Source organism: Trematomus bernacchii, unplaced genomic scaffold, assembly GCF_902827165.1.
Source record: "Trematomus bernacchii unplaced genomic scaffold, fTreBer1.1, whole genome shotgun sequence".
In the NCBI taxonomy this organism is placed as follows: Eukaryota; Metazoa; Chordata; class Actinopteri; order Perciformes; family Nototheniidae; genus Trematomus; species Trematomus bernacchii.
Genome location: NW_022987611.1, coordinates 3,324,776 through 3,396,864, shown reverse-complemented (window position 1 = coordinate 3,396,864; position 72,089 = coordinate 3,324,776). Strand labels below are relative to the sequence as shown.

The 72,089-nt window shown below is 41.7% G+C and overlaps 3 protein-coding genes across 4 annotated transcripts; 2 read left to right on the top strand and 1 right to left on the bottom strand.

Moving 5' to 3' along the window:
- The first annotated feature begins 6,810 nt into the window (after positions 1–6,810).
- LOC117483614 (alpha-2-HS-glycoprotein-like) lies at positions 6,811–25,098 on the top strand. 2 transcript variants are annotated; one of them, XM_034131986.1, is made up of 7 exons: positions 6,814–7,045; positions 16,692–16,802; positions 16,911–16,995; positions 18,183–18,352; positions 23,530–23,649; positions 24,320–24,397; positions 24,756–25,098. In XM_034131986.1, exons 1-7 carry the CDS (start codon positions 6,830–6,832, stop codon positions 25,023–25,025), a joined length of 1,050 nt encoding a protein of 349 aa, XP_033987877.1. In that variant the 5' UTR covers positions 6,814–6,829; the 3' UTR covers positions 25,026–25,098. The 2 variants fall into 2 exon arrangements, with proteins under 2 accessions (XP_033987878.1, XP_033987877.1); XM_034131987.1 differs by lacking the exons at positions 23,530–23,649; positions 24,320–24,397; positions 24,756–25,098 and adding an exon at positions 19,834–20,412 and having other exon boundaries at positions 6,811–7,045.
- Positions 25,099–37,205: 12,107 nt separating this feature from the next.
- eme1 (essential meiotic structure-specific endonuclease 1) lies at positions 37,206–65,322 on the bottom strand. The gene is given in 11 exon segments (XM_034132023.1): positions 37,206–38,075; positions 38,488–38,625; positions 38,627–38,678; positions 38,764–38,879; positions 50,276–50,393; positions 50,635–50,753; positions 51,364–51,453; positions 54,856–54,983; positions 61,295–61,965; positions 62,661–62,728; positions 64,967–65,322. Coding segments are annotated over 9 exon segments (1,593 nt in total). The 5' UTR covers positions 61,950–61,965; positions 62,661–62,728; positions 64,967–65,322; the 3' UTR covers positions 37,206–37,898.
- Positions 65,323–65,495: 173 nt separating this feature from the next.
- mrpl27 (mitochondrial ribosomal protein L27) lies at positions 65,496–67,966 on the top strand. Its single transcript, XM_034132024.1, has 4 exons — positions 65,496–65,607; positions 66,468–66,596; positions 67,126–67,193; positions 67,291–67,966. Exons 1-4 carry the CDS (start codon positions 65,568–65,570, stop codon positions 67,495–67,497), a joined length of 444 nt encoding a protein of 147 aa, XP_033987915.1. The 5' UTR covers positions 65,496–65,567; the 3' UTR covers positions 67,498–67,966.
- The last annotated feature ends 4,123 nt before the right edge of the window (positions 67,967–72,089 follow it).

The window sequence follows — 72,089 nt, the reverse complement described above, 5'->3', positions numbered from 1 at the left end:
CTCATTGAATATAGCAGGAAAGAAAATGAAGAGCAGCTGATTGACCGAGTGCAGAATCGCTGTATAGTTTAAATCTCCTTAGTTACAATGTTGTCCATTTTAGACAAAGGCTTATTATATTTACAGCCCTAAGAACATTCATTTTCTGGGCTCAATATGTGTCTTGGCTGTTTTCGTTGTGATCGCTAAATTCAGATCGCTGGATCGCTAGAAACACCTGCCATCAGACTGGCAAGGGCTGTTCCATGCTCTGCTCAACCTCCTGCCTTCCCAATGGACTCAGTAGTGCCCCCTGCTGCCGTGGAGCATGTGTGAGTGAGCATGTGTGACTGTGTATGAGTCAGTCACGGCGGAATATTACTGCCAAAAGTCACGTGAGTGAGTCACGTGACTTTTGGCAGTAATATTCCGCCGTGAGAAGAAAAAGTTTTGTACTTGTAAAAAAAAGTTTTGTAGTTGTAAAACAAAGTGTTGTAGTTGTAAAAATAATGTGTGTACTTGAAAAACCTAAGCTGAATTTGTCTCTGAAACATGATTTATTAGAAAAATGTTATGTGTTTGTTTGATAGATACGTTTTTTCTTTGCAAAACTAAATTCATTAGTTTGTAGATGGTGTTTTGTGTTTGCAAACCACATTGTGTTTGTTAGTGAATCATAAGGCATTTGTAAAACCTGTTTAGTTTGTTTGTGGAGTTATGGCAGGAAATTAGCTCCATATTTAAACAGGGTTTTAAAGTCCTGTGTCACACACACTCCCAGGTAGGTGAAAGAGTCAATGGCCACTTTAAAGGGGAGTTCGCTAAATGAAAGCTTGGCCGCAGTCTCATTGATGGGGAAGAGTACACTCTTGGTCATGTTGACCTTATACCCAGAAGCCTTGCCGAAAGAGGTGATTACATTGAGTGCAGCCGGAATGGACCTAAGCGGGTCGGAGCAGTACAGTAAAACATCGTCCGCATACAAAGACAGCTTATGCGTATAGCCTCCCCGCTCAATGCCTGTAACATTTGACCAATTCCTGAGAGCAGCTGCTAACGGTTCTATGGCTATATCAAACAAGAGGGGGGACAGGGGGCATCCCTGCCTTGTGCCCCGTTGAAGCCAGAAGTATTTTGAAATTATATTATTAGTGCGAACTGCTGCCTGAGGTGCAGAGTAGAGGACCTTTATCCAGGAGATAAAGCATGGGCCGATGCCAAATTTACCAAGAGTTGCAAATAGGTAGTCAAATTCAATGCGATCAAAGGCTTTGTGTGCGTCTAGAGAGATGAGGGCCTCTGGAGAGAGTCCTGGATTTGAGTAAATTATATTATATAGGCGCCGAAGATTCCCAAAAGACTGTCGGCCTTTTACAAACCCTGTTTGGTCCGGGTGGATGATTCTATGCAGAACAGTCTCAAGGCGCAGAGCTAAAGCTTTGGAGAGAATTTTGTTATCACAACAGACTAGACTTACTGGTCTGTAAGAGTCGCATTTTGCTGGATCTTTGCCCTTTTTAAGGATGACTGTTATCACCGCCTGAGCTAATGTGGGGGGCAGTGAACCCTGCTGGAGTGCCTCAGCATATACTTCGCGCAGCACAGGCGTCAGTTTGCCGGTCATTTTTTTATAGAATTCAATAGGGAAGCCGTCCGGTCCCGGGGCTTTACCACTTTTCATACTTTTAATAGCGCGATTTATCTCCTCATTAGAAATGTCCCTCTCTAAAGCCGAGACATCGTCAGGATCTAGTGTTGGAAGCTTAAGGTCCTTTAGAAAGTTAGCTGTCAGAGAGTCATCCGAGACTTCTGATGAATAAAGATCTTCATAGAAACTCTTAAATTGATCATTAATGCCCCTTTGATCTGAAATGGTGTCCCCATTTGCCGTTCCAATTTCCGCAATTAAACTGTCTGCAGCCGACTGCCTTAATTGATGGGAGAGTAATTTACTGGCCCGCTCCCCATGTTCATAATGGGTCTGCCTAGATCTCAGATGAAGGTCCTCTATGTAGGTGGATGCCAGAGAGTCATATTCCACCTGCACTGCAATGCGTTCCTTATACAGTTCAGCAGAGGGCTTTGTTGAGTGTATTCTATCAATGTCCCTGATCCGATTAGCAAGTTCTGTCATTCGCTTTGTCCTTTTTCTGCTAATACTGATTGAATATGATATTATTTGCCCACGAAGATAAGCCTTCATGGCCTCCCATACAATGCCTATACTCATCTCTGGTTGACGGTTTATTTCAAGAAAGGTATCGATGTGCGTGGAAATAATAATAATAAGCGTGGGTTTGGACGCCAGATCCTTTGTGGTGGTACATGGTTTGGAAAACAAAGTGTCATGGTCACTGGGCTGTGGTCAGAAATAACAATGCTCTCATAGTCACTGGACTCAAGCACAGAAAGTAACTTTTTATCTAAAATGAAGTAATCTATTCTGGAGAATGACTGCTGGGCTGCAGAAAAAAATGAAAATTGTTTAGATGTTGGGTTCTTAAATCGCCATGGGTCCACCATCCCGTATTCTTCAACAAAGGAGTTCACCACTCGAGCTGAGTTTGGCAGTAGTCTAGAGGAGACAGTGGAGCGGTCCAGAGTGTGATTGAGGGCGCAGTTAAAGTCTGCCCCCAAAATTAGGTGATGGGAGTTCAAATCAGGGAGCAGAGAGAAGAAATTGCTAAAGAAATCGGCATAATCTGAGTTGGGAGCATAGAGACATGCAAGCACAATAGGTGTGTTGTACAATTGACCATGCACTATGATATAGCGGCCATTTGTATCTGCAATTACTTTAGATTCCACAAACTGCACATGCCTACGTATCAGGATCGCTGCACCCCTATATTTGGCGTTGAATTTGGAGTGGAAAATGTGAGAGAAACCACCCCGCTTGAGTCTAGAGTGATCAGAAGTACGTAAATGAGTTTCCTGGAGATAAACAATGTCTGCCTTTAGCTTCTGGAGGTGGGAAAACACTTTGCTGCGCTTTACTGGATGATTGAGACCTCTAACATTCCAGCTAACAAAAGTAGTTGCCGCCTTAACCACACTCAGTGCCCTGTTTGCCTGGGTCATTGTGGGACCTTAGACAGTAAGCTAGCCCCCTGTCAGAAGGGTGAGGGAGAGGAAGGGAGGGAAAGGGGGGATGGGTCACCTTAAAAAAACTGAAATAAAACACACAGCGATAAGAACATAAACACCATTGAGAACCTAAAATAGAAGGTCCATATGTAATTGAAGTGGTTGAAACAACATTCACAATAAAGAGCTGGTCCCTCCCCAACTGAGGGACTGCTACCCGCCCCCGATAACACTCGCATCTCAACGTGGACAGCTTACCTGGCGAGATCGAGCCCCGCCAGAACCATCGATAGCTTTAGATAAACCTTGTGATAATAGATATAGACAAACCTCCAAGTTGAACATTCATAACATGGTCTCAGTAGAAGTAACAAACTTATTAACCAGTTATGACAACATATGCAAACATCCAGTATTGGTTGTTGAATGAAAAGTAAAGCAAGAAAAACGTGAACCTCCCCAGGAGAATAGGAGAGCAGTTGCTTGAACTAGCGGGCCGTAAGCCTACTGACTGTGTTATAATGTGGGCTAGTGTGAGCAGCGCGAGCTGGCTTAAATTACACAATAATAAGAAAAACCACAAACGTTCATAGCAAGCCCTAGCCCACAGCCCCATATACGTACAAGTGAATAAGTCAACGCCGCTATCCGGCGCCGCCTGTTATAGCTGCATTAGTCAGTCAGTCAGCTTACCTAGCATCTTAGCCGCTCTGTTTAGCCACGTTCCTCAAAACAAAGTCCTTCGCCTCCCCCGGGTCTGTGAAACTGTGTCGCTTTCCATCGGCCGTTGTGATCCGCAAAACTGAGGGATACCACAGTCCGTACTTGACACCATCACAGCCTCTTAGCATGCCTTTCACATCCCTGAAGGCGGCTCTCTGCTTCGCGACTGCTTGGGTGTAGTCGGGGAATACTCTGATCCTGTCTCCGTGTGACATTGTCGGATCTGTGGCCGTGGCTGCCTCGCAGAGGATCGCTTCCTTCTCCCGGTAATAGTGAAATCTCACCACAAATGGTCCTCCTGGGGCTGTTCCCGTAGGGTGCGATGGCATATGCCTAGTAGTGGCTCTTTTTCTAAGCCCAGCGTTTCCTGGAGTAGTTTAGCTACAAAGTCAGTTGGGTTCTTCCCTGCCTCCCGTTTTTCTTGTATCCCGGTGATGCGGAGGTTGCACCTCCTAGATCGCGCCTCCAGGTCCTCACTCCTGTCAGAGAAGATTTTCATGTCCTTTTTTATCTGCTGCACGTCTCGTTCGAGAGTGGTAATGAGGTCCGAGTGATCATTAGCGACCCGGTCCTCCAAAGACTTGGTGCGGCTGCTGACGCGGTCAACGGCGGATCTCAGCTCGTCCCTCAGTTGGCTTATTTCACGTCGTAATTCTTTGGACTGCATCTCGGCGTTGTCATCGATTTTCTTCAGCAGGTCCTCTCTGAGAGATTGAATGGCCTGTAGAATGGCGGTCTCATCGCCTCGTGCTGCGCTAGCGGCTAGGGGCCCTGCCCCAGCACCTTTAGCCGGGCTAGCACTATTAGCTTTCGGACCTGGCACAGCAGACGCCTTTTTGCGAGAGGAAGACGACATATTTCGAATGAAACTGTTGGGCGGAGGCAAGGAAGAACAGTTTAGATGAAAGTTACTTGAATATAATGTAGAGGGTAGTTGTCTAATATAAATATTCTGATTCTGGCGAGGAGCTCGAGAAATGCGACCTCACATGGCTCCGCTCAGACCGGAAGTCCAAAGTACAACATATTTATTATACTTATTGTACCCTGTATAAAGATTGATGCAAAACAAGGGACATTTGACCTTTTTAAGAGAGGTTTAGCAAAACAAACTCCACTTCTGAGGTGATTTGGGTGGAAATGGGCGTTTTTACCGTTTCTCTGGAACCCATTGGTCGATTTTGGTGATTGGCATCTCTTTTTTACCGTTAGAGCCAATAGAATCGAAGGGGGATTTTCACATACACACACAAAAAAAGGTGGGGGCTTTGCGCATGCAGGTTTGCATCAGAGCTCACCTATCTCTCGCTCTGACATCTGGAAACGGAAAAGCAGGTTTATTGCTTATGGATTATCAGAAATCATTTCAAAGGGACACAGACACATTGGATTAACCTATGGATTAACTTCAGCAGCGTTTTTATTGTTTTAATGCCTTGAAGACCACTTTTGACCAGACAACGACACATGTTAGCGTTTTTAGCTACCTAGCGCCACATGTTTTGATGTCTGTTTTTGTTTATAAAGTCGTGAGTTCTTATCATGGAGTGAAGTTGTACCGATCGATTCTGTGTCTTCTCACGATGCCAGTCGATATGTTGGACGTGCAGTAAAGATAAATAATAAGGGTGTTATGAGTGAGTTTCTGTGCAAAACGCTGTTAGCATTTTTTCGCTCGTGGCTAATTCATAGGCCCAGCGCTAGCTTTGTGGGGTTTTTTGAAAGAAAAAAAAAAAAAAGATCAGTTAGCTGAGTTTCTTCCCGTTACATGGATATAAAACATTCATAGTTTATTGAATATTAAGATGCCCTCAGACGCTGTTTCCTGCAGATGACGCATTTCCCCCCCGGTATCGGGGTGCGGTGTAGAAGAGGTTAATTTACTGCAACGACATGTCGGGAAACCCCCTCAAGGCGGCCCCATGCATAGCGCGCTGTAAGAAACTGAAATTTCAGTTTCGTTTCTCCGCTCCGGGGGGGAGGACTTTACTGGCATTGACCAGTGACCTTGTATACAATTCACAAGTGGACCTTTAATAAAAAAGTTTGAGTACCCCTGATCTAGCGTAATATTAGAACTTACATTTCCGGGAGCTGTTGATAACACTATACTGGTCAAAGGCAACATGTGATTAATATTGTTTCTAAGAGTAACAATTATCATTAAAAAAGCACATAAAATCATTACTACTGAGTGCTATGGGAATAGAAGGCTCAATAGAGCTGTGGCTCTCTGTCAGCCTGGCTACAGTGCTGAAAATCTGGGTTAGCGAGTTTGTGTAGCTGTTTCTGTCTTAATTGCATGTACTGTTTTCCTAGCTCTGCTTGTCCAAATATGTTTAGCCTCAAATGGCTCTCTTTTTTGGTATAACAGGTTGTGTAAGGTTAAAGGTTCCTGGGTCAATGATCGGTGAGTTGTACACTGGAAAACTGGTAAAAAAGTTACACAAGATAAATAAGGCACATGCGGCAAGTAAACGTCAATCAAGACAGGGAGGGGTTAAAAAGGGAGGCAGACAAGGAATTAGAGCTTAAGATGCTGGACGTTTATGGTTATTACAGATAACTGAGAATAAGCTTTAGACATGACACAATAGCATTCTATTTGTCTGTGATGGCATAAATACGGTTGATTACTTTTGGTTTGATTGCTGTGATGCAAGAAAAAAGTCAGACTTGATCTGATAATAAAGTATTGTCGTATCGTATCGTAGGTCTGAATGTGGGCCACAATCTCCTTCCAGCATGACAAATTGGCATATATAAGATCTAAGATTTTACAATCTTGTAAAGCTGCGATGCAACTGACAGTTTCTTTATTTGAATTGCTTCAGTAAAAATGTTACAGTGCCAGGAAAAGTTTAGCAGTAAACAAACTGTTTGAGTGAACATGCAGTGCCATGGTTAAAGTCCCTGTTTGTTCACTGACTTTGTGTGACCCTGTCCTCATGCTACCCCTCTTCAGTCTCCCTCACTAACCTCCTTTATCTGTCCCTCCCTCTGAGGTCTATAAAGGGCCCTCGCTGCAGCCATCTGCTACATGTGTCTCAGCATCATGAAGAGATTACCCACCCTGCTGCTGCTGCTGTGCTCGACGGCTCTGCTCTGCAGCGCTGCTCCAGCTGTGGAGCTGGTGACCTGCAGCGAGGATGGAGGTGCTGCGGCGGCACGGATGGCTGCACATCACATCGACGAGAACCACAACCATGGCTACAAGTTCAAGCTGAGTGAGATCAAAGGCAACAAAGTGGAAAAGGTACAAATAATTAGCATTACTCAAAATACCTACTTTCTTTATTGAACTATGGAAGTTTAAGCAGTTATCTTGGTAGCATAAAAGTGCAAATGTTACCACTTTTGTAAAAGAAAGAGTGTAAAATCAGTGTAAAAACATATTTGAAGAACACAAATAACTCAACATTATCATCCTAACCAGTGTGTTTTTTCTGTTTTGAGGGTTAGAGCAGTTTCAAGATGGAGAGCATAGTGACTAAAGTTTGCTTCAGCAAACAGAACTCTGTAAACATGTCTGTGATGTGTTTTGGTCCTGATCCATGTATTGATTCAATTCTGCTGTGACTGAGAGTGTAAGGCAAGGCAAGGCAAGTTTATTTATATAGCACCTTTCAACACAAGGCAATTGCAATAAAAAAGCAAAAAGTGCTTTACAAAAATGAAAGACATTAAGAAAATGGCATTTAAAAGTCATTAAAAAGCAAAGATAATAAAATAAACATTAAAAGAAAAAGAAAAAATACATGGATAAAAGTTACAGTGCCGTTTAATATATGAATAGTTCAATTAAAATCAGCTGCGAAAAGAAAAGTCTTCAGCCTTGATTTAAAAGTAGTCAGAGTTGCAGCGGACCGGCAGGTTTCTGGGAGTTTGTTCCAGATGTTTGGAGCATCATAACTGAACGCTGCTTCACTTTTAGTGTAGTAAATCTAAGCTGACAGAAAATGCTCTGTTTTAGTTTATAACATACAGTTAAGCACACACACACTATTTTATGATCATATAGGTTCACCAAAAACCATAAAGCATATTCAGGCAGTAGGCGTATAGATTCACACTTAAAGTATTAACACTAGAACCGCCAGAGGTTTTTGTATACCCAAAACCGCCACCTGGGTCAAATTGACCCGCTATTAGAATGCATTGATTTTCAAGGTAAAATGTTATTTTATTGAACAGTGAGTTTTGATCGCACAGGGATGAAACGTATACCAATAGAATCTGTGGGCTCTCAGCTTTTTATATGACAGGGCTCGACATTATAAATCAGGGTTGCCAACTTTGGGTACCTGGCTGAAGTGAGATTTTGATATCATGGGTTTAATTCGGTTTAATTACACATATGCGCACGAAATGACTGCTATCGTGTCAGCAGCGGGACCTTACCATACAGATGGAGCATCTTATTTCAGACTCCAGCATACAGCTTCCTGCCTACTACCAGCCAGTTACCTGCCTAAGACCTGCCAAAGACCAGTATCTGGGAATGTTAAGCCCTCCCACTATTTTCCAAGAGGGCGTTGCCAGATTTTCAATTTCAGGATTTAACCAGGAGATGGCGCTATATATTAAATAACTAGGGGCCAAACTAAGACTTAGTTTTTCACAAGAGAAAATGCAGATATTATATAAAAAACTAAAGTTAAAATCTTGTTTTTAATGCCCCAAGAGCAATAAAAATACTTGTTAAAAAAATCCTGAGTGAGGCTTTCATAAATTGCATTTAGCTGACGCTTTTATCCAAAGCGACTTACTATTTAATAAATGATAAATGATTATTCATAACAAATATGAGTGATGTGTGATTATTATTCATGCTATATACTGATATAGGGCTAAGTAAGCAATCAATCCTGCAAATGAACCCTTAGTTGTTCAATATATTTATTCAGACAATGTGAGTAGAAATACAGAAATTCTGCCCCCACCTAAGGCCAACGTTGCAATATTACAACATTTCCCTAAAAACTTACCAAAACGTAAACATTTTTAAAACTCTTTAATTTCTGCTCCAGAGGCCAGGGGTTAAATTGGGATTTTATATGTGGGGGGGCTCTGTTAGAAGGTGCGACGGGGGAGGGGGGAGAGAGTTAGATGCTCGTGAATTGTCAACGGGGGGGGGGGCCTCTCTGCACGGAGGAGCCGCGGAGGAAGAGACACACGTTCACTAAGCCAAATCACAGTGATCTGCTATTTTAAAGTAAATTCAACACATATCGACCCTAAATATAGCATATATTAAGAACGAGAAAGTGTTAACATCGTTTTTTGTAAACATATGACAAATGTGCAAGGGTGATGACATCAGAGCATCGTCCTATGGGCTTAGCCCCGGACAGGTACAACAGGTATTCACTCAGAGGGGGGTAGATACCCATTTACATGTCAAAAATCAACATACAGTAGGGGGCTGGGGGATGGTGAACGGTATGGTCAATGTAATTAATTCATGTAGTAAAAACATCTCAGGTCAGTAACACTGAAAGCTAAATGTGCGTACGTAGCGCTGTAACTTCCTCCACAAAAGCAGCCTTCTGTTTATTCAACGTGGTGGGGGCCGAAGGAACCGGGCAGAGTTTTTCGCCGGTCAACGTGTGTGAAAGTTTAGATCTTCCTTATTGAGCTTTAAAACAAATGAATAACGACTATATATAATAATAAAATAAACACCGGCATTAAATAAAAAGTCATGAAAGAGATAAGGAGGAGAAAAGGTTTAAGGAAGTAAGCAAGGAATACAGAATGTCGAAATCCTCTGTTTCACGCGATGTCGAACATTGAAAAGTCCTTATAAAATGTTAGAATTTAAAAGAGTCTTGAAAAAGCATGGTGATGGCAATAAATGCATTAATGAATCCCCAAAATCTACAGAATACATTTAATTTAAGGGGAGCAATTACTGAGAAGTATATAATGAGAACTGCTACCAATGGTGGCCTATTTAGTTTATTAAGAAATACATATCTTTAGCTATTCATTCGCAGAAATGTAAAGTGATCTATCTAAGTTCTATTCATATTCTTGACGGGAAGAATTAGTATACAATAGGCTTTAAAAGCCTTCTCCAAATCAAACCAAGATATCTTGGGTCAGTCTTTTCTTCCAAAAAGTTTGTGACAAGATGTGAAGTTAACAGGTATTCACTCAGAGGGGGGTAGGTGAACCGGGCAGAGTTTTTCGCCGGTCAACGTGTGTGAAAGTTTAAATCTTCCTTATTGAGCTTTAAAACAAATGAATAACGACTATATATAATAATAAAATAAACACCGGCTGTTGTTATGCCTGCTGTAACGTGAAATTACTCCGTTCTCCGCTTAAGTAATTATGCCGTTACAAGCTTCATAGTTGTATTTATCATCTAAATTTGCCGAAACAAGTTTAATATTCTGAAAGCCAAGACTTTGTTTATTTGAAATCAGATGAAAACAAACTGTAACGGACCCTGCCGTGTTATCTTGATATTTCCGGCACAGAGCCTTTCATACCGGCAATGCGCGATAGAAACAACAGGAACTGCGACAGCATAAATATGCGAACACAAACCTACAGACTGCTGGAGAAGAGATATCCAAGGGGGGGGTTGGGACACACACATTCCGATGGCCAATTAGTTTTAAACAAAGAGTAGGCTATACTCAACATAGGGGGGTGGGGGCTGGTGAACGGTATGGTCAATGTTTGTCACACTGTGACATTTTGACTTTATTTGATCATTTCAGTTAAAAACTAACGTTCATATTTCATATTACTGTTTTGCCTGGCTGGACCTGTCATTTACAGGAAAGGAGTGCACGCTACTAAAGAGACACGCTACCATGGAAACCAAACAATGGTGTTGCTGTATTGAAGTCCGAGTGGAAACAGTCATATTTAAGCTTGTCACTCAGAGTAACCTACAGTTAACTTAACTGTTGGAAAAGAAAGATCAGGGGGGGGAGAGAGCTGTGATGGGCCATTAGGTGTGTAAACACACAGCTGAGAGCTGCCGTTTCATTCTGACTGTTTAAAAAACGGTAACAACGGACTATTTTTCTTAGCGGATAAATGTCAATTTAAATCAATACATACAACTATTTTTTAAATCAATAAAAACATTTTCTAAATCCATAAAAGCATTTCAATTAATATTGGGAGTCATGTCGTTACTTTGTTGAGAATGTGGCCATGTAATAAGCGGGATAATTTGCAGCGACTTGGTCATTATGGGGAAAAATAACACCCAGGGATCAAGATCCCTCCGCTACGCGGATCTTGATCTGCCTGACAAGGCTCCATTAAAATATAAATATTTTTAGTGAATTACTGAGTTTAGGCACGTTAATAACATTTTAATGAAGTTGAATACAGTATATTCATATCTGTCAGTGATTTCATGTCAATTCGGCGAACATAAACATAAATGATCGTGGTGAAGATGATTAAATTAGGATTAAAAATCGAGAGCCGGCTGCATTTCCTCTCGTTCGTTTTTTTCAACTAAACAACATTATTTTGTTAAATAACAACATGGTGATGTTTTGAAAATGATTACATGTATTATTTAGCACAGACTATGATCCTATCCGTGACATATGGATCTTAACAAAGATCCGCTATACATTAGTACCAGACATACTGTACATCCAGCTTACTGTGTCGAAGTTGATTTCACATGACTCCAGTGTGGAACCCCACTGCACCCCCTGGTGGATCAATGATCCATTGCAGCTGGCTTCACAATAATTACATTTATTTATCACGGGGGCGGTATCAAGTCAGACTGGGGGCCGGCTCTTCATCACGGGCCGATCACGGGCCGATCACGGACCAATCAGGGACCAATCACGACCCTCGCGTTTCAAACTGTCCAAAATAAGACGCTCCATCTGTATATATAGGATATATATACAATATATACAAATACACAATAATGGACACAGACTATAAAGGGCACACAGTTTCATTCACTAATGAAAGTCAAACATGTTTGTTTCCACTGTTTTATTGTGTACCTGTCGCGATAAGCAATTAATTGACTTATCGTACGATAAATAAAAATGAACTCGATAACTTTTCTGACCTCGATAAATTGCCATTTACATGAGGATGTGACTAGCAGTTTGAAAGGATGTACTTGAATTATTATTATATATTATCATTATGTCAGTGGTCTAAAATGGTCATACAACGGTGCCGACAATATTATCGTTTATCGCAATAATTTCCGGGAAAATGTATCCAACTAAATTAATTATCGTGAGAGGCCTATACATGAAACACACACACACAAACAAATCTACAGACTTACTCCAAACTGCCAAATATATGAATTAACACACTCTCACTCTCATACTCTTTGACTCTATTTTGGCCTAGTAGAACAATAAGCAGCAGACTTTTACTTTTTTATAATTTCTACTGGATCTTAGATCTGCGCATGCGCAATACGGGTCGGCAGTTGCGGCTCCAGAGTATTTTTGTTGGGTAATCTATGGTAGGGCTAACCCATACAGTGGTGGGGCTCAAGTCAGTATTTGCAATGTAATTACATACACGCTCCCCCCGACAGTGAAACGCCACGCGTGAGGTTTAGATTATTTCCCTGTCTCAATCCAAATTGAACTGTATGAAATAAAAAGGCACATTTGTCTTGTAGTAAATAAAAAGGGCGACCTGGAGCCAATCCTGCAATTTCCCCACAAGTGAAAGAGTTAACATGCTGAAGACCCAACCCCTGCAGGGGGGTCTGGGGGGATTCTCCCCCAGGAGATTTTTTTAAATACTAACATAAAATCCACACATTCTGGTACTCTCTAGAGAAGAAAAATAAATAAATCTATTACTACACGACATATTTAAAAAAATGAATGCCATTTTAGTTTTTTGTGACTTTGTTCTGAAAGCTGAAGCTGCTGCTCATCACAGAGAGAAGAGGGAAGAGGCTGTGTGAATTACTTTACATTGTGGATAAGGGTGGATAGCCCCCATTGTTCTGTGTCAAAATGAAAGACAGCCCACACACCTATCAATCATCAAACCGCGGGGTCTTATTTCATTACGTGTTGATTTCTATCAACACGTAATGTTGTATCGATGTATAGAGATGTACTACAGCAAAAGTATTCTTCGTCGGGACTTCCTGCAACAACACCACGCCGTTATCGTGATTCTGATTGGGCAGAAGACATTATCAAAGATGTTCTATTGAGAAGACGATCACTACGTGACAAAAGTTTTCAAAACCGTTTCTAGTCTTCGGCATTCTTGTTTTTGGCGTGAGAATAGTTTGGGCAGCGTGAGAGCGTGAGATTGAAAGCGTGTGTCACACGCCAGATGCGTGAGAGTTGGCAACCCTGTATAAATGGCCCGCTGGCCCGGAAGCATTATTTAGACACCCCGGCCAGCATAACGTACTTTCAACTCGCCCCACAGCTGTTTGCTGCGGGGCGCAGCGCGAGCAGTCTCCCGGGAGCGGGAGCGCACGTCCGTCCGTCCGTCTGTCTCTCTGTCCGTCTCTCTTGCATGTCCGTCCTTCCTTGTCCTCTCCTTCCCCTCCCTCGAGAAGAGGAGAAGGAATGAGGAGACGAGGAGAAGGGAGAGGAGAGAGACGAGGAGAGTAGAGAGCGAGAGAGAAGAGCCGAGTAGAGAGAGCGAGAATAGAGAGCGAGAGAGAAGAGGAGCGGAGAGAGAGCGACGAAGAGAGAGAAGCGAGAGAGAGAGCAGAGACGAGAGAGAGAGATGAGATACCAGAGAAGAGAGAGAGAGAAGAGAGAGCGGAGCGATGAGAGAGAGATGAGATAGGAGAGAGCAGAGAGAGCAGAGAGAGAGAGAGAGAGAGAGAGAGAGAGCAGAGAGAGGAGAAGATGAGAGAGAGAGAGAGAGAGAGAGAGAAGAGAGTAGATAAAGAGAGCAGAGAGAGAGAGAGTATGAGAGGAGAGATAGAGAGCAGAGAGAGAGAGTGAGAGAGAGATGAGAGAGAGAGAGGAGAGAGAGAGAGAGAGATGATAGCGAGAGGAGAGACGAGAGAGAGACGAAGAGAGAGAGAGAAGGAGAGAGAGAGAGATGAGAGCGAGAGGAAGAAGAGAGCAGAGAGAGCGAGAGAGAGAGAGAGAGATGAGAGAGAGAGAGAGAGAGAGAGAAGAGAGAAGATAGAGAGAGAGATCTCTCTCTCTCCTCTCTCTCTCTCTCTCTCTCTCTCTCTCTCTCTCTCTCTCTCTCTCTCTCTCTCTCTCTCTCTCTCTCTCTCTCTCTATCTATCTATCTATCAATATATCTATCCATCTATCTCTCTCTCTCAATCTATCTCTCAATCTATAAGGAACCGCAGTAGACAAAAGGCGTTGCTATATCAACACGTCATGTTTATATGAAAAGGGGTGGGGTCAATATGACCCGCTGGGCGGAAATAGGTATAAATGGCAATTGGGGCGATTTCTTCAATCTGACTTCATATTGACAATTTGTAACAACATAGGGTGCTACATAACACACTTTCAGGAAAAGTCACGGACTGGGAGACTTTAATATTTTATTGAAAAAAAGTTACATACAATAAAAAACAGCTCTCACACACACACCAGCCCGATTTTGGGAGTCAGAGGCCGTCAGAGGCCGTCAGAGGCAGTCGGGCATTCGCGGCGCCCTACTCATGTTTGTGTGTCCCGCACCGTCGTCTCTTTGCGGCACCTTTTCACACCTCCCGACGCCGATTCAGAGAAAGTCGGCCCAAGCAATCACTCTTATTGGCTGTTCACACTACCGCTGCCTGCTGGTAAGGACAGTTATTGCCACTCGTTGACTGAAGTATTTGCGGTGTGTTCGTAGACGGGCGGCGTAGCGGGCGACGTAGCCGACGCAGCCGATGAAGGCGACGAAGCTGACGAAGCTGACGTAAAAGTCGGGATGCCTTCGGTACGCGTTCTTTGGTCTCAGGTGGGTGTGTAGCGGCCTTTAGCCTACAGCAGTACAGCAGTACAGCAGTACAGTTTACCGAGAACTCATATTTTAATCCGGCTAGTAATCCCTCATTTAAAATGTAATAGTAATCTGTTTAGGTATTTTTTTAGGTAACTGCAAGGGAATACAGTTACCTTTTTCTTTTTATGTATCGTAATTAAGTAATCTTGTTACATGTAATCCGTTAATCCCCAGGCCTGACAACGTTACAGGTTGGATTCCAGCCCCTACATTGCGTGTCGCAACACCTCTTGAATGTCCAGTGTTTGTAGGTGCACTGTTACAAAAAAAACACAGATGAAGACATCCGTTCAGTTATATAATAACTAGGGCTGTCAAGTTAACGCGTTAACGCAAAAATATAAAGCATATTTGTCCACTCATATGTTGATAAGAGTATTAAAAACTTGAAAAATATCCCTCTAAGGTACATTTAGAACAGATAAAAAATGTGCGATTAATTTGCGATTAATCGCGATTAACTATGGACAATCATGCGATTAATCGCGATTAAATATTTTAATCGACTGACTGCCCTAATAATAATGCATGTATCATTACATTTTCATTAAAAAAAGTCTAACCCCTTGCAATATGTAATGACTTACTAAAAAATGTGGCAAAATGAATGAAATGTGTGTGCAAGCTGTTTATCACAAAATGCAGCAGAATATTATAAAATGTAATTTTTATTACAAAATGAAGATATTTTACATATTTATTCGAAAAAAGAAGAAAAAAAAGCTGCTGGTCCAAACTCTGTTATCGTCCCACAGGGGACTTTCTTACTTATAACATAATCAGTGTTACAACCACCAAAGAAACCATTTCTGAAATGTATTTTCAAAGCCGATCGAATTAAATCAGTGAATTAACGGAAGAAAACCTATCAATTTATATTCCATTTTTTCTTTAAAATAATTGTGACAAAGATTAAATTGTGAGATATTAAAGGTCACCTATTATGCAAAATGCACTTTTTGATGTCTTTTATACATAAATATGTGAAAGGAGACTCACAAAGTGTCAGAAAATACTATTTTCTTCCTTATCTCTAAAAACGGCGGTACAACGGAGCTGATCCAGATTTGCTGCAGTCATGACGACATTAGTAAAATGTGGACTGGCTTTACATTGACCTCTGCCGGTAGAGTAGATATTCTTCTCTTCACAGACTCAGAGCTCACTGCTCACTGCATGCGGAAAGGGGCGTGGCTCGGGTTTTATTTGAAGCTACTGACCCAGAATCAGCACTTTTGAAACAGGGTGGAAAAAGAGGGGTATGAGGCCTTTTTGTATAGATATGGCCCTATAATATATTGTTCAAATATAGCATAATAGTTGAGCTTTAAAATAGGGATATTTCATCATGTAATTAAAAATGTATTTAAATGACCTCAACAGTCTCTTTTAGTATGTTCTCACTAAACAATATGTTTATATTGTAGATTTCCAAAAGCTCCATATCATCTCACTAAGTTCTGCCACACTACCCTGCTACTCCGCTTCCTTCATTGGCTACCAGTAGCTGCCTGATTCTGCTTCAAGAAGCTGAGCTGGTCTCCCTTGAAAAAGAGATGAAAGACACTGGTGCTGGCCTAGAGTGCTGTGATTGGATCTGGTCCTTCCTACATGGTTAAACCATACGCTCCCCATTGATATCAGGACAGCAGAAAGTCTACACATCTTGCTTCATAGATTGAAAACACATCTGTTTTACCCGTACTGCTGACAGAAATGAAACAAAATGCAATATTTAAAACATTTGTCATTTGAGAGTATTGCAGTAGAACTCACCATGTATAGTGCACATATGGCTTATTTGAAGCAAATGTACTTGCAGGTTTCTTGGGGTTCTGAGTTTCTATCTTTGCTCTTATTGTAGGTCTCTTTGGATAAAGGTGTCATCTAAATGAAAATGAAATGTGACTTACACTCTCTGGTGTTTGCAGGTCCATGGCGGCTGTGAAATCGAGCTACAGTTGGACCTTATGGAGACAACGTGCCACACCATCAACCCTACGCACTTTGAGGACTGTATGATCCGCAACGATTATGAACGGGTCAGTTACTCTTTAACCAAATTGTGTCACGTTCATGTACAGCCAGATTGACGTATGGTTATTGGTTATGTGAGGTCTCGACAGAACAAGCTCTGTGTTTCTCTGTAGATGGTGATGGCTAACTGCTTCGTTTGGATGAGTGTGAGAAATGGTGACGCCAGAGTCCGAAATTACCATTGTGACACGCGAAAAGGTGGGTCTCTGTCATGCAATACACCTGATACGCAACAGAACATTGATAATGGACAATTTGCCCAAAACTCTCAACTTTGGATAGGGTTTTTACTTTTAGATAATTTTTTTCTTTGGGGGCGGGGGGAGGGGAGCAAGGAATAAGACATGCAGGAATCTAACCCTGTACATTGCAATGCAACCAATCGCTCAGAAGGCCCTATTCATGTCTATAATATCTCGATATGACTACTACTATAGAGTAAAGGCCCTGACACACCAGGCAGTCACCAGAGAACTCGCCGACACCGACATCGACTGTTGCATCGGCGAGTTCTCCTGCGTCTTGGCCATGTGTCGCACTGGAACACACCGCAAAGACTTCAGCCGAGCACGTACGAACTGCGCATGCGTGAGTGGCAATAACTCTCCTTACCAGCAGGCGGCGGTAGTGTGTATTCGTCATTCAAAAGAGGCAACAACCGGAAGACAGAGAAGAAGAACAGACTGATATAAACAAACAACAAATAGCGTGTGCGTTCCATTTTCACTCTCGTCCATCGAAAACATGTTTTAGAATATAAAAATACATGAATGATGAAATGAGCACATAAAGTGCAGACATACTATAAAATCACAGTTAATAGACCTGCATCTGATGATCGCAGTGTGCTGGCGGGTGTGTAGTTTATTGAGTCAGCAATGTAGTAATGTATGTAATGTAATAATGGCCACTTCTTGCTAAATGTACATTTCCATGTGATGCTTTTATCCGAGGCGACTCACAATAGGTAAATGAACAGCAGTAGACACTATCTCATTTACTTAGACTTTAAGTATCACCTGCTGGGGTTTAGCTGCTGTCTTGTGCCTTCTTAAATCGTTTGTTTACGTCCCTCACTTCCGTTTCGCTTCTCATTTGCTAGCTGAACAGCTGATCAGAGTGGTTTCTTGGCCCGATAGCTTGTGTCCGACAAATGGCCGATTCAACATGTTGAATCGGCCATTTGTCGACCGTGAAAGGCCAAATAATGCGTGTCACGGCCGAGGGTTCGGGACACACCAAACTGACTTTGGGCGACAGGGCACGCTTTGTCGCCAGACAACCGAAGACGGCCGATATCGGCCTGGTGTGTCTGGGCCTTTACAGTTGGGAAAACTATTGGTTATGACTGATAAATAATTGTTTGTGTGTGTGCGTGTGTGTAGTGAGAACAGACCGTGAATTTGGGAGCTTCTGCCCTGACTGCCCCACTATAATCTCACTTCATGACACTGAGGGTTTGAAGTTTGTACAAGAAGCTGTGCAGAGAGTCAACAAGAACACCACCAATCAGAACTACTTCATCCTGAAGGACGTGGGACGGATTGATATTGGGGTAAAGCACACACACACACATTCATTTAATTTCAATCTTTATTTCGAACAGATTTTAGAACATGTGAAAAACAGAATAGCGTATTGTTAAAATACAGTATTTATCAATATTCATAATAATATTTATATATTCAACAAAAAATAGTCATATCTAACAAAATATTCAACAAAACATTTTTCATATTAATATGTATATAAATCATGTGTCCGAAAGGGAGCAGGAGGAAGCAAATGCTTATTAATTCCCACCCCTTACTTACTGCTGATCAATGATTATCCTTTAAATCATTTCTGCAAGTTATTCCTACTTACATATTTACATTAATACATACATTTACAATCATTTCTCATTTTCAATCACCTTTCTTCATTCTCATAGTTTTCCAAATAAGTGTTTCTGTACATCCTTTTAAAGTGAATTATATTTATGCTTTGTTTGAACTCCTGCTCCAAACCGTTCCATAAAGTCACCCCACAGATTGTTCTGCTCCTCTCAGAGTTCTTCTGACCTTGATTTGTTTCAAATGTAGATTTCCTCTCAGATGATAAATTGTTGTCTGTTGCTTAAATAATCTCTCAGCCAGTCTAATCCCACCCCTCTGATGACATACCTTTCCAGTGTTGTCAGTAACATGTTGTGATCTATGGTGTCAAATGCTTTTTGTAGGTCTATAAATATTCCCACTGCTAGTTTTTTATTGTCCATGCAGTTTGCTATTTCCTCACTTAATTCCTTTAGTGCCATATATGTTGATCTGTCTTTCCTGAATCCATATTGACTGTCGTCCAAAAGCTGATGTGTTTCCATGAAATTGTCAAGTCTTTTTGTAAAAAGCTTTCCAAGGATCTTGGAAAACTGGGAGAGCAAAGAAACAGGCCTGTAATTTGTGTAATGATGTTTATCCCCAGTTTTATATAATTTTATAACTTTTGCTATTATTTTATTAGGGAATTTACCAGATTAAAAAGACAAGTTACAAAGATGTGTTAATGGTTCTGCAATTTCTTCAATAATGTTTTTGACTATAATCATATAAATATTATTCCAATCGGTCGAGGATTTGCTTTTACATGTCCGTACAGTGTCTATGATTTATTTTCCTCCGACTGCTCTGAGGAAGAAAGAGCTATTGTTTTCATTCCAGAGGTCTGTATCTTCCCCTTTAGTTGTTTCTACGCTTTTCATTCTTTCTGCCAGATCTGCCCCCACATTTAAAAATAATTGGTTAAAACCATTAACCAATTACAATTATTTTTGTCCACAAAAATAACCTGTACTTTTTGCTCCGTTTCTAACGATACTATGTAATACCTTACATAAAACTTTCATATTATTCTTATTTTTCTCTAATAATTGTATTATAGTATTCTTTTTTACATATTCGCATAATATTGGTTAATTTATTCTTATATCTTTTACATTTATTTTCTGCTTCTGAAGTTCTATATATATATATATATAGTGTATTTTTCTTTTTGCAGGCATTGTTTAAGCCATTAGTGATCCATGCACTGTGAGTATGTTTTTGTCTATCCCTGCAGGACAGTTTTTGTCATAAAGTGATTTAAAAATGTTTAGAAATGCATCATATGCCTTGTCAATATCTCTCTCTCAATTCTGATTTAGTAAGTCATTCTTAAATGCATTTATGTTTTCTTCAGTTCTCAATCTTTTGTGCAGGTCTCCCTTGAAAAAGAGATCAATGATCTCAATGGGATTTCACCTGGATAAATAAAGGTTTTGAATTTAATTGAATTGTATTTGAAATGGCTGGCGACTTTAGGTTTCTTAAAACTGCAGTGATAGACAATAAAAAAAAGGTAAATGATCACTAATGTCAGTAGTCCACCTATGTATTGTTTTCCATAATGTTTGTGAATATGTTGTCTATTCATTAATAGAAGCTGAATGAGATATTCAGAATGTGAAGTTATTCTACTAGGTCTGGTGAATTTAGGATACAAACCCATACTGTACAATGTATTGATGAAGTCTTCCGTCATGTTATGCTTTTTTGGATTCAACAGGTCAATATTGTAATCCCCACAGATAAACATCATTTTTGGTGATCATTTAGTAAACATTTTTTCTATCCTATCTGTAAATGTGTCAATATAGGTTCCAGGAGCTCTGTATATACAGCTCACAATAACATTTTTAGACTTTTCCATACACATTTCTACTGTAACACATTCAAACAAATCATCAACAGCTGTTGTCATGCTCTCCACCACCTTATAGTGAATTCCTTTATCCACATAGATTGCCACACCCCCTCCACTCTTATTCCTTCTGTTTGTATAATTCAGTTCATAGCCATCCATCTCAAAGTCCACACCTTTCTCAGCACTGATCCCGGTCTCTGATATTGCTATGATGTTGAATGGGTTCTTAAACTGACTTAGATATTATTTGATGTTGAGGAAGTTGGCTTCTGCTATTGAAGTGGATAATTGATATGTGCTCTTCTGATTGACACGTTACCTTGCATTGCTCTTCTGTGAAATAGTTGCAGGCGTTGTTGATATTGTTAAGTAAGTTGTTTTCCAGATCAATATAATTGTCCATGTCCTGTGTTTTATGCTCTGTATGCAAAAGTTTCTAGTCTTGATAGAGATATGTGTTTAATATCTGGAATTGTCATGGTAGTGTTTTATTTTCGTTACCTTGTCTGGTTTGTTTCATTGATATTTTTCCAGTTCCTCTTGAGGCCTGTACTACGAATCCAGTTCAACATACCCTGGATATGTTTGAGTTACCCGGCTTACCTAACCAAAAACAAACGCGTTCTCGCTAAGTGGTGCTACGACGCTGGTTATCAACTCGGTAACTCAAGCCAGGGTTTCTCTGTCCGGCTGAGTGCGCGTTCACATGAAAGGGCCGGGGTTAGCAACATTTGACTAATCACACACATTGACAAGCGTACTGACAGAGCAGCGTCATACTTCCTGAATGAAAAGTGAACTGTAATATTAGTCAAATATGAAGAAGTTAAACTTTAAACATCCATGATTTAAACACTTTATCCAGGATAAAAGCCACATAGCTGCACCTGCAAGGTGAATACAGCTGGTAAAAGAAAAAGTGTTTGAATGCGAACATTAACAGGTTTATGATATCACTGCCCCGTCCAAGACACGAGTAGATCTGACTTTAATTACATTTGACTCGAGTGTTTCGTCAACTTAATGTGTTGCTTAAAATAATACTTCTGCATACAGTATGTGACACTGTAAGTGTTGCATGGCCAGATACGCCTCAGCTGACTCAGATAAGGAAATATATGATACATTATGATGTGATATGATGTGATATGAATGATAATGGGACACAGTCTGCACTCACAGTGCCGCTGACTGTACGTAATGTTACCTTGATCCGGTTACTTATGTTGTGGCAGATATTTAAGTAAGCTTTCTTAACGCTAATGTTATAATAGTCAGATTGCTCCTCTGAAGATGGGAGGTGATATTCTATTAATTTTCACGGTCACAGTCAGTTGATTTTTGCCGGCCGTCTTTCCTGCAACGGCAGTTTTTCTGTATTTCCTTTATCCTGTAATATGACTTGATCGATTTAAACTCCGCACATGGAGCTCTGATTGATCTGCAGGCGGCGCTTTCACTGAGTTGATCTCGTATCCTGGAACCAAACATGCTCCGGAGCAGGTTTGCCGTTCAGCATAAGTTACCATGGAGATCTAGCCCTGGATGTATAATAAGAACTGGATACAGCGTCGGAGGCGGGGTCTCGTTCTTTCCTATGAGAGCTGCTCATCGGCAAAATGGCCCAACATTTGAGAGAGCGAAACGCCACAGATTACCCGTCATGCCTGGCTAGAGTATGCGCAGTCGCGTTGCCCCTTAAGCCCTGCCCCCCGAGCTCCCACTCTCTGCTCACTAGAATGAGTGGAGAGAGAAAATTACATTACATTTCATTTAGCTGACGCTTTTATCCGAAGCTACTTACATTTACCAATTACAGGGACATTCTCCCTGGAGTAACTAAGGGCTAAGTGCCTTACTCAAGTGGTGGTGTTCCAGGCGGGATTTGAACTCACAACCTTCCGATCTTCAGCCCAGCTCACTATCTATTAGACCACCACTACCCAAATAAATCTAGATTCGGCTAATAAGGGCTATAAAATAGTTTATACTGGGTAGTTTATTTAGTTAAAAAAAAATCCACCGATTTACAAACGTCTCTTTCCCCATGTTAGTCAATGGGAAAAGTTGTTTTGGGCCAGGTGACGTCAAAGACTGATACGGAAGTTGCAGTACCGCCGTTTGGACACAACGAATTTTGGGCACAGAGTCCGGAACACTTCCTGGGGGATTGGATCTAGCCCGGTAAGAAGTGAACCAGTGCCGTAGGACCGGGAACCCAGAGTTTTCCCTGAAGTTAACTCGCTAAGCAAAAATCCGGCTTCGTAGTACAGGCCTCTGGTCCCTGATGATTAACACTTTGGCTTGTTCTGGGGATCCGTTAAGCTTGATGAAGATGTTGCAGTTTGCAGTCCATGTTGATTTTATTTTTCGTTGTTTTCTCAGGAATCTGGCCTTTCTGGCGATCTCAGCATTTCTTTTAATGAGGTTTTCATTCATATATACATCCGAGCCCTTAAGCCGTCTTCCCTGTTTCAAAAGTTCAGTTTTCTGTTGGCAAACCTTATTATTATTGTCGGTTTATCTGTTTTATTTCTCCATGGTCTCGATGTTGTCGCTGTCAATCTCTATTCCCTTGGAGTTGAGGAAGGCCGTCACCTGTAGCTCCACAGATGTAGCATCCTCCTCGCTTGTGTCTCCTCCGGTCATCCTCGTCGCCGCCCGGGCGTATGAGCGGGGTTTCATCTTCAGTCCAGTGATTATGATGTTGTTAATTCAGGTGTATTGCTCCAGCTCATCCACCCGATTTTCCAGCAAGAATATCCTCTTTTCCTTTTCTGAGTCTTCTAGCCTCAGGGCTTTAACTTCCTCCACCAGGCTCATAATTGTTATCTGTTGCTGTCTTACAACAGATACCTCCTATGTCAACATGTCTAACGATCGTTTAATTGTCGTCAACCTCCTCAGCATGCGGAGGAATCTTTTTTGGTGGCATTGCGTTTTGTTTAGGATTATTATATAACAGAGAGAAAGAGGAAATGAGTGTTTCAGTCTCTCTGCTTCACCCACAAGCTCCAATGGAGTTCGCCCGGGATGATCTACGGGTCTGAGATTGCCCTCGTGGAGTCCCATTGCCCAATGGGACCCAGAATCCTTCCTGAGACATGCAAACCCCTCTGCCCTGATCGAGCTGTAAGTACAACTCGTACGAATAGAAGACACACTTTGACATGTAATCACTGAATTTGCAAGAAACTATCAGACGAAGACAAGTTTTACTTCCAGTTTAAATGCTAATTAAAACACAATACATGGGGAGATCTCAATGACTTGGTCTATAGGTTACCTTGACTCACACTATCCCTTTTAAGTAAGCGCATTTTCCTCAGTGTAAATATTACAAACAAATGATGCCAACATTTAAACCGGTAAATCTCAAAATCAACAAAATATGGAAATAGGTCTAAGAATGTTTTCATCACTTCAATGATGGAACTTTATCATGTTACCAATACATGTAATGTCATGTGACCGACTTTATGATTTACATTGTTTCCCCTGACTACTTTCCGTCAAGTGACAGAACTCGTTATATCATGTGACAAACATTTTGTCTTGTGACCAACGTTATGTATTGTTACCAACCTAATGTCATGTTACTGACTGTTTATTGACTTTGACTATGACTTTGATATCATGAGATAGACTTCATGCCATGTGAAGGATTTGTTCATGTTACCGACACACTGTTATGTGACCACTATACATCAAGCGACCGTCATTATGTCGTGTGACGTTTTTTCTAATGCAATCATAGTGTTTCTCACTGAGATAATTGTCTCTCTCTCTATTCTCTTCGAAGCGCCATGCTTTCTGCCGTTCATATTCCTCCACATCCGAGGGACTAATGTCTGTTGTGTGCGATTACTACCCTCCAATGGTGAGTCCGCATTCTACACATAAACGCTCGTAATATGTGTGCCTTTTATCTATTATTGTAATATTATATTTTATTATAATGTTATGTTTGGTGTGAAGCACTTTGGTAAACCCTCTGTTTTTATTATGTGCTATACAAATAAAGTGGATTGGATTGGATAATACTATCCATTTGTCTATATCTATTATTGATCAATTGTGTAACTAGATATCTGTGCAGAGATCAGAGATGGAGGAACTACTCTGATTCAAAACTTATGTCAAAACAGTACTTTTTGTACTTGAGTAAGTATACTTAGTTACTGTCATGACTGGCAGAATTTCACTTACACTGACTCTGTTGGGTCTGCTCTTAACAGAAATCTACTGCCCTCGGCAATGGTGAGCGGGAGCCCATATGTACGCCCGAAGATACTGTGGGGCTTCCTCCTCCCCCTGCTGTTTGTTATTGTTACCGTCGTCCCCGTCCTGGCGAAGAAAGGCCGCATCATATGCCTTCATTCCACCACCTCCCCTGCCCTGGATTGGACGCAGCTATCCACGCCATTTGCACCTGGCCCCGTCCTGCGCCCCGCGAGAATAGGCCACAGATACACAGATGGAAAACATGTGATTGTTACCGTCTGTAATGTAATATGTGGAAAATTTGAAAGTCTTTAAACATATTACAAAGTAATGTCCAATAAACAATCATGGTTTCAATCATGGGGTGCAGCTTCTTCTTTCATTGAACTGCCTGAGCAGCAGTTTGGATTTTGATCAGAAATACGTGAGACTTCCTTAAAGGGACCTATTATGCTTTTTGGGGTTTTTCCTTTCCATATGTGTTATATGTGACGCTCTGTTATTTAACCTGTTTCACGCCTTCCCCCCGGTACCGGGCGGATAAACGCGTCATGTGCAGGAAACAACGTCTAAGGAATCTTAATATTGAATAAAACTATGAATGTGTTATATCCATGTAACGGGAAGAAACTCAGCTAACTGATCTTTTTAATTTTTTTTTCTCAAAAAAACCCCACAATGCTAGCACTCAGCCTCTGAATTAGCCTCGATCGAAAAAACGGGACCGACAAGGCACATAAACTCACTCAGAACTCCCTTATTACTTATCCTAGATGCACAACCAAACACTATTTTTTGGTGTCCTGGAGACACTGAATCTAACGGTGCCCACCTCAACACTCAGTGATAAACATTCGCGACGCTATCAACGAAAGCGTACATCATCACATGTGGAGCCAAGAAGCTAAACATGTAAATATGGCTTACCTTGGTCAAAAGTGGTCTTCAATGGCATTAAAACGATCAAAAAACGATGCTGCAGTTAATCCATAGGTTCATCCTATGTGTCTGTGCCTTCTTTGAAATTATTTCTGATAATCCATAAGCAATACAACTGCGTTTTAGTTTCCAAACTCCAGAAGGAGACATTCCTCCAGTTTAGTTTCGCTTTCCACACGCGAAGCGGCAACATTTTTTCTTTACAATGTGTGTCTATGTGAGTCTCCTCCTTCGATTCTATTGGCTCTAACGGTCACAAGGGTATGTCAACCAACCAGATCGAGCAAGGGGGGCCAGAGATAGGTCAAATCCACCCAAATGACCCCAGATGGCCCAGTTTTTGGCTAAATCTCTCTAAAAGGTCAAATTTCACTTGTTTTGCATCAATCTTGATACAGGGTACTTATTATATGTTGTACTTTGGATTCCTAAAGCTTTTAGTCTACTAACCCATCATCCAAGGGTAGTTTTCACTATCTGTAAAAAATAATTTTTGGACGGACACTATAATTTACAGTTTTTTACTATGTAAAATCTGAATTTTCTTTAAAATAAAAAACATTTATATTGATTCTGACACTTCTACATCCAACTCACAGGTTTATCATTACTTTGAGAAAAGATTATTAATTTAACCCTTTTAGAAGGGAAGATATGGTCATTTGTTCTGGGAATGTCATTTTCGAGCCTGAGACCTGAAAAACAGGCTCAGAGTGGAACAGGTTAAAGGAGCCCAAAGCAGTCTGATTAACCTGTTAAGCGGGGGCTTTTCTTTCCCGTATTTTTTTCCACGAAACTGTGTCTCAGGGCTTCTTAACCCTTCTCTTGCGTTTCGGGTCAAAAGTGACCGAATTACTTTTGTTTTAATCATAAATAGTGTCTTTTTCATCCAATTGCCTCAATACCTTATGTCAGGGGTTTTCAAAGTGTGGGAAGGTGAGCCTCCCCTCAGAGAACATAAGAACAGCCGCGCCCCCCCCTCCCAATTATTATTGCTATTATTATTATTATTGTTGTTGACAATGCAGGGGTATTCAATTGCATTTCAAAGAGGTCCAGTAAGACAAAATGTTATTAAATGCTCTGTTTTAGCTGTCTACCTTCCGCCATTTGAAATTACTCCGACTGTTTCTCTCCTCTTGTCTCGTCTCTGTGTGTGTGTTTGAATCTATCGTGCTGACTCACTGACCGCACCGATTTGGTCACCTCCTTAACCTGTTACGCACCGCCCCCCCCGGTACCAGGCGGATAAACGCGTTATTTGCAGGAAACAACGTCTAAGGAATCAACTATGAATGTTTTATATCCATGTAACGGGAAGAAACTCAGCTAACTGATCTTTTTTATTTATTTTTTCAAAAAAAAAACACAATGCTAACACTCAGCCTCTGAATTAGCCACGAGCGAAAAAATGTAACCTATCACTGCACCTAAACTCACTCATAACTCCCTTATTACTTATCCTAGATGCACAGCCAACCCCTCGATTAGCATCTCCTGGAGACACAGAATCTGGGGGTGCCCACCTCAACACTCAGTGATAAACATTTGCGACGCTATAAAAGAAAACGTACAACAAAACATGTGGTGCTAGGTAGCTACAACGCTAACATGGCTTACCTTGGTCAAAACTGGTCTTCAATGGCATTAAAACAATAAAAAAACAATGCTGCAGTTAATCCATAGGTTAATCCAATGTGTCTGTGTCCTCTTTGAAATGATTTCTGATAATCCATAAGCAATAAAACTGCTTTTTCGTTTCCAAATGTCAGAGCGAGAGATCGCTTCACTCTGGTGCAAACCTGCATGCGGGAAGCCCCCACCATTTGTTTTCACAACGAGTGTGTGTGGGGGCCTCCCCCTTCGATTCTATTGGCTCTAACGGTAAGAAAGAGGTGTCAACCATCAAAATCGACCAAGGGGGGTCAGAGATATGAAAAAAAAAACATTTTCACCCAAATCACCTCAGAGGTGGAGTGGTTTTGGCTAAACCTCTCTAAAAAGATCAAATGTCACTTGTTTTGCATCAATCTTGATACAGGGTACTTATTATATGTTGTACTTTGGATTCCTAAAGCTTTTAGTCTACTAACCCATCATCCAAGGGTAGTTTTCACTATAAGTAAAAAAGAATTTTTGGACGGACACTATAATTTACAGTTTTTTACTATGTAAAATTTGAATTTTCTTTAAAATAAAAAACATCTATATTGATTCTGACTTTTCTACATCCAACTCACAGGTTTATCATTACTTTGAGAAAAAAGATTATTAATTTAACCCTTTCAGAAGGGAAGATATGGTCATTTGTTCTGGGAATGGCATTTTCGAGCCTGAGACCTGAAAAACAGGCTCAGGGCTTAACAGGTTAACTACAATACTTCAATTCAAAGAAACCACATGTAATCTTTATCTGTGTGTGGGGAAGAATGTATTAACTGTAATACTTATTATGTCCGCTAGGGGAGCTGTTTTATTTGTAACTCCTTTCAAATGTATCAACTAGTACTTCCGGTTCATAAACCTACTTCCGGTTTATTTTCCCAAATAATAAAGTTCAAATTACTTTCTTTGAAAAGCATGAAAAACAAAAACAACTTAATCTACTCTCAATGTTCATCTACACCATCCCTGTGTATTTAATCAGTAGTTACCGGTTGTATCTTTACTCAAACTATTTCACCACCTAGTAATGCTAACTGGCTAGCTAACTAGTTTAGCAGTATAGCATTAACCTCATGTGACTGGGGGAAGGGGAGGGGAACAATGGGAACACTCAACATGCGCAGATAAAAAAACACACTGCTTGAAGAACTAACTTAAATACAAAACAACACAATCTTCATTTATCTTAGCTCTAAATTCTATAGATGCTGACCTTAAAAGCTGATCTTATACCAATCTTGTACACAATCTTTCCGGCTTAGAACATCACACAAAAATATACTTTTCGGCTTAAGAACTCCACACAATATACTTTATTAAACCAGACTACGCCGGTTTAACACATCAAACATATAGATTAACATGAATGGACCCAGTCCAGTGCAAAACAGATCATGGCTCGTACCTCCCCAGAGATCTTAACACTATTTGGAGCCAGTCCAATGTAAACCAGATAACCTCTAGTGCCTTCCCAAAGGTCTTTAACACTATATAATATTCACATTAATCGGGCGGCGCCGAAGAAACACTATACACAAAACCGCACCACTCACAATCACACCACAGATCAATCTACTACTCACCACCAACGCTTGCACCTAATGTAAGTTATTTAACTATACAGTTTTTGAATTAAACAGGTAACCGTCTCACCTTTGATTTAGGCCCAGCCTGTTGTGATGCTAGTTAGCTGCAGCCTTCCCCTCTCCCAGCTCTCTCCCGTCCCAGAGTCCCTTCGTGGTTGCCAAATGTTAGTTATTCTTGAACCCCGAGAGCAGGAGAGACTGAAAAGAGTCAAGGCAAGCTTATAAAAGTTAACAGCATTTAATTACACAAAAGATGCGGTGGTGTACAAATGAAATGTGCGCGTTGGTGGCTCCCCCCTGCCAGCTGTTTGGTCCCGTCCGCGCTGGGTCAGCTGGTGCAAGGAAAGAGCCAGATCCTTTTTGTGGCTCCTGGGTAACAACTGTAGTCTTCTCCTATTGGCTGGCGTCGACGGGGGCGTGTCCAATGCAAATCATGTCGGTTTCTGCTGCTGAATTACATTATTCTGATGTCTGTGGATATTTAAACATTCCCTAATAAACCGCATTCCAGCGTCCATAAATGAGTGTTAAACCCAGGGTGTTTAGTGTACAACATCACGTTATTTCACCTTCAATTCACGGTTTGAAAACGTAGCATTTCGCCACTTGCTAATGCTAACCGGAAATGACGAAATTCACCAGCGGAAAACCGGAAGTCACGTGTGAATCTCCGGTTTTTAGAATAAAATAGATTTAAATTAAATACAGTGTATTTAATTCCAATTACGCCACATCAACATTGATTTGAATTTCTAACACACCCGGATAGCGAGATGCATTGATTACGGGGTCGATGTCAGCGATGATGCCTACATGCTCCGAAGGGAATCTTTTTTGATGAATTTAGTTATCTCCGCGATGTAGTCTGTGCGCACAATTGAAAAGGTCTGCGCGTCTGCCTGCGTGAGCGTGATGCCGCCTCACCTGGCCCATTCATCAAGTCCTCGAGGCTGGCAAGGGTCATGTTCACGACGGGCTGGATAGAGGAGATGTTAAAATCTTCTTTCTGGAATGAGAGGTTCATGCGGTTCACCACGGCCAAGACGTCAGTCAGCAGGCTACATGTACATTTGGAGGCACTTTCTAATACCCTTAGCTACCGGACAGTCTCTGGCAGATTCCTCCTCCTCCAACTCCAACACCAGAGCAACCCAGGTGGCACGTATGCCCTTTACTGCCCTCTCCAGCGACAGCCAGCGTGTAGCCGATGGTTGTTTTAGGCTCAGCAGGTCGTGTTCCTCCATTTCGTTTTGGAGTTCATTTAGTTGGTGTGTTCGAATAGGGGAATTATTGTAGTATGTGTATATGTTATTAATAGTCGTGACATATGCACTTACTTCACGCACAGCCTTGGAGACATCGCGCGCAGCCAGTGCCGTTCTGTGCGCACCACAGTGAATGTTTACGAGTTAGGGACAGTCATTCAGACGCATCTTTTGTGCAACTCCGGCCTTTCGACCCACCATCACATTCGCTCCATCACTTCCCAGACCGACGACCCGAGCCATAGCTACACCACGGCCCGATAGCACATCTTTTATTTTTGTGATGCATTCTGCAGTGCCAGAGGTTATTACATAATTGCCAATACACACGGTTTCAGGCTCCCCTTTATGCTGAAGTGTCAGGTATGTGATCAGCATTTTCTCAACCGTGATATTAGTCTTTTCATCTACTATTACCCCAACGTATTTACTGTTGGTGATGTGGTCATCGATAGTGCTGGTTATGGTCATGGATAGCCTCCATCTGACTGACTGTCTCATGGTGGGTGTACGTGCACACTGTTTAGGTCTGGACACCCTGCTGGGGATTGTAATAGGTTTATTAGGTTAGGATATTGGTGGCTCGGGTTGTTTGTATTTGCCATATGCAACACAACCTTAAGTTGTGTTTTTAATGCCTCGTTACAGGCAACCTGCGATTTCTCCCATTGCCATGGTCTGGTTGACCACCCTTGAAGCTTTGATGTGGCTATGGCTATTTTTGTGATCATTCAACGCTGATTTCTGCATCGTCGTGCACCCTCGGACAAATCCGTTACTAGGGATGTCCCGATCACCTTTTTTTGCTCCCGATCCGATTCCGATCATTTGATTTTGACAATCTGCCGATACCGATTTTTCCCGATCCGATCTTTATGCAATGCATTAAGACAGGGGTACTCAAATACAAATCTTAAAGGTCCAAAAAAAAATGTTCAATGAGACAAAGGTCCATTTATTACGGTCATTCAAACTTTTAAACAATTGCAACAAGATTCTTAACACGAGGTTGCAAAAACAAAAAGTCTCTGTATGCAGCAGTTTTCATTGTTATTGTGTCTGTGCTTGATCCCTCAGAGTCACAGTGTAAGAGCTGCACAGTTATGAATAAAGGCAGCTGCACCCTCTTTCATTCAGCATTCCCATTATTGCTTTATAAATGTCTTGCCCCCCTTGTGTGTCCACTGAGGTTCGTCAGGCCCAACACATCTTCAACAAACTCCCCCTTTGCCTCATCATAAAAACTCACAAACACCAGCAACTGAGCATTCTCAGTGGTGTCAGTGGACTCATCCACAGCTAAGGAAATGCACTGTGCATTTTTTATTCCATCACAAAGCTGATTAATCAAATCACCAGCCAGTATTTATGTTCTTCTGGTTGCTGTGGAATCTGAGAGGGGGATTTGCTTGATTTGACCTGTTATTTCCTCTTTTTGTTTGCCTTCAAACATGGTCTCCATCACTTCAGTCATGCATTATTTTATACTTCAGTTATTATCCAGTGGAATGTCCTTACCTACTGGCCTAGTTAAATCAAAGTGGTTACTTTTTTTTGGCTGGGCAGTGTAGTTTTACACACCATCTTATTTGACTTTCTCAGGACTTAAAACTGTTTTTTGGGGGCAGACCCCCACAAAGAAAAAAATATATTTACACACGTAAGGTCATCATCTTAACAGTGTTGTATGCTCATCCGTGAGCAGAGCATTAAGTTGACATGCCTATTACAGCTGAATGCGGCAATTACCATTTTGTTCAGCAAAACGCCTCACAAACTTATTAAGATCAACAGCTTTAGTGCGTTTTGATTCAATGCTGAGTACAGCCAAACTGACAGTGTCTTCTCTGTCATTGTAGACCGCAAATACCTCATTCCTTCAGTACTTGGGTCCGAATGCTTCTCGTTTTGCGCCGTCCCGTTCAAATGAAATCTCCGCCAATCATATTTCCACGCTCGCGCCAGGGACGGGGGAGGGGTTACAAGACGTGCATCTTGTGCTGCATTCACTTGCACTCGGACATTAGAGACTTTCTCTCATAAATATCAGATGAGCCACAACTTTTCTTTCAAAACAAAGCTGCCGGGGTGGCAGCTGGGGTGGCAAGGCCTATTTTTAGGGTGGCAGTTGCCACCCCGGTAGGTGAAACTAGGCTACTAGCTACAGTACAGATGCAACTAGATGAGCTGCTAACTCTCGCTCTGACTTTTTTTTTTTAAAGCTCCCATGTCATGCTTTTCCGGTTATTACCCGTCCTCTTGTGTGTTATGAAGGTTTTTATGCATGTAAACGGTGTGCAGAGTCAAAACCCTCAAAGTACACCCTGTAGCGAGTAAAACTCTAACACAGAAAATACCTCCCCAAAACGCCTCGTTGGAGATACGTCACTGCCCATTTGAGTCTTCCATTTAGTTCCGGGTACCGCCTGATGTCATGCGGTACCCGGAACGAAATGGACCAATCCCGAAGAGCTATGGCCACACCAGCAGCGGCGTGTTCCTCCTCCAGAGGTTCGAAGAACCGGCATTTCACAGACGAAAGCTTCCAAAACATTGCCCAGTTTGAGGCCGGATATGCACAGCTTGTTTGGACCTTTGGAGCAGGGGAAGATCTGGGTATACAACCTGTAAGTTTGCATTGTTATTTGTGTATTTATCAAACAAGACTGTTTAATGTGTAAACTGTGTTGGACTGCTAAGCCATTGACACAGTGCTAACTGTGCTAACTAAGTTGCTAGAGTTTCCATATATCAACTCTAATATCAGCAAATGGCCTTGCATACATGTATCTCATAGCAGGAGAATGTCTGCATTCACACACCAAATACCTATTGACAGTATACTCCGGGTGATTTGCCGGTCAGTCGCGAAACGTAATTACATTATAGCTGGCGTAGCGATCTAACACACGGAGCTAGAGCTAGTTTTGGTCAGAAAAACATTTTTGTGATGCTACGTTGCTAGCGTTTAAATATATCAACTACAATGTCAGCAGATGGCCTTACATGTTTGTCATGGCAGGAGAATGTCTGCAGTCACACACACGGAATACTCATACAGTATACTGTACTGTGATTTACCGTACATTGTGACCGTACATATACTGCATGTAGCTAACGAGGCTAGCTGTATGCTAGCGCAAAACAATGTATTCATGCAAGTTACATTGTATGACCGAACGTAGCAGAATACCCGTATACGATTGCAATTATAAACACGTTATTGCTAGCCTAATATGAACCACTAGCTTTTGTTCATAGTAGTTTTATTACACTGCATTATAGTTGCCTTTCCTCCAAGCTAACGTTCATATCGTGTTAGCTACCAAGGTAAACAAAGCTAGGTTAGCATATTAGCAGGCAAGCTGTTCATTACACAACTACTACTAACGAATCTAAAACAACTAAGTTTCTCTAATATTTTGTGATTTGCATTTGATTTCGTCCAGCCAGATCCTGGCGGACAATCCATGACGGGGAAGGGATTCTACTACTACTGAGGGTGCTAAAAGGCACCGCACCGACTGTGCGCAGGCAAGATGCGAGGAGGAGGAATGGATGATATACCGTGTATATATGTATATTTATGTTCATTTTGTACATTTCTAAAAATAAAGTTTAATGGAAATACTTAGTAGGCCTATCCTTTCTTCCCTGAATTCATATATAGCAAACCATGATTTGATTTCTCATCAAACAGTAGTAGTTTATAACGGGTAAAAATAACTTACTCTTTGTTATGAGAGTAGCTCGTAGGCCACAACGGAAAGACAAGGAGACATACACGAGTTTACAAAACCACGGCACATTTATTGTGGTAAATGCAGAGACAGGTGGTTGAGAGGATCGCAGAGTTAGTCTTCCTGCAGCCGCTTTGGAGAGAGACTGTGTCCGGAGGTGTCCGTGATCGTGCTGATTAGCCTCTTCAGCTCCACCCCATCGTAAGACAAAGGCCCTGGGGCCGTCACACTCTTCTATAACAACAGTTAAAAATATATATGTATATAAAATATACCGCTGTACCGACGCCATGATAAGACTGATGTTACGCTGAGAGCAGCCGGGAAAAGCACTGACATGGGCGCAGCCTCTCTGGTGGTTGACTAATCAGAACGAGTGGCCGAGCTGACCAATCGGAGCACACTAGGCTCACAGGGAGGGGGGGGCAAGAGCTCCAACGAGTCGTTTAGTGGAGAAAGTGAATACTGCTGAATACACATGCTTGACAGAGATGCTGTATGCGAAACCAATGTGAGTTTGGAAAATTGCACAGTATAAATCTATTTTAGTATACCTCAACAATGTAATTATGATCAGTGGAAATGGCCATGACATGGGCCCTTTAAACTCTCGCTCTGACTCAGACAGGTTGAAAGAGATACACGCATTTTTCCCACCCGCATTCCGCGAAGACCCGCCCTACTGTGCCTCTGATTCGCAGACTGTTGGTGGGGGGGAAAAACGCTGACGGGATGCTGAATGTGATTGGACCAAAGCGTTGACAGACACACACAGACAGCGGAACAGTCTGATATGCAGTGCGCTGTATGCAGCGGACATAGCGGAGAATTTTGACTCGTTGCGTTGTGGCGATGTCTCGCAGATAACACAGATAACACAGATAATACATATGAAAAGTATAATTTGCTCAGAGTCCAGAGACAGTTGTGGTTCGGTCCGGATCCGGACCGGAGTCCGGACTTTGAGGATGCCTGCATTAAGAGAAAAAAAAGGTAACAGATAACGGCTGGTCATCCAATGCGATGAATTCAGCTATCTTGGCTGTTCTTTTTTTGGCCTTTTCACTGTTCTGGGGCAGTTTCTCTTTCCTTTTAAAAGTCTCTGAAAGTGTCAGTTGTTTCAGTGCCGTTACCCGAGTGGCCGCTGTGTACTCGTCGTGTTGTTGTTGGTGTTTGTTTCTCAGGTGGCGTATTAGATTGGTCGTGTTGAACGTAGCTCTGTTCTTTCCACCACGCGGAACCTCCGCCTTGCAAACATTGCATCTGGCTGTTACACTGCCTTCGCTTTCAATTTTATAATACTTCCAAACTCCTGACATTTTCTCTGTCCCGACTCCCGAGTCACGAGCTGAACGTAGCCTCTTGTTAGCTTACTGCTACTATTAGACACTGCGCCCTGCCCACTCTGTTGCCAGATTTGAGAGAAATAAGCAACCAGAGGCCTGTACTACGAAGCTGGTTCAACCTAACCTGGATATGTTTGAGTTAGCCGGTTGGCCCAATCCAAAACATACGCGCTCTGGCTAAACTGTACTACGACGCTGGTTATCAAGTGGATCGCTCAAGCCAGCCGTGTCCCGTTAGGTGCGCGTTCACATGAAAGGGGTGGTATTTGGAGCATTCGACCAATCTCAAACACGGACAAGCGTACTGACAGCGCAGCGTCATACTTCCTGAATGAAAAGTGAACTTTAATATTAGTCAAATATGAAGAAGTTAAACTTTAAACATCCATGACTTAAACACTTTATCCAGGATAAAAGCCACATAGCTGCACCTGCAAGGTGAATACAGCTGGTAAAAGAAAAAGTGTTTGAATGCGTACATTAACAGGTTTATGATATCACTGCCCCGTCCAAGACACGAGTGGATCTGACTTTAATTAGGAGAATTTGACTCGAGTGTTTCGTCAACTTAATGTGTTGCTTAAAATAATACTTCTGCATACAGTATGTGACACTGTGAGTGTTGCACGGCCAGATACGGCTCAAGAAGCTGACTCAGATAAGGAAATATATGATACATTATGATGTGATGTGATATGAATGATAATGGGACACATCGACGTCTGCACTCACAGTGCCGCAGACTGTACTTAATGTTACTCTGATCCGGTTACTTATGTCGTGGCAGATATTTAAGTAAGCTTTCTTAACGCTAATATTATAATAGTCAGATTGCTCTGAAGATGGGAGGGGATATTCTATTAATTTTCACGTTCACACAGTCAGTTGATTTTGGCCGGCCGTCTTTCCTGCAACGGCAGTTTTTCTGTATTTCCTCTATCCTGTAATATGAATTGATCGCTTTAAACTCCGCACACGGAGCTCTGATTGGTCAGCAGGCAGTGCTTTCACTGAGTTGATCTCTTAGCCTGCCACCTAACCTGCTCCGGAGCAGGTTTGCCGCTCAGCATAAGTTACCATGGAAATCTAGCCTGCTAAAAAGAGAACCAGCGTCGTAGGACCGGAAAGCCCGAGATTTCCCTGAAGTTAGCGAAAATCCAGCTTCGTAGTACAGGCCTCAGGTCTATGAAAACAAGCCCAAAAGAAGCAACACATACATGATGTTGTGTAATTTTAAACCAAAACTAAGGCCTCAGGATGACTTTAAGACGTGAACATGGTCATTTTTGTTTTGTAACATTAAATAAAATAAAAATATTTTATAAAAAAAAATAAAAAATAAAAAATAAAATAAAAAAGTTCCCGATCCCCGATTTTTTTTCTCCCGATTCCGATCTTTTGAAAATCACGTGATCGGCTCCGATCCCCGATTACGTGATCGGATCGGGACATCTCTATCCGTTACTCATGTTAGCTTTTCTACAGATGTCGCAGAACATTTTGCCATCTTTCCTCCTCAGCCACAAGACTAGACAATAGCTACTTAATATGCACACTCGCCACCAACTGGACAGGGGTGTGAATTACTAAATAATACAGTAGAGTACAGTAGATCGCCCTCAGTCTACACTAAGGATGTAATATAATTAGAGCCGCTGGTGGACATTTTGGCGCTGTTCCGAGTTTGTTCTAATCTGTCAAAATGACAGACTGCTTTCAGATTTTTCCGTCATTGTTACAAAAAAATCTTCATAGACGGAAAATATTCAGTTAACGCGACCACTGCTGCTGAATGAAACCCCATCAGAGATATTGTCCCACACAGAAGGAAGCTCACACTGGTTTGGTCATTTTTGCCAATGTGGTGGAAAACTAAACATTACTTAACATAACATTCATTGTGAAAAGAAACCAAAACAAAGCTTCAAACTTTCAAAACCTTTTTTTAAATGATTACTTGAACAGATATATAACCCCTGGATAAGCAATGTTTGCTTACTGCACAGTCTATATTTAGGGCCACTAGCTTCAAAGCAGTTTGTATACCCGCGGCTGAGGGACAACATCGATATCAAGTTTAGTGAGTGAATGAGAGTGGATTCAAGAAAGCTCTAAAGAACATAGCCATGATAAGGATGCCTTTATCTGCAGATATGGAAGAAGATCCCAATGCCGTTTGCTACAGTAGCTTTACAGGGAGCTACTGCTATCTATTAACTTACCCAAGTATTTTAAATATCTCCTTAGTAACAACGCAAACAAACTTGTAATTTGCTACTTCTCTTACATGTAAGATAGCCGACTGAAGCTAGAGAATTATCCTTGGGACTCCTGTCTTTACTTTCTACTTCATCATCATTATTTATTAAACTGAAGGCTATGTATATTTATGTTTCCCACCATCTCTAGAGCGGGCATGGCGAGTGTACATTTGGCATGAACCGGTCACATGAGCGAAATCTGATAAGAGAAATTAGATTTTTTAATTAAAATAACTTTATGTAAAAATAAAACAGAAATGTAATTAAAACAGAATTCTAACTGCATAGTATGAAACTCCATCTTGTGAACAGAGAGGGCGATAAGTCCGATGTTGATACAAATGTAAGGCAAAGGTCAGACGGTGGAGTCCAGGGTGTTCTCGGGGTCACAGGAGGTCATAAGCAGGAAGAGGCGTCTGGACAGCTCAGGGCCGACGCGGCGGGTCGTGGAGGTAACGCCTTCTCCTCTGCGGATCAGCAGCTCAGACAGCAGAGAAACACTCTCACGCTCACTCTGACATCGACTGTAGGCCTGCAGGAGACAGATAATGATTTAATATAAACGAAAAGAGAAAATGTACAATATGTTCAGATGTGTTTCTTTAAATGTGACCTTTCTCCCGTGTTGCCTTTATTTCATAAAATATACATTTGGAGTAAGATCAGAAGCTGCTTCATAAAAACTGTTAGGATCCTTGCAGGACAATCAGTAAATAAAAACATAACAAAGAAAAGAAAATGCAGGAAATGTAAAAAGTGTAGGAACAGACAAAGAATAGATGAACGAAATCCCATAACCTCTACAGGCAACAGTCTATGTAAGATGTCTTACTTCTTCTGTAGACTGATCCATTGATTGAGGAAGGTTTTATGGTAGTTTTGTGATTTTACCAGATAGAAGTGATGGGCTGATATTAAGAGAAAAGCTATGTAGTCCTGTGTACCTTGTGGAGCAGCTGTGGGGAGGGATACGCTGCCAGGAGGGCGGAGGCCATGTCCGGACTGACTCTGTTTAGCTGCTGGATCTGTCTCCTCCACACCTGCAGCAGCCCCTTCCCAGCCTTATCCACCCGCTGCCCCCCCCGCCCACTCACTCTCGAGGTAGAAGGAGAAGCCTGTCTTCTCCCTCTCTTGCCTGGAAACACAGAGGAACAGAAAGAAATTAGTGTTCATCAAAAAATGAGTGTCGAACAAAAACAGGAGAAACTAAAAGCACTCACTTGAACGGGGCTTCTGCAACAGCTTTGGTTGTCATGGTGATGTAATCTGAGAAGTCCTTCCAGGTAGACAGGAAGCAGACAGAGACACCATTGTGGAGCTGGAGATGCACCACTGCCTGAAAGGATGTAGGAGGACAGAACAGAATGAATCCCTCCCTGCATGCCAAGTCGCTTAGCTTGCATCCCTGCGTCCCTCACTTGCGTCTTAGTCCCTCCCTCCAGGGATGCATTGAGAGACGCAAGGGAAACACGAGAAGAGAGAGGGAGGCAAGGAAATGTGTTTTAAGAGCAATCGGACATCCTTTCCTCGGAGCGTCACGTGAAGTGACGTCCATTTGTGATGACAGCAGCATCACTGATCGGCTGTCAGTCGCTGCAGAGAGTTTTGACAGTTTGTGTTTGCACACATGTTCGCTGATCTGCTACTAATAAAAGACACAGTTATCTCCGCCAGAGCAGCAGCAGTGTGTTCCTGTTCCACACACACACACCATACATTAATAACCCCTGCTCTCTGTAGGTATTCGGTGTCCTGCCGAGCGGACCAGAGGCCTGTACTACGAAGCTGGTTCAACTTAACCTGGATATGTTGGAGTTAGCCGGTTGGCCTAAGCCAAAACATACGCGCTGGCGCTAAGCTGTACTACGACGCCGGTTATCAAGTGGATCGCTCAAGCCAGCCGTGTCCTATCTAGTTAGGTGCGCGTTCACATGAAAGCGGTGGTATTTGGAGCATTCGACCAATCTCAAACACGGACAACCGTACTGACAGCGCAGCGTCATACTTCCTGAATGAAAAGTGAACTTTAATATTAGTCAAATATGAAGAAGTTAAACTTTAAACATCCATGTCTTAAACACTTTATCCAGGATAAAAGCCACATAGCTGCACCTGCAAGGTGAATACAGCTGGTAAAAGAAAAAGTGTTTGAATGCGTACATTAACAGGTTTATGAAATCACTGCCCCGTCCAAGACACGAGTGGATCTGACTTTAATTAGGAGAATTTGACTCGAGTGTTTCGTCAATTTAATGTGTTGCTTAAAATAATACTTCTGCATACAGTATGTGACACTGTGAGTGTTGCACGGCCAGATACGGCTCAGCTGACTCAGATAAGGAAATATATGATACATTATGATGTGATATGATATGAATGATAATGGCACACATCGACGTCTGCACTCACAGTGCCGCGGACTGTACTTAATGTTACTCTGATCCGGTTACTTATGTCGTGGCAGATATTTAAGTAAGCTTTCTTAACGCTAATATTATAATAGTCAGATTGCTCTGAAGATGGGAGGGGATATTGTATTAATTTTCACGTTCACACAGTCAGTTGATTTTGGCCGGCTGTCTTTCCTGCAACGGCAGTTTTTCTGTATTTCCTCTATCCTGTAATATGAATTGATAGCTTTAAACTCCGCACACGGAGCTCTGATTGGTCAGCAGGCGGTGCTTTCACTGAGTTGATCTCTTAGCCTGCCACCTAACCTGCTCCGGAGCAGGTTTGCCGCTCAGCATAAGTTACCATGGAAATCTAGCCTGCTAAAAAGAGAACCAGCGTCGTAGGACCGGAAAGCCCGAGATTTCCCTGAATTTAGCCGGCTAAGCGAAAATCCAGCTTCGTAGTACAGGCCTCTGTTCTACCCGCAGAATGCCTTTATATTATTCATTTAGTTATTAACGTCTACATTTATTGATATCCTGAATTTTGAATTCATAATCCAGGATATGATCATAGGGTTTGTTTAACATCGACAAGGCTTCATTTTTTAAGGAAGAATTACAATAACTTGTTACAGTAGGCTGTTAAACCCAACGCTCCAAAATGATCAGCCTGAATGAAAATGACCATAATATAATCAATTTACAGTGAAGGAAATAATTATTTGATTCCTTGCCGATTTTGTAAGTTTACCAACTTACAAATAAATTACCGTTTATAATTGTAATGGTAGGTTAAATTGGCTAATGAGAGACATAATATGGGTCCCAAGTTACATCTGAGGATCCAAGTTAAATCTGAGGATTCAAGGTCGCAGGATTAGGCCATGTTTCTAAGTATGTTGATGGTTTCAACACTATGGAGGAAATGGAGTACTTGGAGGAACTAGACACTGGGTGTTTCTCAATTGCGAGTAAAGCTGATGCAGAGCCACTATTTCAAGCATACTACGTCATCGAGTGCCGCCGAAGTACTGTTCTAATCTCCAGCATACTTGAAAATCTACCGAGCCCGGCGTACTTTGTTAGGAGAAATTTCGAGGCTGCACATGTGTAGACTCCGCGATCTTAAAATCCCCACAATGCTTTGCGCACGGACCAATTTCCCCAAATCTGTGGCGGAAAATGTAAGGCGGGGCCTCTCATATGACACACACCTGCACACTTGCTAGCCTGTTCCACTCTTTGTTTTCCAAATGCAAGGAAGTATTCTTGGTTTGCTTCTGAAGCAAGATGCTCGGCAGACATGTGCTACCAAGCAAGCGTACTCGTGATTGAGAAACACCCACAGTGTCCAACATGAGAAGCATTGTGCTTAAGCTACCATACAAGCTCATGGAGAGATGGCGCAGCAAAGCTTACGCACTGCAAGAGGAGCGCAGTCGTAGAGTAAGGATTTTAGTCCTTGTCTATTTCATTGAAAGCCAAGCTCGCATAGCAGCAGACCCAGGAAAAATAACCTTTGAAATATGGAGTCATAAGACAAACTGTTGGATTTTGGCCACTACAATTAGTCAATGACGAGCTGTGATTGGAAACTGGAGGACTATTGGAGGATCAAAGGAATCAAAGACAAAGGAAACGCCGGCCCGACGCGTGGCTGAGTAAACAAAGAAACACTTCGGAGGAGGTATGTGCTTTCAGATCAAACATCACTGAAGGATTATTCATTTGGAAGAAATACCTGAAGTGTTTGGAAACTGATATTTGTGTTTATGGACAGTGAATCTTTTATTTCAGGGATGCAAACTCATCAGCTATGAAAAAGGTGACAAGGATCCGACCCCCCCCGACCCCACGGAATATTGGCTTTAAAATGAGGAATAACAGGATATTAGCAGTCAGAACAACTAAAGCAGTTAATAATAACAGAAACGCCAAAGATTCACATCTAATAGAAATGTATAAAAGCATTTATTTGAATTGTGTAGCAGTCAGTTTATAATTTTGGCAGCACTGTTGAGCATTTTGAAAATGTATTTTCATGCCTCTGTGCAAGGCTTAGTCTTTCTATCTTTATAGCCACTGGTGTAAAGTAACTAAGTTCATAAACTCAAGTACTATACTTGGGTACAATTTTGAGATACTTGTACTTTATTTAAGTATTTCAATGTGTTGCTACTTTGTTCTTCTACTCCTCTACAGTTCAGAGGTAAATGGTGTACTTCTACTCCACTACATGTATTTAATACCTTTAGTTACTTTACAGATGTGGATGAATGATGTGAAATATAATCAAGTGTTAAATCAGACTTTAGTTCCACCTGGAGTCAATTCACAAGCTACCCTGCAGTATATAAAGTCATTCAAACTAGCTGCACCTTTACCAGCTTTGAGAACACTTTCATGATCAATCATTATAAAACATATCATATAGGCCTACTGTATATTATTCTGAAATGGACCAATCTGCACAACGACTACTTTTACTGTCGCTACTTTAACTATATTTAGATGAGAATACTTTTCCTTGAGGAACATTTTGAATGCAGGACTTCTACTTCTACTTTTACTCAAGTACAAGACCTGAGTACTTCTACTTTTACTCAAGTACAAGACCTGAGTACTTCTACTTTTACTCAAGTACAAGATCTGAGTACTTCTACTTTTACGAACAAGACCTGAGTACTTCTACTTTTACTCTAGTACAAGATCTGAGTGCTTCTACTTTTACTCAAGTACAAGATATATACTTATACCACCTCCGTTTATAGCCTATGAAAAAAACTATTTGAAAACGAAGGCTAAAGCTAACGTTAGCAGATAGTGACAATGTATGCTAGTTAGCTAGCTCAACGATAATATTGCGACAGGAACACTTTTCAGTGCACATCACGCTCTGCCGCTCCGACAGGGAGCTCTGCTCTGAACACCTGAACGGCCCGTTCTAACAGCTGTTCACCAGCGGTCCAGTCTGTGCCACAGTGACTCCGGACCGCACAGTTAATATTAACGAACGCACCCGTAGGTAATGTAGCTGCTGAAGCTAGCCCCTCATCCCGGAGCAGCAGAGCCTTATTATACATCCATGAGCAGAGCCGACCGGCAGGAAGACTCAAGCACACAGCTCGCGCTTCATTATAATATATAAAAAAAGAACACCATGCGTGTCATGATGGCACATAACAGCTCGCGGCCGCAGATTACTCCGGGTCCCAGACCCCCCCCATACCCCAAAAATATTTTTATTGCAGATCTACATGAATCACACAAACTACCTATTTTGGATTCAAAACGGCGAATTTCGCCGAAAGGTGACAAGTTTGCATCCCTGTATTTGTCAACTTTTCTGTGACGTTGAAGAAAAAGAGAGCAGCGGTGAAATACGGCCTCTTATGAATGAACTTATGAATTAACCTGAGTTTAGTTATGAAATACAAGGATAACGGATATAACAAGAACTGTTTCTATGTTGAAGACTTTTTGGAAGTTTATTTTGTATTAAGATGGCAAGTTCTGATGAGGCGGACTCGACTCCTGTTAAAGACATGGATGAGGCTGCGGCGCTCATCTAGATCAGGAAAAGCTTTGCATTTAACACAGAGAATAAACATTGTAAACAACCTAACGACAGATAAAGAATACCTCGATGAAGTCAAAGGGAATATGATAACGTTTAACAAACTTTTGGATGATTTTAAAGCCTTGCATGTCTCGTATGCGCAAATGTTGGATGAGAACGCAAGAAAAGAGGACGATGAAAAATGGTATCAGCCGAGATATACTCACATAATCACATTCCTTGCCAGCGTTACAAAATGGATTGCAGACATAGAAAATGCTGATTCACTTAACTTGACTGAAGTTTCCTCTACTCTCCCTCAAGTGGGAGGTCTGCCATCTGAGGAAGGTGAATATGCAAATGCAGGCGGGGGTCTGAGCGATGTGGATACACACTCAATGAGGTCTATAAAATCCAGCCACTCTTCCTCTTCCTCCTCCTCATTACGCATCAATGCTGAGGCAGAGAGAGCAGCCTTAATGGCTAAAGCTTCTATGTTACAAAAAAAACACGCCATTGAAGAACAGGAACAAATGTTAAAAAAGGAAGAGAAACAATAGAATTATATACAGAAATAACAGCCAACACAGCCAAAATTAACTATCTTAAAGACAATGAATTAGCTAGGCTTAGCCCTGTATAGGCTGAAGCAGCAGCTATAGCAGCAGCTATAGCATTTGTAGATACAAAGCCAGATATTTCACTTCATCTTTATGACAGAAGTGTTCCAGTTGTTAGGAGCAAGGCCCCAGTTCACTTTCCCTTTTTTAATGTTAGTGAAGATAATACTCACAGTTGGCCCGATGTTCATCCTGAAGACAGCATTAATGATCAGCATCAACAACAACCACAACAACCTCAGTGCACAATATTCCACCTGTCATACCCCAGGCCCAAAACACACAGCCAACTCTGCCACAAGGACAAAGACTAGATTTCCTGTTAAGTCGCAGATCTCAAAGTCGTCTGGCAGTAGTTTTGCCACAGGTGTCACTATTTCCCCAAAAGAAAAAGAGCCTGAACCCTACTGTCCCTTCTGTAGGCACACATTGGAACTGTGTGAACATATAGATAGATAGAAGAAACATATAGGAACAAGCTGAACTTTGTAAAGATCAAGGGCATATGCTTTGGCTGTCTCTCCACAGGCCACATTAGTAGAGACTGTAAACAACGCCTCACCTGTAGAGTTTGCAAGCAAGCCCACCCAAGTGCCCTGCACATCTATGTTAAAGATGGTCCGACTAAAGAGACTGAAAGGCCCTCTGGAGTAGCAGGCAGAACCACAGCAGAGTTATGTGGCCACATAGGGGCCGGAGAACAAAAGAATGTGCTGTCCATTGTCCCAGTTCAAGTTAAGGCAGCAAAAGGCAGTCAAGTCTTGCAAGTCTATGCCCTCCTGGACCCTGGTTCCACCGCTACCTTCTGCTCCGAAGCACTAATGTCTAAACTCAATCTGAAAGGCAGAAAAACACATATTCTGTTAAGCACAATGAATCAGAAAAACTGGTGCCATCTCATGTCATACCTGGAATTGAAGTTTCAGCACTGGACAGTAACAACTTCTTACCTCTTCCTGACGTTTTCACCCAGAAATAAATACCAGTCACCTCAAGTCGCATTCTCAATCAGAATGACTTTACGCAGTGGGCGTACCTGAACAAAGTCAAACTTCCCAGTATCAGTGCTAAAGTGGAATTATTAGTTGGCACAAATGCTCCAAAGCTGTTAGAGCCATGGGAGGATGTTAACCTATTAAGCCCCAAGCCTGTTTTTCAGGTCTCAGGCTCGAAAATGACATTCCCAGAACAAATAACTTCCCTTCTAAAAGGGGTAAATAAATAATCTTTTTTCTCAAAGCAATGATAAACCTGTGAGTTGGATGTAGAAAAGTCAGAATCAATATAGATATTTTTTATTTTAAAGTAAATTCAGATTGAACATAGTAAAAAAAGTTAAATTATAGTTTCCGTCCAAAATTACTTATAGTGAAAACCACCCTTGAATGATGGGATAGTAGCCAAAAAGCTTTAGAAATCCAAACTATAACATAGAATAAGTACCCTGTGTCAAGATTGATGCAAAACAAGTGAAATTTGACCTTTGAAGAGAGGTTTAGAACAAGAAAACCACATCTGGTGTCATTTGGGTGTATTTGCCGTATCTCTGGAAACCATTGGTCGATTTGGGTGATTTACACCTCCTTTTAACCGTTAGAGGCAATAGAATCGAGGGGAGGTTCCTAAATCCATCTAAACATTACCATTGAGGAGTTAGAATGATGCGCACGCAGTTTTTCCAAAACCGAAGCTCCGTTAAACTCTATATGAAAAAAACGTTTATTGCCATAAATGTTAGGATGGATTATCAGTAATCATTTCAAAGTGACACAGAGACATTGGATTAACCTTCAGCAGCGTTTATATGCGTTTTAATGCCATTGAACACACCTTCTGATCAGAAAACAGCAAAGGTAAGACGTATTTGCCGTTTTGGCCCCGTAAAATGATGTTGTGTGTTGTCTTTCCTGGCTTTCGCTGCCGTGAGTTTTGGTCGCACAGTGAATCCAATGGAATCTGTGGAATCTCAGCTTTCATATGATATCTTGTTCAGATAGCATGAAGTATAAAATATTGCTACCGTGAGTTATGTGCTAAGTGCGTTAGCACTCTTGCGCTTAGGACTGATTCAGACGCTTGGCGTTAGACTTATGTTTTGTTTAGGTAAAAATGGTTCATATCGTCAGTTAGCTGAGTTTCTTCCCGTTATGTTGGTATGACACATTAATAGGTTGTTAAATGTTAAGAAGGCCAGGGACACAGTTTCGTGAATATTGTTGGGTTTGCCCCCGACGGCGCTATTGTTGTGTTTGCCCCCCGGACTTAACAGGTTAAAGCACATCACAGTACACAGTACAAAATGCTGAGGAAAGAACTACACATGGACTTAAACCCCTCAGTCTTCTGGACGGATAGCCAAACAGTACTCAAGTACATTGTTAATGACCACACTAGGTTTAAGACCTATGTTGCCAACAAAGTGTCACTGATTCGTGACAATAGTGAACGATCTCAATGGAGATATGTAAGCAGCAAATAAAATCCTGCTGATGACGCCTCGAGAGGAATGAGTGCAGTCAAATTCATGCAGCAAAAAAGGTGGATACATGTCCCAGAGTTCCTATAGCCGAAGGAAAGTTGGCCTGTCGAAAAATCATTGACCTTGTGTTGCAAAATGACCCAGAGGTCAGGAAAAACGCTGCTGTATTCACAACAGTGGCAAGCATTGAAACTGCCACAGACCATCTTATTTCATACTTCTCTGATTGGATGAGGCTACTTAAAGCAGTGGCATGGTATCTCAAGGTGAAGAATGTTCTGATGTTGATTATCAAAAAGCGTAAAGAGCTTTCCTCAGGTCACATCCCCACCCGCTCGAGCAGCCAAAAGGGGAGCACTGAGCTAAGCGCTTTCAGGCCCACACTTGGTGGACAGCTCCTCACAGTGGAAGACCTCTCACAGGCAGATAGGTCAGTCATCACCTATGTTCAAAAGCAATCATTCCCAGTGGAAATGGCAGCACTGGAAACCGCTCCATTTAGAGTGCAGAAGAGCAGTAAGATCTGTAGACTCGATCCTATACTGGATGAAGGCATCATGATCGCCTACACAGATCTGTAATGCCTGATGAGACCAAGCACCCTTCTATTCTGCCCAAAGATGCTCACACTTCAGATCTCCTACTACGACACATCCACGAACGCTCTGGACACAGCGGGAGAAACTACATGCTTTCAGAGCTCCGTAAAAAGTACTGGGTTTTAAAGGGAAACTCGGTAGCAAGGAAAATAGTCTCAAAGTGTGATTTGTTTGCAAGAGAGGTCAGGATAAGCATATCAGATCTGACAACGGTACAAACCTGGTGGGTGCCCAAACTGAGCTCAAAAAGGCCATGAGTTCACTAAACGAAGGGAAAATCCAAGGCGCTTTGCACCCTGAAGGAATCCAGTGGAGTTTCAATCTCACATTATGGTGGAGTCTGGGAAAGACTCATAAGATCTGTCCATCAGGTGCTGATCTCCACTCTCGATCAGCAAACCCTCGACGATGAAGGCCTACAAACCATCTTCTGCGAGGCAGAGTCCATTCTCAATAACCGTCCTCTCTCTACCGTGTCCTCCGATCCACACGACCTGGAACCACTGACTCCCAATCATATCCTCCTGCAAAAAACGCAACCTATCCTACCTCCGGGAACCTTTCAGAGATCTGACCTCTATGCCAGGCGCCGCTGGAAGCAGGTCCTATACATGGCGGATCTGTTCTGGCATTGATGGACACAGGAATACCTTCTGCTGCTCCAAGAGAGACAGAAATGGACAAAAGTTAGGAAAAACTTTAACATTGGTGATCCTGGTAGTTGACCCAACTGCTCAACGGGGGTCGTGGGCAGTACTGGAGACCAAGCCTGATCCAAGAGGTCTGACCCGTACAGTGAAGCTCCGGACGAAAACTTTTTTCTAAATTCATTATTTATTGGTCGTTTTACGGCTCCCTTTATTTTTGGCTAATTTAAATAATTGATTCTAGAGAACAATTATGGGTCGGTGTGTAGGAGACGCATTTACGTTTATTTTGCTTTGATTTATTTGGAACCTTTATTAATAAATTTTTCTGTTTCAGTGAGAGGTGCGCTTTGCTCAGGTGAGGGCGGGGCTAAAACCTTAAAGTGGACCCATCATGCTATATTTAAATGATATATTGTAGGGCCATACCTATATAAGGTATATTTATACGTTTCTGTTTTCAAAATACCAAACAGATCATGCATTTTAGCCATGCCTCATTTCGCTCTATGTGCTGTTTGCTGTCTACGGGTCTGATTCTGCTGACCACGCCCCCTTGCAGGAGAGGTGAGCCGTGCTCTGATCAGCTGCTGGGCTGTCAGAAGAGGGGGAGAAAAAGAGATCTCTGTCCTCCGTGTTTTATTATATAGAGTCGTTATTCATTTGTTTTAAAGCTCAATAAATAACAAAGAAGACCTTTGACCTGCACTTTTCAAATTTTGTCTGGAAGATTTAAACTTTAACGGACATCTTGACCGGCGAAAGAAAACCTAACTGAAACTCTGCCGCACGGTCCCCTCGTTCCTTGGAAGAGGCGGAGAGGTGGGTGTTTGTCATCTGCTGGTGGACTAACCGGAGAGAATTACAGTGCTTGCCTCGACGGGGAGGAATTGCATTGAATTAAAGCAGCGGGAGCAAACGCTTGCCTCGGGGAGGGAGAAAAAAAGCCACAGCAGAGAATAAACAGAAGGGTAACCATGGTAACTATGGGCGGGAAGTCTTCTTCGCTGCTTTTGTGGCAGACTACAGCGCCACTTACAGGCCTGGCATATGTACTACAGCGTCTCCAGCGCTTTCGAGCGGCAATGGCTGGCCGTGGCCCAACCCCACATTCCCCTGATAGGTGGAGAGTTGGCCCAATAGCCGTAGCGCCACTTCTGTGACGACATAGAAGTGTTCAAATCTGGACCAGTTTTGATCAGATCCGTTGCAGCCCCTTTTTTAGAGATTTGGGTATGGAGGAAAATAGAGAGGGTTGTGTTTTCTGACACTTGGTGAGTTCCCTGGAACACCGGGGACACATATTCATGTATAAAAGACGTACAAAAGTGCATTTTGCATGATAGGTCCCCTTCAAGTTGGAGGTGCGGTGTGTGACGGAGGGGCAGCAGGCAGCAGCAATACCGTCATTGACACGCAGACTTATTTTGAGTAAAAACTGATTATTAGGATCTGCATTTTAAGTTTACGTTGCAAGGGGATATTGTTTTTTCTGGAAATAAAATGTTCAAGGGCAACCAAAACGTCCAGTCTGACACTGCTTCCCAGCCCCAAGCTCTACATGTGGCCAAGAAAAAGAACCTTTGAAATATGGAGTTATAAAACAAACTGTTGGATTTTGGCCACTACACCTATCATGCTATTTTTAGGCAATAGCATAGGTCTCAGATATGTAAAAATCATGTCTATGAAGTGTTTTGCTCAAAATACCAAACAGATCACCCATTCTAGCCATGCCTCATATCCCTATATTTCAACCCTGTCACTAAAGTGCTGATTCGGGGTGTAAAGCTTCTTTTTTTTTTTTTTAAAACAATTGAAAAAAAAGAGAATAAAGAGGGGGCGGACCGTATGCCTGCTTATGCAGGACCTGGCAGATACTGTCTAAATGCTGCGATGAAACACCCTTTCTTGTTCAAAACCACATCAAGGATTATTTCTGAAACAGTATGGAGCTCAAACGCTTTTTCTCTTGCCGGAGCCCTTTTTATATCCGGCTTCTTACACATGCTCTCTCCAGTACAGCGTTAGCTCTGAGTGTAAGCGATGCTTGCTAATGTAAACACAGACCATGTTACTTCCAAAACACGTCGTGCATTGTTTCTGATCGCAACGTTTCTGATAGGGCCGTGGGCGTAAAGCACACATTTAATGTTGTCATGACGCAGCAAATCTGGATCAGCTCCGTTGTACCTCCGTTTTTAGAGATGTGGGTAAGGAGGAAAAGAGAGAGGGTTTTATTTTCTGACACTTTGAGAGTCTCCTTACACACCGGGGACACATATTTATGTATAAAAGACATAAAAAAAGTGCATTTGCATAATAGGTGACCTTTAAGGGATACATGAATAATATATTTAAAACAATTATATAATTATTGATTAATTTAACAGAATATAAAAATGCTTTTGTCCTTCCTTCACTAAACCACCCACCTCCTCCAGGTCAACCCGGGACACCTCAGGGAGAATCTGGGCTCCTCCGTTTTTCCTCCTCTTCTTCACTCCCCCCTCCTCACCTCCATTCTGTTTCTTTGTTTGTGACTTCTGCGATCTGAGGATAAAAAGTTTCACATGTTGTCACTCGGGTAAATCATATTTTTATACTGTATTATGTCTGCCTCCTGGATCTCCACTTTGAGGATGTTCTGCTTTAGTCTGTGATACATGTGAACATCTTTGAGTTTCAGATTCTTAGAAAAAATTAACAGTGCAGTATCAAGATGTCCCCTTAGGCTCTGGGAAATCATGTTGGGCAGTTTTTATTATTTTCTGCTGACACTGTGTGCAACTACCTGAAGTATTTCTCCAGGTCGAGGACCACCAGGCTGAGGGTCTTAGCAGGGTGACGTGTCTGATGCTGCTGCACCCAGGAGCTCAGTGTGGGACCGGAGCCTGCGCCATGCCTCTGCTCCTGACACACACACACACACACACACACACACACACACACACACACACACACACACACACACACACACACACACACACACACACACACACACACACACACACACACACACACACACACACACACACACACACACACACACACACACACACACACACACACACACACACACACACACACACACACACACACACACACACACACACACACACACACACACACACACACACACACACACACACACACACACACACACACACACACACATGATCCAGGCTTGGGTATATGATCATTCAATTGAATTGATCTATTTCTTTATACTATACTTGTTGCAGTACATAACATACAGACAACATACTTCTACTTATTATTCTATAACTAATCTCATGTCATTTTCTATTGGGTTACCTTGAATTCATATAATAATTATACTATTACACCATCTGTTACACTAACCTCTATATATATTTTCATGGCTCCATCTTGTTGCTGCTTGTTATTAGAATGTTTGATATTTCCCCATAAGGTTTATTACAGTTTCATCTGGTCTCATTAAGCAAAGGGGTCTATCACTCTGTTAATGTAATTGTTCAAGTGTAAAGCAGCAGCTGACCTGAATGTAGCTGTGGGTCAGAGTGATGAAGTCATCAACGGTCATCTGCATCACAACAAGTGCCTCTCGTACACACTCTGCATCCTCTGGCTGGACACATACAGGGTGTCACAAGACATTTTTCACCTTGCACGTTTTTTTTTTTCCTTTTCTTTATTATGTAATTTACAAAGACATGCATAACAGGAAATACAATAATAAAATACAAGGACAATGCTTGCACACATAAAAAACAAACAGAAGAATAACATAAGGGGTGGGGGGTTACAGTGTCAATTGTATTTTCTGCATGCAAAAGGTCTTGTATGAGTACATGATATACGCCATAACATAGATATACTTCGATTTTTTCCCCCTGTTCTAAATGTATTCTCTATATTATTCTCACTTTTTTTTACAAAGGGGAGTGGCCCAGATCCAGGATTGACCTTATCGTGACCCATAGTCTATTGTCTACCATATAAAAAATCTGATAGGAAGGAGGCAGCTTCTTCCATACTTTACATGTTGCTTCAGCCATTTATTTAAGTCGAAGCATTGGGCTTTCTGACTTTCCTTTTCATTAGAATGAGGCGTTTAGTTGAGAGGCATGCCTGTAATATTCACCCTTCAATAGAATTAGGGATGCTCCGATCGAACGGCCACCGATCCGATATCGGCCGATACTCACTCTCTACCGATCGATCGGTGCTCTCTAAACATGCCGATCGCGAGGGCCGATCGCATGACGTAAAATACATGACACTTTTCTCTGTACGCGGCAAAACAAGCTCGCCAAAATGGCTTCACCGGTCTGGCATTATTTTAAGGTGTCCGAAAAAGACAGTAAAATAGCGGTATGCAACGTGTGTGTGAAGCAGAAATCCTGCAGCTCCACCCGCTGTGATGGACCGGTGAGCGGAGCGAAACACACAAGAGTTAGACCTAACACACTTAGCTATTGTATCTACCTCTGGAACAAGCTAAACTAGTTATAAATATGTTTATTCTTCACTGTCGGGTCACTCATTACTGGATCAGTGAGCTGCATGAGACGATACTGACGGGCTGTCAGGAGAGGGAGAGAGGGGGAGAGAGAGGGGGAGAGAGGGGGAGAGAGGGGGAGAGAGAGGAAAAGAGAGCGCTTGCTCATTTCTCCCGTGGTATTATCCAAAGTGAATGTAAACTTGAATAATATACATAATTTGAATGTAATAATTAAGTTGATTGTTGTTTGTGGAAGCTCCAGTGAATGAGCCCCATTAACTGAGTTGTAAACATCACTTTAAATGGAAGATTTAAAGTGGTCCGGTCCGGATCCGGACCGAACCACAACTGTCTCTGGACTCTGAGCAAATTATACTTTTCATATGTATTATCTGTATTATCTGTGTTATCTGTGTTATCTGTATTATCTGTGTTATCTGCGAGACATCGCCACAACGCAACGAGTCAAAATTCTCCGCTATGTCCACTGCAAACAGCGCTCTGCATGTCAGACTGTTCCACTGTCTGTGTGTGTCTGTCAACGCTTTGGTCCAATCACATTCACCATCCCGTCAGCGTCTTTTCCCCCCACCAACAGTCTGCGAATCAGAGGCACAGTAGGGCGGGTCTTCGTGGAATGCGGGTTGGAAAAATGCGTGTGTCGTCTCTTTCAACCTGTCTGAGTCAAAGCGAGAGTTTTAAAAAAAGAAAAAGTCAGAGCGAGAGTTAACAGCTCATCTAGTTGCATCTGTACTGTAGCTAGTAGCCTAGTTTCACCTACTGGGGTGGCATGGGGTGGCAACTGCCACCCTAAAAATAGGCCTTGCCACCCCAGCTGCCACCCCAGCTGCCACCCCAGCTGCCACCCCAGTTGGCAGCTTTGTTTTGAAAGAAAAGTTGTGGCTCATCTGACATTTATGAGAGAAAGTCTCTAATGTCCGAGTGCAAGGGAATGCAGCACAAGATGCACGTCTTGTAACCCCTCCCCCGGCCCTGGCGCGAGCGTGGAAATATGATTGGCGGAGAATTCATTTGAACGGGACGGCGCAAAACGAGAAGCATTCGGACCCAAGTACTGAAGGAATGAGGTATTTGCGGTCTACAATGACAGAGAAGACACTGTCAGTTTGGCTGTACTCAGCATTGAATCAAAACACACTAAAGCTGTTGATCTTAATAAGTTTGTGAGGCGTTTTCCTGAACAACATGGTAATCGCCGCATTCAGCTGTAATAGACATGTCAACTTGATGCTCTGCTCACGGATGAGCATACACAACTGTTAAGATAATGACCTTACGTGTGTAAATATATTTTTTTCTTTGTGGGGGTCTGCCCCCAAAAAACAGTTTTAAGTCCTGAGAAAGTCAAATAAGATGGTGTGTAAAACTACACTGCCCAGCCAAAAAAAAGTAACCACTTTGATTTAACTAGGCCAGTAGGTAAGGACATTCCACTGGATAATAACTGAAGTATAAAATAATGCATGACTGAAGTGATGGAGACCATGTTTGAAGGCAAACAAAAAGAGGAAATAACAGGTCAAATCAAGCAAATCCCCCTCTCAGATTCCACAGCAACCAGAAGAACATAAATACTGGCTGGTGATTTGATTAATCAGCTTTGTGATGGAATAAAAAATGCACAGTGCATTTCCTTAGCTGTGGATGAGTCCACTGACACCACTGAGAATGCTCAGTTGCTGGTGTTTGTGAGTTTTTATGATGAGGCAAAGGGGGAGTTTGTTGAAGATGTGTTGGGCCTGACGAACCTCAGTGGACACACAAGGGGGCAAGACATTTATAAAGCAATAATGGGAATGCTGAATGAAAGAGGGTGCAGCTGCCTTTATTCATAACTGTGCAGCTCTTACACTGCGACTCTGAGGGATCAAGCACAGACACAATAACAATGAAAACTGCTGCATACAGATTTTTTTTGTTTTTGCAACCTCGTGTTAAGAATCTTGTTGCAATTGTTTAAAAGTTTGAATGACCGTAATAAACGGACCTTTGTCTTATTGAAACATTTTTTTTTGACCTTTAAGATTTGTATTTGAGTACCCCTGAGTTAGACCTTACACACTTAGCTATTTTATCTACCTCTGGAACAAGCTAAACTAGTTATAAATATGTTTATTCTTCACTGTCGGGTCACTCATTACTGGATCAGTGAGCTGCAGGAGATACTGACGGGCTGTCAGGAGAGAGAGAGAGGGAGAGAGAGGAAAAGAGAACGCTTCCGCTCATTTCTCCCGTGTTATTATCCAAAGTTAATGTAAACTTGAATAATGTATTTCATTTGAATGTAATAATTATGTTGGTTGTTGTTTGTGGAAGCGCCAGTGAATGAGCCCCATTAACTGAGTTTTAAACATCACTTTAAATGGAAGATCCCCATAGGCCCCGCCCACTCGATCGGATCGGCGATCGGTATCGGCCGATACTGATTCCGGCGATCGGCCCCAAAATTGGCGATCGGAGCATCCCTAAATAGAATGATTGAGTTTATGTGTGTGTGTGTACCACCTGTGCACAGGGGGCCCTCCTCATCCAGCTCACACTGCGTGGGATGCCTTGTTTCTCGATGGCGCAGTTACAGCCCAGAGCCTGCAGCGCCGCCAGCAGAGTCCCGCCTCCTTCCAGCTGTAAGAGAGCTGCAAACAGAAACACTGAAGCATGTCCTCAACAAACCCTCACATTGCTCAAATAATGGCTGCAATGCATACAAGTATATGAATGCTGAAAAGATTACACTAAACAGCAATGTTGGCTTAGTTGTGTCATAAAAAGGTGAAGACCTCTATGATAAAATGATAATGAATTATTGTTAAAATATTTGGAATTATGAAACTTATGAATATGTTGACGTTCGAACGGAGTTTCACCGATGGAAAAAGAGGGAAATCAAAAAACACAGCAGAATGTTTACTGATGAAGAACATACACTATATAGACAATATGTATTGGGACATTCCTGTTAATCGTTGAATTCAGGTGTTTCATTCAGTCCCATTGCATCTTGTATCTATGTCAGGATATAATGTGTTTAGGAAGGACAGACTGAAGGGAAAAGGAGGGGGTGTGTTGCTTTATGTGAGGAATACCTTTACTTGTAGGGAGATTGCTCTTCCAGCTAATATTGAGTTTGATTGTGTTGGTGTGGAAATCAAACGATCTGAGGAAATGTCCCTCACCATGATTTGCCTGTATCGACAACCCACCGCTAAGGTGGATTTCTATGACCAGGTAAAACTCATGCTGAATTCCTGTGACTCCAACAAAGAGCTAATTATTCTAGGAGACTTTAACATAAACTGGAATGACAAACAAAATAGAAAGAGCTTAAAACGGATCATGGATAAACACAACTTAATACAACTAATGGATCAACCGACTAGAATAACCAAAACCTCCAAGACTATTATAGATTTATTATTTACAAACAAAGCTGACAGAATAGTTAAAACCTATAACTTACTGACTGGTTTTTCTGACCATAATCTTGTTCTTTTTGCCTGGAAACTCATAAAAAAAAGGTTCATGGCCACACCTAAAACCCCTGCCTTCGGTTCTCGCTTCATCCCCAAAAACCTGCAACAACGTTTTATGGAGGCACTGAAAATTATTAATTGGGGGGACACTGTCTCCTCTGAAGACATTGGTGAAAACAGTAATCGGTTTATATCTAAAATTAACGATGCAATGTATTCCTTTTCAAGAAGAAGGTGCCTTAGGGACAGGAAGGAACATCATCTTCCCTGGCTGAATCTACAATGCAGGAATCTAATGAAATCTAGAGACCAACTATTAAAGCAGAGCTTGAAATCCGGACTATCCACTGATAGACAGAAATTCACTCATGCTCGTAACAAGGTAACACAAACAATAAGATAGGCCAAAGCGAACCTTTTCATCAATATAATTGAAGGTGCGAAAGGTAACGGTGAAAAAGTTTGGCAAATCTTAAAGGGGACCTATCATACAAAATGCACTTTTGTACGTCTTTTATACATGAATATGTGTCCCCGGTGTTCCAGGGAACTCACCAAGTGTCAGAAAACACAACCCTCTCTATTTTCCTCCATACCCAAATCTCTAAAAAAGGGGCTGCAACGGATCTGATAAAAACTGATCCAGATTTGAACACTGTCCTGACTTCAGGACGGTGGCGCTACGGCTATTGGGCCAACTCTCCACCTATCAGGAGGAGACAGCCACGGCCATTGCCGTTCGAAAGCGCTGGAGATGCTGTAGTACATATGCCAGGCCTGTAAGTGGCGCTGTAGTCTGCCACAAAAGCAGCGAAGAAGACTTGGTTACCATGATTACCCTTCTGTTTATTCTCCGCTGTGGCTTTCTTTCTCCCTCAAGCGTTTGCTCCCGCTGCTTTAATTCAATGCAATCCCTCCCCGTCGAGGCAAGCACTGTAATTCTCTCCGGTTAGTCCACCAGCAGATGACAAACACCCACCTCTCCGCCTCTTCCAAGGAACGAGGGGACCGTGCGGCAGAGTTTCAGTTTCAGTTTGTTTCGCCGGTCAAGATGTCCGTTAAAGTTTAAATCTTCCGGACAAAATTAGAAAAGTGCCGGTCAAAGGTCTTCTTTGTTATTTATTGAGCTTTTAAACAAATGAATAACGACTCTATATAATAAAACACGGAGATCTCTTTTTCCCCCCCTCTTCTGACAGCCCAGCAGCTGATCAGAGCACGTCTCCCCTCTCCTGCAGGGGGGCGTGGTCAGCAGAATCAGACCCGTAGACAGCAAACAGCACATAGAGCGAAATGAGGCATGGCTAAAATGCATGATCTGTTTGGTATTTCGAAAACAGAAATGTATAAATATACCTTATATAGGTATGGCCCTACAATATATCATTTAAATATAGCATGATAGGTTTCCTTTAAAGGGCCCATGTCATGGCCATTTCCACTGATCATAATTCCATTGTTGAGGTCTACTAGAATAGATTTATATTGTGCATTTTTCCAAACTCACATTGGTTTCTCATACAGCATCTCTGTAAACTACGTGTATTCACTGAATTTCACTCTCTGCCTTTAACGGCTCGTTGTAGCTCCAATAGCTCCAGCCCCCACCCTCCCTGTGAGCACAGTGTGCTCTGATTGGTCGGGACATTGTGAATCGCGCTGAGCTCCGTGGAGGTGTTGTTTCCTTGTTAGCGATACACAGCGAAACACAGCCAAACTCATCCTGAGCACACACAAAGTCACAGCCGAAGTAAAAACAATAAGTGTGGCTTGATATTGAGTAAGAAAAAGGTTGATAAACGCTGTGAGAATGGGTCTGCAGAGAGAATTTTGCCGCGATCCCAACTGTCTGTTATCAGCCTGCAGCCAGGGAGGAGAAATCAGCTGAGCTGCCTGTTCCCTGCACACAGATGTGTGTGTGAGGAAGTCCGTGGATTGGTCAATTTGGACCAATCAGCGGGGGCTTAACGTAACGGCTCCGCGGACGTAACGTAACGGCTCCACGGATTGGTCAATTTCGTTCCGGGTACGGCTTGACATCATGCCGTACCCGGAACAAAATGGAAGAAAAATGGACAATGACGTATCTCCAACGAGGCGTTTTGGGGAGGTATTTTCTGTGTTACAGTTTTACTCGCTACAGGGTGTACTTTGAGGGTTTGTGACTCTGCACACCGTTTACATGCATAACAACCTTCATAACACACAAGGGGACGGGTAATAACCGGAAAAGCATGACATGGGCCCTTTAAATAAACTATTAGGTAAACATAAGAAACAGGAAAAGAATGCTCTAGAATTAAAAATCAATGATGCCCTGCTGTATTGGCCAGCTCACTCAATGAGTATTTCATAAATAGTGCTCTGGACATTACAAAGCTCTTCTCGCCATCTGAGGTCTCACCTAGCCTGACTGTGGATACACATCCAGTTTTTGACCTGGAGGAAATCACAGAGGTTGAGGTAAAAAATATAATCTTAGGGTTAAAAGGTTCTAAGGCTAGGGATGCAGATGATTTAGACACCAACTTTATAAAGACACATATCGACGGTCTAATAAAACCAATTACTGTGCTAGTAGTAATCAATCTATCAGCACGAGGGAAGTTCCATCGACCTGGAAAGTGGCCACAGTGACATCGATTTTTAAATCTGGGGATAAGGCAATGATGTCCAATTACAATCAGCATCCTCCCCTGTGTCTCTATGATAGCTGAGAAATGGGTGTCAAAACTAATCACCAAACCTTTAGATAAAGGTTTCGCTCCACTCCACCCAATGCAGTTTGGTTTCCGTGCTCACCACTCCACTGAGACAGCTAACTGTGTCTTTGTGGAAAAGGTTAAATCTATGTTGGACACGAGCCCATATGTAGGTGCTGTCTTCCTTGATCTCAGGAAGGCTTTTGACACAGTTGACCACCAAGTGCTCCTTACAAAGCTGACTCATTTCAATTTTTCGGCAGATTTAATACATTGGTTTACGTCTTACTTATCGAACAGAAAATAGTGTGTTTTGGTCAACGGTGCCACATCGCCCTACCTTGTTGGGGTTCCAAAAGGTTCCATTCTTGGACCATTACTGTTTTCACTGTACATTAATGACTTGCCTAATGTATGTCCTGCCGATGATGCGGTCATCTTTGTACACGGGAAAAAGACTGAAATAATCTCATCCTGTCTCTCAAATGCTTTGGACAAGGTTCAACACTGGCTGAACAACATTTGCTTACAGTTAAATGTAAAAATAAACAGTATGCATGATGTTCAGTAAACGACCAGTACAAATCGAAGGATCTAATGTGTTTTTAAACGGAGCAGAACGAGAACTAGTCTCCCAGTTCAAGTATCTTGGAGTCATATTGGACTCGAACTTGACTTTTAAGAAACATATTAAGAAAGTATCCAATACTATTAAATTCAACTTGCAAAATGTTAAACAAATTAGACCTTTCTTAACTGTGAATGCTGCAAAGTCATACCTCCACTGTATGATTCTATCCCACATTGAATACTGTTTTACAAACTGGTCGTTTGCTTGTGTCACAAACCTGAAACCCATAGAACAGCTGTACAAGAGAGCTATCAAGGTGTTTGACAGAAAGCCTTATTCATACCACCACTGCACCATCCTTGAAAAACATAATTTCTTGAGTTTTGACCATTTTAAGTCTTTTAAAAGTATGTGTTTTATTTATAAATGTTTACATGGACTGGCCCCCCCTCCCTTAGGGGAATTCATCCACAGAAAACACACTGGACGCTGCACTAAGTCAGAAACCAGATGAGACTGTGAAGTCCACCGTAGACGGACCACTTTTGGACAAAATGTACTTTCAATTAAGGGCAGCTCATTGTGGAATAGCCTCCCAACTGAGATACGGGATTGTCCCACTCTCAATAGTTTCAAAGGTCAACTCAAAGAATGGTTGAGAAACAAAGAGATGTGCAATCACTACTAAATGCACTTCAATACAGGGGTATCTCCTCTTGCACTTTAGGTAGCTCTTGTATCTTCTCTTGCACTTTACATGTCGTTGCTGCTATATTGTATTACCATGTCATACATACTTGTATGCTGCTCTTGCTCTCTTGCACTTTTTGCATAACATGTATTTTGTTTTTACAATATTTGTAAAATGTAAATTTCTTAAAGAGGACCTATCATGCAAAATGCACTTTTGTACGTCTTTTATACATGAATATGTGTCCCCGGTGTTCCAGGGAACTCACCAAGTGTCAGAAAACACAACCCTCTCTATTTTCCTCCATACCTAAATCTCTAAAAAAGGGGCTGCAACGGATCTGATAAAAACTGATCCAGATTTGAACACTTCAATGACGTCACAGAAGTGGCGCTACGGCTACTGGGCCAACTCCACCAATCAGGAGGAGACAGCCACGGCCATTGCCGTTCGAAAGCGCTGGAGACGCTGTAGTACATATGCCAGGCCTGTAGGTGGTGCTGTTCTCACAGAATCAGCCCTTGCAAAAACAGGGGTAAAAAAGTGCAATTTGAGCGAAATGAGGCATGGCTAAAATGCATGATCTGTTTGGTATTTTGAAGAAAAAAAAGTATAAATATGCCTTATATAGGTATGGTCCTACACTATATTATTATAATAAAGCATGATAGGTCCACTTTATTCACATGTTTTTTTGTGAGGGACTGCGGATGGAAATGAGCTGAAAGCTAAATCTGGCACTGTTACGACACATTTTAATGTTTTAAGTGTTTATTACAGTGCATTATCCCTCCGAAATAAACGATTAAAATAAATAAAAATAAAATGTGTATAAAATCAAGCACCTCGCCATGCAGTCTGCCTTTACAAACATTTGTGAAAGAATTGGTCGTTCTAAAGAGCGCACTGAATTTTAACGTGGTACTGTAATAGGATGCCACCGTTGCAACCAGTCAGTTCTTGAAATGTCTTCTCTCCTAAATATTCTACGATCAACTTTAAGTGGTATTATTGCAAAGTGGAAATGTTTAGGAACCACAGCAACTCAGCCACGAAATGTCAGACCATGTAAAAGTGGCCAAAGCTCTGCTGACTCAATAAATGCACAGTCACAGTTTGGCATTGATATAAACACCAAAGCTATAGGAGCTTCATGGTTTTCATGGCCGAGCAGCTGCATCGAGCCTTACATCACCAAGCACAATGCCAAGCGTCGGATGGAGGGGTGTAAAGCACGCTGCCACTGGACTCTGGAGCAGTGGAAACCTGTTCTGTGGAGTGACCAATCACGATTCTTTATCTGGCAGTCTGATGGACGAGTCTGAGTTTGGCAAATGCCAGAAGAATGTTACCTGCCTGACTGCATTGTGCAACTGTAACGTTTGGTGGAGGAGAGATAATGCTATGTGTAATGTGTAGGTGGCCTAATACTTTTGTCTATATAGTGTATGTTGTGAATGCTTCTCAGCACAAAATGACCTTAAGCACTGTGCTGATTGTTTCTCTGTACCTGGGTCGACAGCCACCACCATGTGCTTGATGCACTCCTCCGGCCTCAGAGCCTTGGCAGCCTCAGCCAGAGCTTTCCTCTCGGCTCTCTGCCTCTCCTGTTCCTGCCGGTGCCCCTCCTTGGCCCTCTGATGGCCCTCCCTGTTCTGCTTCTCCATCAGAACCTCTTTCCTGGAGCTCTGGATCTCCAACGTCTGCTTGGCAGCATTCTTCTTGGTGTCGGCGGGTGGCAGCCCTTGCTGAGGGAAAACTGCAGCCTCATCTGGGCTCACTGTTCTCACCTGATGGAAGCTGAGCGGTTGCTCTGACTTTGACAAGCCATTCTGTCGAGAGAGCTGTAGATCCCCCAGTTTGGATGGCGAATAGTGTTCAGCATCTTTCCCATTAGTGACAGAGGAGGAGGCACTAATCACACTTTCCTGTCTCTGTTTGAGTCTCTGTGCCAAAGGGACGTAAGGTGCATCGTCATCAGAATCGCTGCTGATCATCATTACATCAGCCGCTCCTGAATATGTGCCCACATTGCCTGAGTGTGTGTTATCTGTGCTGCTCTGGGAAGCTGGGTGGGGGTGTCGACCCGACTGCAGGAAGTCAAACACCGGAAACTCCTCATCCAGGTCGCTGCTGGAGTCACTGCAGCCACCATGTTCCCTCATGCCCGAGCGACAGTAACTGGATATAATGAGACAAAAGTATTACAGGACCATCAAGGAGCAGGCTATTCCAAGCTCCAGGAGTGCTTTTAATTCTGTTATAGACATCCCACCAAGTTTCATTCAACAAATCTACATTTTAGTCTAGTTGAAAGCATAGTTAACCTCGAAATGTTGTACCCCAAAGTTTTATGTTCGAAATGTCTAGTGCGGGTCCCCAGCACATAGAAACTGCCGGATGCTAACTTGCATATGTTGGGCAATTTTCACAATTAGCATAAGTTGTGTTAATAAAAATGAATGGCATTATGGAAACAATAATTAAAAAATGACTTGGCCGATTTGGAAAATGTTACAGTGATTGTGGAGGTAATTGAGGATGCCGAGTCCATTTATGACATTTTCAGGATATAAAATTTGACCAGAAAGTGGCCATATTTGTAGTCCCAATCGACTCGGCATCCTCAGAAACCCCAAAACTAATCCAAAATTGTCAAAATCAGACAAGCGATTGTTGAACTATTGTCTCCTATTGGTAATTCTTGCTAATTAACTAAACTTATGCTAATTAACGAATTTTACGATAATTGTGCAAATTGCCCAACATATGCAAGTTAGCATCCTGCAGTTTTTATGTGCTGGGGACCCGCACTATACATTTCTAACATAAAACTTAGAAACGGGTTCACTATAGGGACTATAGCTGCGTCTCACTTCCCAAAACTTGCATCCCTTGCGTCTTAGTCCCTCCCACCAGGGATGCATGGAGAGATGCAAAGAAACTACGAGAAGAGAGAGGAGGCAAGGAAATTAGTTTTAAGAGCAATGGGACGTCCTTTCCTCGGAGCGTCACGTTAAGCAAAATCACGTAATTCATGTCTCAGCTGTGACTGAATGGAGATGATACAATAAATACAATAAATACAAATGTAAAACAAAAAAAAGCTGTTCTTGCTCACAGACATTAAATCTGTCTCTCTTTTAATTGTATTGTGTTCATAATAAAAATGAATTGGAGATCATGAAATGTTTCCAATATATGAATACAAATATTTTTGTCCACTTTGTCAGATATATCACATATTTTGAATATGATACATTCATTCAAACAAAACGCTGTATAAAACTGAGGAGTATAATAATAAGAATAATAAGAAGAAGAATTGTGTAGCAGAGTTTCCGTTAGCAGGTAATTACCGGACTATGACCGGATGGCTAATAACACGGGAGTAACTCTCTTTTCCTCTCTCCCTCCCTCTCTCCTGACAGCCCGTCAGTTTCTCATCCAGCTCGCTAAAACTTCACTCGCGTTTATGTCCATATCGATCAGATCCAGCTCTCCTGATCGGCCTTTATAGAGAGCACTGATCAAACTATTAAGAGTGAATATCGGCCGATAATGACCGGCGGGGCTCCCCCCCGTTGACAGTTCACTGTCTAGCACTGGCTTCGTAATTTTGGCTAAGCTAACCTGTAGCTGCTCCCTCCACACTCACAACAACTTCATACAGACATCAATAAAGCAGCTGTATTCGCCATACAGGAAACACACATTTAAAACGGTTTTGCCTGCCGTTTTTGTGTACACAAGCATTCATTAATGGCTCGGAAAGTGGCGCTGTACCTTAATAATATAAAGGCTTGTATTTGCGTGCATTTCCTGCTCGGAAAGTGGCAATGTACTGAGAGTGGAGGTGTCCTGAGATTAGCGCCTGCAGGCAGGCTCCATGGACCTGTCAGCTCCGGACAGCGCAAAATGCGTACATGAAGCGCTACGTCATGAACGCAAGAAATCTACCCTCGTGGGGGCGCGCTCATGTGATTGGCTTATAATTAAGGAGACATCTGATTGGCTATAGATAGAAAAAATTACAAGTACGAATCGGGTCACCGTCAGGGGAGTCTCAAAAAACTCACACACGAATGCATAGCGATCCATGCACAGAAAGCGGGTTGTGTTTGTAGGTTCAGAGGTTTTAAACGGAAAACAAATATGTGAGGATCAAAAATACACATGTAAAACTTTTTTCTGTATTTGGATTTTATTTACATGTATATGAAACGGAACACATTTGTGTTTGCATTGACAAACACAAGTGTGGATCCGGAAATACAAGTGTGAATCCTTCTGTGTGCATGTGTGTATTATGAGACTGTTCTGAGCCCATACACAAGCCCATGTTTCTCACTACATTGTAAGTACAACTTATTAAAAAGATCAGTTCAATGCAACTAATGTCATCTTAGTGTTATTGCATGATATTAAAATTGGTTTGCCATGAATTTAGTGATGGATTGTAAACATTTGAAATGTAGCATTTAAGTGTTTCTCAGTTGCAATGTTGTTGTTTTAATAAATCAGACACTGATGGTGCAAGGCTGTACTGTACCTCTTTATATAGGCTTTTTGTCCCTAACAAATAGTTTTTGCGCTGATCAGGGGGTACTTGGCTGAATTTTTTTTTCAAAGGGGGTACATTATTGAAAAAAGTTTGAGAACCACTGGTCTATGGTACAGACTAGTATTCAATTCAGAAAGGGATTTGAAGACATTCGGTCACATGACAGATAAGCTATTGAATGAAAAAGCCATGTTCTATTACAACATTTATATAAAATATACAAATTATCCATTATTATTTTAAATGAATGTGCTCCATCAACCAATTTATTAGAATTGAAATTCATGATTTTAACTAATATTTTATAATATATATTTTAACTCAGCATTAAGGTATTCATTTTTTTAAACGTTTCTGGCGATAAAAACAACAATTTATTGATGGTCCCTAAATGAGTGTATGCGGGTTAAGTACGAGGGCTACGAGGTTGAGCTTAACAGTCTTCCTGCTGCCAACTCCGGTGGAAACTACAAGACGTCGAGTCGCTGGATGCGGCAGTCGAATATCCAATATCCAATTTAAAACTATACTTCACCGCGGTGTCTAAGCTGCCAACATTTAAACAGAGAGCATATCTTTGGTTAACCGGATGTGTCACACCGTGCTTTGTATACTCACTTGAAACGATATCTTGTTGCAGGCGTGTGTTTACTAATGAGGTAAAGTAGTAATGTAAATACTTGCTACTAGCAGAAATTATTCATTAAATTCAACGTACGGAACGTTAAATTGTGTCTGCAGAGCTTTTAGACTTCCCGGGTTGCAGATTGCACGGTAATGTTGCATTCGAGTTTATGGAACGTTTCGGAACTTCCGGTCCCCCACAGCCTGTAAGAGAACTAAAGTGTATGAATTTACACATTAAATACAAGCGCATTGCTTGAGTAATATATTTGTGTTTGTTTTATAAAAAGGAAAGTTGGTCATTAACCTCAATTACAAAATTTTTTTTACTGAAACATGGCATTTTGTAAATCCTATATAATAATAATTATATTTATAATGATATAATAATATAATGCAACATAAATCCAGGCATTTTAAATATATGTTTTAGTATTTGCACTATCAAGCTCACGTTACTTCGTTCGCTTTTAGCTTCAGCTTCAACTAAAGAGTATTTCAGAAGGCTTGCGATCTACTGCATCTTTCTTGGGGATCTTAAATGCAGCACCGTTTCCGGATGTGACGGTATGACGTAAGTGACGTCAGATTCAAGATGGCAGCGCTTGTGTCCTTGATGCTCAAATCCAGAACCGGTTGGTATCAAACATCTAAATTTGTTATTTCTACATTCCCGCATATTTACAAATTGCTTGAGAAAAATATTCATTTATTCTCAGCCACTTGCCATTTGTACACGTTTTAAATGTGCTACATGCTAACTAAGCTGAGCGAGCTGTTCAGTCTGTACATTAGCACTTCATGTCATTTAACGCATACTTGATACCAGCGTAAACATCGATATATATTTTTGAACAAGAATATTACTTTTGACGTTCGTAGAGATTTACTGACGTAATGAGAAATATATTGGTAGTCAGATTCTTTACTTGAGTAAAAGTACTAATAGCACACTGTAAAAACACTACATTTCAAGTAAAACTACTGCATCAAGAATGGTACTTAAGTCAAAGTACGATTAAGAAAATGTGTTCAAAAGTATGAGTAGTAAAATAACTCATTGCGGAAAAAGCAACATTTAAAAAAAATTATATTTTAGAAATATATTAAAGCAAAAGCATGGAAATCTTCACATTTATCTTTGAAATATATTTGATCAAAAAACGTCTTTGCAGAATTGATGCCAATTCATTTTCAGATAACCCACTCAGGGTTTATTGTATATTTAGTTACCTAAATATAACGTTGGATGGCTATATCAAATAATAATAATAATTGTTGTGTGTTAAAATCTAAATTTATAAAAAAAGTAGTAAATCAATCTCCAAAATATATGCAGTGGAGTAAAAAGTACAAAATTGTCTTCCAAAATGTAGAAGGGTTGAAGTATAAAGTAGTATAAAATGAAAATTCTAGGGTAAAGTACAAGCTTATGATTTGTCTTCATGAGATATGGAAGCTGACCCCACATGAATGTCTGTGTGCTCCTGGGCAGGAGTTCTGGTTCCGGCTCAGACCGCTCTCCTGGACCTGCTGAGGTTTGCCTCTAAGAAGGCTGGTGGCAGCAGTAAGAACGTCGGTGGAAAAAGCGCTGGGCGGAGATATGGATTCAAGAAACAAGATGGTAATATAAATATATGTAAAATACAAATTCTCTGTTACCTATTCTTCACTAGCCTCAAGTTACTTTGAAGTGTTTATACACCTGGTAAATGCAATCTCTTCTATTTCAAATTACAATAGCTATTGTTGTAGGGATTGAGAATGTAAAAACACAGTGAAGAGAAGAGCTGATGCTGATGTTTATTTAAATGCCTAATGTTTAAGAGGCCTGGCAAAGTAGTCAATATTTCTTTGTGAACAACACAAACTAAAAATAAATAAAATAAATGTACATTCCCATGAGAGTTTTTCAGGTTAAGGTTTCATCTACACAAACATTTCCTCCTTGTTCAAGGTTGTGGTGTTCAGTTTAAAAAGGCCCTGATTGAACTGTCATTGTGGAGGCTGCTGTTTAACAGTATTGTTTTATACATAGTGTTGTGTTTGTTACTTTACTTTCCTAGTCTGCAAAATAATGCAGACATAAATACATATTTATAATAATACCAGACATAAGTTGATCTATCATCTCTTTTTAATTTGCTCACAAGGTAATTTTGTCCATGCGGGTAACATCCTTGCGACACAGAGGCTGTTGAGGTATCACCCAGGAGCACATGTGAGTTACACTTTCTATATCAAACAATGTTGTGATGTAGTAGAAATGTACACATCTCATTGAGCCTCTCCACCTGTGCTCCTTCTTTACATCGCAGGTGGGGATGGGAACCAACAACACTCTGTTTGCTCTGGAGAATGGCTACATCAAGTTCACTAAGGAGGTGTTTGTCCCTCCCCCACGCAGCGCAGAGGCCACCCAGGTCATCACCAAGCTGCCCAAAGGAGCCGTGCTCTACAAGACCTTCATCAGCGTCCTGCCGGTCCCACAGGAGGGCAAGTTTAGACTGGTGGACATGGTCTGAGGGGACTGGACTGGGACGCCATTGGTGCCCAGCTGTTCTTGAAGTTGTTAGGATGAAGAAGGATTTGTTTGAGTGACACTTTGACTGATTTCTCGAGAGCAAAGTGACTATTGGCCTCTCCTTAGCTTCCTCAATCCAGTCCCATCATTCGGTGGCGCTTCAACAGAAGTTTAACTCGGTCGCACATGGATGTTTATTTTATTTACACAACACAGAAGTGAATATAATGTATTCCAATTATTGTGATGCCAGCAGGGACATAATATCAGCAGTAAATATTAAAATCATCCCAATATAGTCCAGGATATTTGTCTATAACCATAAATTGGTGATAATCATAATCATCATATTGTTAACTGGTTTTCTGCATGGTCACCCAGTACTCACCACTTTAAGGAACTAAGGTTCTGTTACCATGATAATGAATATGTGCTGTATTTACTGTATTAAAGTTTTATGTGCGAAAATCTCTAAGTGAAATTACTTGAACAGTTGCATTAGTCATCTCTATGAGGGCCAACTGTAAGCACTGCAGTCCTACGTTATAACTATACTATTTCACATGAGGTTTACCTGCTGAGCTCTAATGTAGAGCAGAAATTATGAGTCTGCTTACCTGAATGAGCTTTAAAATCTACACACAATATTTACACAGAGGAGGAAAAAACCCCAAATGTAATCTGCCATGATGAATGAAACAGTCAATGTCCAGACATCATGTTACTCACATTATGACAAGATGAAGTCAAACACCCTGAGCACGGCAGTGTGCGCAATTTAAAATGACTGATTACATTAGATATGCATTTATTGTATGTGTTTCTTGTCAAATTCATCCGGTAATAGTAAAAATCAACTTAATGTTATCAAACTACATCCCCACAGTCTGTTTTAAGCACATTTACATTTTTGAGTTTCCAAATATTGATTTATCACCAATGTCTTTTTACTTCAACTTAGATTTTTTACTTGTTGATTCACAGTTATTTAGGGTTAGTTATTATAGAAATAATTAAGATTTGAAACAAAGTTTATAAATGCTTAAATGGAAAGGCAATACCAAAACTGGCCACCAGATGTCGTACAATCCCTCCTACATGACTTATTGTGCTCCTCAATTTGATTTCACTGTATTTGTGTTCACTTTGTACATTTACATTGCAGGTCTATTTCTTCATATATTGAAGTAACAGACGTATCTTCAAATTGATACCTCCATGGGTTTAGGATTCCTCAGTTAAAGCAAGGCTGAAGTCGAATAGTCCATTTAGCTTAAGAACCTTCCTAACGGAGTGAAATGACCCGGAAGTCCCTCAGTGGCAGCCATGATAAGTGCCGTTCGAATTCTCTAAATGAAAGGAAAGGAGGTTTCAAACTTCCTTTATAAGCTCCTTTAGCTTAGGAACCACTGGACCTCCCTAACCGAAAGGAGAGGAGAAAATGCTGCCCCACAATGCCTTGCAGCCGCAGCATTTGCCGTCACACATGTGGTAAGTTGCCAAAGTGCTTTGTTTTGAACGTTCATCAGTATTATAATCAAAAAGAGAAATATGAACGTTAGTTTTTACTGAAATGATCAAATAAAGTCAACATTTCACAGTCTTTACTGAGCTGTGTGGGGTTTGTTCAACTTTTAAAAAGATGTTTGAATGGTGATATACACAGTGGTAGATGTTAAGGACTAACGTTTATAATAAATACATTTGTATTGATTTTAAGATCTTTTCATACAATCATACGTATTGGGATCATTTGTATTAATGTGGACCGGAGGGAGAGGGTGACGAGCATAAGTTTCACTTTCCTTTTTTATTTCATTTCCAATATGTTTCTCTGTTGTCCCCGTTCATAAAGCATAAAACAACAGCATCAGAGCACGGTGCAGAGTCTCTAGATGAGTTTACAGTAGTCCCTCGTTCTTATTAAACATCCATGTTGTAGTCCGCTGTATAGAAAACTGTAGTTTCCATAGTTTCCCCACAGCAGCAGAAGCACATTTATGACGTCCGCTGGCGCATCTATCTGGCACACGTCGGATAGTGAAAGTGCAGTCGGATTCTCTAAAGTACCGCAGTCTCTTCTCCTAAATCCTTTTGAATTCTCCTATCCACTATCCCTTAACCCCGTGACGTTTCACACAGAGGTCAAGGAATAGACGATAGGGTTAGACGTTAGGAGCTGATTTTTGGACTATTCGACCGCAACCCAAGTCTTTGGTGATTGCCATTCTTGCAGAGAACTTGGGACTACAAATCAGCCCGGGACTCTCGACCGGCCCACTTCGGTACCGCCAGTAAACCGCAAGTAAATTATCAACGGGGGGGGGGGATGCTAGTGAGTTGTCCGACCGGCCCACTTCTTCAGTACCGGCCCATCGGGATTCGTCCCGAACGTCCCAATGGTCCCGCCCATGTGGTCTACTCTAGATATGATCAATCCTTGTAGATAATATGCTGTGAATGGTACAGGCTTATCAGCAAGATGTTTTATCAGCATTCCTCTGAAAGTGGTTGACAGGGGTTATTAAATAAAAATAAAAAGTTGTATTTCAGAGGCTTGTGGTATGCAGAGGGATTGTGGGCAATGCTTGGTTCACTATAAGGGAGTTCCACCTCCGTCATGAAGCAGAACAAATTATGGATATAAAGAGTCAACTGACTATGTCTTAGATGGGCAGGGTAAATTGCTGTCTGATTGGTTAATATTAAGGACGAACTGAGGAATGTTTCCATAAACTACAAGGGTTTCTTTGATATCTGTGACACTGTTTACGTCCTGCACAACAACAAAGTGCAGTGTTGTTCTCTCTGATGCTTCCTGCTTGTGGTGAGTTTGTGGATTGTGGTTAGTGTTAGATTTGGGTTAGAGATGAACTCTGCTGTCATACTTTACCTCTCCATCTCAGAGTAACAGTCATAGTGCTGAGTGCAGGCCAAACATACTTACTGTTTGCCAAAGAGACCTCTAAGGGAGCAATGCTTATTTGTAACTTAATCATACAATCTTTTTACTATTTTTGTATTGATATAGACATGTGTGTAGAAACTCAGTTTGAAAGAAAATGTTTGCGATACCCATGCTGCCCAGGGGTTGAGTCCTATTTATTCTGATGATTCCCTCTTTATTGTTTGGCACCATCAGCAGGTCAAAGTTGTCTTGGACCTAGTGAATATCTTAAATTGGACCTATCATGCTATATTTAAATGATATATTGTAGGGCCATACCTATATAAGGTATATTTATACGTTTCTGTTTTCAAAATACCAAACAGATCATGCATTTTAGCCATGCCTCATTTCGCTCTATGTGCTGTTTGCTGTCTACCGGTCTGATTCTGCTGACCACGCCCCCCTGCAGGAGAGGGGAGACGTGCTCTGATCAGCTGCTGGGCTGTCAGAAGAGGGGGAGAAAAAGAGATCTCCGTCCTCCGTGTTTTATTATATAGAGTCGTTATTCATTTGTTTTAAAGCTCAATAAATAACAAAGAAGACCTTTGACCTGCACTTTTCAAATTTTGTCTGGAAGATTTAAACTTTAACGGACATCTTGACCGGCGAAAGAAACTGAAACTGAAACTCTGCCGCACGGTTCCTTGGAAGAGGCGGAGAGGTGGGTGTTTGTCATCTGCTGGTGGACTAACCGGAGAGATTTACAGTGCTTGCCTCGACGGGGAGGGATTGCATTGAATTAATGCAGCGGGAGCAAACGCTTGCCTCGGGGAGGGAGAAAAAAAGCCACAGCAGAGAATAAACAGAAGGGTAACCATGGGCCACCTATGGGCGGGAAGTCTTCTTCGCTGCTTTTGTGGCAGACTACAGCGCCACTTACAGGCCTGGCATATGTACTACAACGTCTCCAGCGCTTTCGAGCAGCAATGGCCGGCCGTGGCCAGGGCTGGACTGGCCATCTGGCATACCGGGCATTTTCCCGGTGGGCCGACGTGCCTTTTGGGCCGACACGTAATTTATTTATTTTTCTGAAGTCCCGGCCCATAAGACGGGTAGATTGGCCCTCTGTTTAAATGTTTTTAGTAATTGACACTGGGCCGGCCCAATCAAATCTTTAATCACCTCCCCCTTTGGGCCGCTCGGTGTGCATCATTAAATCACGCCCCCAGGAGGTGAGCCGGCCGTTGAAGCCAAATCGCCTTTTTTTTCGAGAAAAAAAAAAGTTCGAGTTAGAAATGGAGAAGGCGAAGGCGAAGACGAAGGCCAAGCGAAAAGGGGGAGCAGAAAAATTGCGGGCAAGAAAAAAGCAGGCCCTTCGTGCTGATGTTGCCGCTTGTGTCAAAATAACCGACATGTTTAGTACAGGTGCAGGTCCATATTCAGCACCCGTGGCCGATATTGGTGGTGGTGAGGAAGATGATGAGAGGGAGAGAGATCCGCGCGAGTGGGGAGAGGGAGGAGAACTCGCGGTAAGCAGAAGCTAAGAAAATTAGGAAAAGATTATTATTAAGGTTATGATACTCTGTAGTTCTGGAACCCATTAATATCCCCTTGATGAAGCACTAATAAGACAAATATTATTAGAGAAACATTCGTTAGCCTACAAGCTAGTAAGCTGGCTATTTTAGGTTTTCCCTGGCAAG

Bases quoted from the DNA above. Each gene is read 5' to 3' on its own strand.
- mrpl27 (XM_034132024.1), top strand. From the start codon at position 65,568: ATGGCAGCGCTTGTGTCCTTGATGCTCAAATCCAGAACCG. The intron at 65,608-66,467 runs GTTGGTATCAAA...GCTCCTGGGCAG, and splicing joins GATGCTCAAATCCAGAACCG to GAGTTCTGGTTCCGGCTCAG. The intron at 66,597-67,125 runs GTAATATAAATA...TTTGCTCACAAG, and splicing joins TGGATTCAAGAAACAAGATG to GTAATTTTGTCCATGCGGGT.
- LOC117483614 (XM_034131986.1), top strand. From the start codon at position 6,830: ATGTGTCTCAGCATCATGAAGAGATTACCCACCCTGCTGCTGCTGCTG. The intron at 18,353-23,529 runs GTAAAGCACACA...TTCACCCACAAG, and splicing joins TGGGACGGATTGATATTGGG to CTCCAATGGAGTTCGCCCGG. The intron at 23,650-24,319 runs GTAAGTACAACT...TTCTCTTCGAAG, and splicing joins CCCTCTGCCCTGATCGAGCT to CGCCATGCTTTCTGCCGTTC.